Here is a 69,087-nt window from a genome sequence, read left to right as displayed (position 1 = left end):
TTAAAACACTAAGCAACCTAAAGAGATAACATGACCCTAAATTCTTAATCATCTGCTGTTTGATTTTCATCTCTTTTTATTTTTCATGAACCAAATTTTCCATCCAACCAACAATTGAAAAGCCACATACAAAGATTTGTCAAATCAGACATCTAGATGCCAGAGCCATAATTTATTTAATGCAGAAACACAACTTATCATACCAAGTAATTTGTCACCCTGTCCTTGACCACGACAGTCAGGAGAAACAGCAATTGCAGCAACTTCCCCACACTTCTCTTTAAAAAAGGGAAACAAAGCAGCGCTAGCAATTATTTGACCTTCTCTTTCCACAACAATAAGGGAATCCAATGCTTCCAGTAGCTGGAATGCAAAAAATACATGATTTAATTTCAAGAAAAAAAGATGTAGTATATATTAGTACAACAAAAGCATAAATGTAAACCTCTTCCTCCGTCCTCCTGATCAATATGCCAGATTCTTCTAAAGGCTGTATTAACTGTTTTATACCAGGGATATCTGTCTTCCTCGCCATTCGTGTTCCTTCATAAAGATCACTGAGGTAAAAAACAAATGTCAACTTGGGGGGAAAATCTCCTTAAGTAGCTAATGCTTTGATTGTTTAAAGGGGTACTGATTCAAAACCTAGGAAATGATTTTGTGTACAACAGTACTGCAAAACATGTCCTACCTTGCCACCATAGTCCCTACACCATCTCTTTGAAACAACTCCTTGAGCAAAACACCACCAATCTTGCCATCCAGTAGATGAACTCTCTGAACTCCTCCCTGATGGAAAGAAAGTCAAAAGAGTATTACCTGAAGGGAAATGATGAAAAATGTTTTTGAGGGAAGAAAAATAGTTCTTTTCATGTAATTTCTCTCTGTCATTTTCTGTTAAGAGGTAGAGGGATATAAATTAAGAGGAGTATTTAAATGCTTAGAAAAGGTCTTTTTATTTTTGAAAGCAATCAAGCAAAACACTGCTGATGACTACTATGGTAAACAGAATGACGTTCTTGGTTAGAGTTAACTAAAGAAATCTGCTATTGTGAGTCAGTATAATTCTGAGGCGTACTCTGCAAACAAAAGCTGCAGCAGCTAATTCTGAAAGGTAACCATTTAGCCTGCTTAGCCTCTCTTGACCTCCAATAGCAAAACCTTGTTCACTAGACCATAATCCATTGCCGTTGTCAAAGCCAACACCATTTTGAAATGTTGCACTATATTTATGGCTAAAACCATTCTCGTTTAAAGAAGGTGATGTTCCATGCGAAACATTACATCCCAAACCAGTCAGGTCGTCTTGCCCAACGGCTTTTACATAATTTGCAGCTGTCTCACTTTGTTTAGCGCGTTCACGAATCAGCATGTCTGCATCCTGAAGGGTCAAGAAGCGAATAAGATGTCTGTTGTCATCCAGAATTGGCCCATTTATGATGCAGATAAGTTTTTCTGCACCAAGAGCTAAGGCACAGGCAGTTGCAACTTCATATGTGCTGCATTTAGCAACCAAGATGGCATTAGTGTCGACACTCTGGACATTTACACAGTTTATATGTTTCATGAATGCAATATCGCAGAACGGTTTAGAAAACGATCCAGCAATTCAAGCCTAATTAGAATTTTGCAGTATGAGTATCCGCAAGTGTCAAATGCAGCATAATGATATAAAAATGATCAGATCTTTAGATCCTTGGATTAATGTGTAGCCCAATTAGAACCAGAGAGAGAGAGAGAGAGAGAGAGAGAGAGAGAGAGAGAGAGAGTGGTCAATAAGAGATACGTCCGATCCATGTACAAGTACATCTAAAAATGGCAACTCTCAACTCCTGAATCTTTTGAACAAGATAAGCATTGCTAAGCTTCACCATACTAGTTCTAAGATGACCACTGCAAATGCCTAACTAATCCTTAAAGAACTTCAGGTAGATAAATGTAATTTAATCAGAATTATTTCACAAAGGACAAATGACATATTCAAAATATTACAAGTCAGAAGAAGCAACTTAGACATCATTAATTAAGAATCAGTACTGAGGATCTAGGTGAAACTTAAAGTAGAAATTTTTTTGGGAATCAGATCTTGTTAGTGGCAACAAAAATACCTACTAAAAGCCAAATAGCATACTTGCAATTTAGCACTTCTCCAGAGCTGGAATAACCGAGATTGCTTAAGATCACTATACAATCCTGATCAAGCCTCTCACGAATGCGAGAAACATCTATCTTCTTTACTTCACCGGTTGACGCATAGTCAGTGCCCTCAACAACTCCTCTTCTCTGCCAAAAGAGAATTCAGAAACACAAACTGCTTTGAGTCTTTGATAAAAAGTTAAAAAGTGTTATCTAGGAGAGATACATTAGATAAAACTTGTCAACTAATTTAGAAAGGTCACCCACAGCATGCAGGGGAAGTTGAAACTGAATGCAGATGTTACTGAGCTTTGGAATCGCACCTTTGCGGCGAGAAAGTTACCACTTGCAACACTAACACCATCATGAAAACGACTATTATCTCCATGTCGGCGAATAGCACTCAAGGAAGGTCCGGGAGACAGCATTGCCTCAATCATGATACGAATTCTGCCAGCAGCATCTATTGCTGCTTGGAGGGAATCGGAATCAGTGATCCTGTAGCGCCCAACATACTTGGCCTCTCTTCCTACAACCAAAAAGACAAGTAAGCACATGCTATTTCAGAATACCATTTAATAATGTAAAAATCCAATGCTTCAAAAGTGCTGCTTAAAAGCTATTAACCACAAGAATATCTTTTTATGGTCTGTTGAGAACTAAGTTAAACACAAAGTAACGTCCAGAAAAGGCAGGACTAATACGTTATGATGCAGAGAAGACAACCCAAACAAGTGAGCAGAAGTGGCGTAATGACAGAGAAACAAAAACAAGGCAAATAATAAGATTGAGAAAGAAATCAACTGGAAACCTCTTTCAATCAAAAGCTTGTCAATTTGCACGTGGGTCCCTGGAACCAGAACAAATTTGATTCCCAGCCCATGAAGAAGCGAAATATCCTGCAAGAAGAAGGTTTACAGCTATTTATACAAGCAAAACTAAAGGAAGAGGAAAGATAAAGGCGGAGAGAGAGAGAGAGAGAGAGCAATGAAAGACGTGCCATGAGAATATGATCCAAATCAGAGCGATCAATAATTTCAGCTGAAACTAAAACGACGAATGTGCTGCCTCTGTGAGCTAAAAAATAAGGCCAGGCTTCCCGAAAAAACCCGACGAACGACTCGTCCTTTTTAGCATTAATACTACTGCCGCTGCTTTCCTCCTCTAAAACATTGCATTTGATCAAGTTCCGTTTTCTCCCGGAATTAATAAGACCACCCTTTGAAGACGAGATAACAAAGGATGGGAATCGACTGAGCTTCCCCGAGAAAACATTCCAAATTCGAGGGTTTCTAATACTTGGGCGGTGACAATAGAATTGTGGCTGCTGATGATGGTTTCTGAGAGAAGGAACGCAAGAGCTGGGAGACGAGGCAGCCATGCAAACTCAGAGCTTGGAATATTGAAGCAAAAATGAAACCCCAAATTTATCACTACTTTCCTTTTTATTCCCAGCTTAAGTTGCTGAATTGGATTCGGTTCCGGCTGGAGGCGGCGGCGGCGGCGGCGGTGATTTTACTAAATTTACGTCTAATCTACAGCGCCGCGGAGCGTTGAGAAATACAAATACTACTACTATTAATACAGTTTAATTAACTAACTTCAAAAGTCTGATAAAAAAAAAAAGAAACTATTAAAAAAAAAAAACCGTGGCTAGGGGTGGACCCCACCTTGATTTCTACGTATGCGATATGTGTTTTGGCCGTTACGTTCGGGAGAGGTGTTCCCATACCGGCGTTTTCCTTGCCAATCAATAGATAGCTACGCCAGAATTATCTAACACCTACCTATCATGTACTCTCCAATCACTGACTAAGCTCAGCCGCTACTAGGGATGGCAATGCGGGCACCCGCCCCGCGGGGGGCTCTCGGGGTGGGGGTGGGGCGGGGGCGGGGGGAATTTTTTCCTCCAGTTTAGAAACGGGGCGGGGGCCCATCCTCCGCCCTGCCACCCGCAAAAAAAAAATTATATATATAATTATATATAATATGTAATTTAATTAGTTATAAACTTATGATAATGATATTATTAGTTAGATGTATTATATAATGTATATTAGTGTATGTAATATAATTGATATTATCAATTATACGAATAATTAGACATGTCTACTAATAGAATTTATTAATTAGTTATACTAAATTTACTAATACATTTATACTAAATTTCTAATTACACTTAATAGAATAACACTTTTTTCTCAAAAAAAAAAAGCACAAACACAATAATGAATTAGTGATTGTATTTGTACCAAAAGTGAAAACTTAATTATTTTAGTTGTATTTATTTCATCATGTTGGATTGTATTCAAATAACTTTTGTTTGATTGTTTTTATGAGTTTCAATTGTAAAATTAAAATGAATAATAACTTGATGATGTGTTGATATTTTAGTACTTGATTATTTATTAAAATTTAACTATAATAAAATTTTATTAATTCAACTGGAAAAATTTTATTAACCCCGTGGGAGAAGCGGGACGGGATCGAGGGAGTGGGAGGCGGGGGGAGTTTGTAGGCAGCGGAGCGAGGGATTGGGGAGGGGTCCCCCGCCCCAACCCCGTCCCGTTGCCATCCCTAGCCGCTACGGACAAACTGAGGCGTAAACTTTTACATCCGGAATAAGCTCCGGGTTAGATTTACTATAATTACTAGTGCCAGTTGCAAATTACCCTCCCTCCATCACTACCAATTCCCCTATAATCATCGCATTTTTTTTTATTTAAGGGTACTTTAACCTTTGGACCAAATTAATTATCGCAATTATTTAATATCAATTTTTATTTTTTTATAATACACAGTTACACTCGGATTTTAAACCATTATTTTGTTACACTTGATAAATTCATCTAAGATTAAAAAATTAATACTACAGAATTACAGCACGGGTGACGGAAAACGAGTTCAAGTTACTCCAGAATTAAAGTTCTAAAAGGTACCAGGATACCTTTTCTTCCCTTTGATTTAAACTTTAAAGTGGACAGATTTCTCCGGCTGTGGCCGGATATGCTAAATTCCTTCTAAAGATTCATTCGATCGATTGGTCTGAGGTCATTGACAAAAAAAAAAGAGAAATCCGTAAAAGAGGGGGGAGGGAAAGGTTCAGGTACCAACATCGAGTATGGAAGGCAGAAAAGGGCTGTCAACAATGTCTGCTGAGAAAACTAGGACGAAGGTGCTCCCCCTGTGGGCCTCAAAGTAGGGCTGAGCTTCCCTCATGATTTTCACAAACAATTTCTCATCCTTCTCTGACGAATTATTATTAGTATCACTATCGTAGTGCTCCTCTGCCACATTAGTAGTAGCAGCAGCAGCACTACTTGCTCCCCAGTCGCCATTGCAGCTGCCGCACCTCAACTTGGACCAGAAACTTTCCCTCTCCTTTGCTCTCAACGTTGATCCCAATCTTAGGTCGGTTCTGTCCATCAAATGGGCCGATACTATAGGAGTAGAGTTCAAGACGGCCATGGAAAAAATTACAAGCAGCAAACAAAGTAGGAGTAGGAGTATGTGCGAACTTGAAGATGAAAGAAGGCAGTAACAACGTACTTTTTTGTTACTGCTATTATGGAATTGCCGCTTTAATTAAGAGATATAAGAATGCTTAATCTTACAGAGAGTGTCACTGTCTTGTCGTGGCAAAAATATGCAGCGACCCGTTGGTGTGCTAAGATCTTTATCATACGCTGGCTATATATTAGTATTATCAGTTGACGACAAAAAAAGGAAAAAAAAAATACGCTGGCTATATTTGTTTGTTTAGCTGATTTGAGTTGCGGAGAAGGAAAGGAAATCTCGAGAACAGGCGCCTTCCTTCCCTTCTACCAGTTTCTATGATTGCGAATGCGATGCCCATGATGGGGTTTCAATTCAAATTTTCAATCGACTTGCGAATTGAACCTGATTTTCGGGAAAGTTCACACACTATTCGATTCGATGATAGTAGGTTACGTTGTCGTTTCCAGGGCATTTGCATGACGATGCTGCCATAATATTTCAACTTCGCCCTCCGATATATCAATTTGGCATTAGACGAGAATTTTGAAGGCCATTGCGATCTAACCGTCTAATACACAAAGGACATCTTCCATCCTGCTCTTCATCTTTAGTGGAAGGGTGAATTATTTGATAGGAATATTCTAAGGCATCATCATGGCAGATCTGACGAACTGGCCCTTTTTCGTACGATAGAAAATTACAGTTTTTTCCTTTTTTTGTAGCTTTTAATTTTGATTGCTATATCCGTCTGATTTCTTCTAGGGGACTAAAAAAAAGATGCGTTATTTGACTCAGCAACACATCAAATCCTCCAGCGAAACGAGAAGCACAAGGCCAGCACAAAATTGGAACTCTAGGAAATGTCAATAGTGAGAGAAGAATATTCCTCAATGGCTAACGAATCAAGTTTGATTTTTGGGGCAGAATAAAAAGAAAAAGAAAAGCAATTGTAGCTTCACATTAGTAGTTTTACCCCCTCATCTTTTTTCTCCATAGGAGATCTTGCTCATGGATAAGCCAAAAATCTAAAGACACCTGAATTAGGCAGATAAAATCGTCAGGCCGGGGGAAGGAGGTTTTCATTTACAGGTAACAGTTGACTTCATGAATCAGTGAGTCACTGCTGCTGATTTGATCTTTTACATGCCAATAGAAGCCACTCGATCCATGATGTTCCAAGTAGATAATGAACGTACACGCTATCAGATGGTTAATCTGTCTAATAATATAAAAAGAACGAGAAACTAAATCCATAATCACCTACAAAATCAATTCTAGCAACTAATGTACAATACACGATCAGTATTGGTTGAGCCGCACCATCCCCTCAGCCACCTTGCTCAACAACATACCCTCTATATCGCGTCTTTGCCACCACCTTGCAGTCACTAAAAGCTCAAAGCCAGTGGAACAACCTCTGCAGATAATTGGGTCTGGTAACTTCTTTGTTAGGGGCTAAAGTAAGTCTATCTGCATGAGCAGCAGCCCATATATTGAAATCTGGGGAAGAGACCAGGTTCTCCAGTGCCTTCTTCGTGGAATCTCTGGTAAATTTGTCCCACTCATCCTTTGAAATTTTTCTTCGGTAAGGAGTGGTATGAAAGGTAGAGTAGAACGCTTCTGAGTCTGTCAACTGCCTTGGAGACATGCTGGTAGAACCTGAAGGAAAAGCGGAAATAATTAATAATAAGCAAGAAAGAGAGCTAGCATATGTCTCGGGTGTAAATTAATAATGTTGTGTCAAAAGGTGAATCCACCTTGCAAGGCGCTGGATGGGGCTTCAGTGAAGGGCATAGAATCATGAGATTCTTTGACTGGTGATGCATACTTATCCTGAAATATCTTGCGCTTGGACTTTCTCAATCTGCGAAACCTTCTGCAAGGATTTGGCAAGCACTTTTCCATTAAAGAGCATATTAGACACTAAAAAAAATTTCAATACCATAAATTATGCTTACTTGGCTGAAAATGAGGATGATGCCAAGCATTTTGGCATATGCAACATGGGTAGCTAATACATGAAATGGAAGCTACCCAGAAAGGGCTATTGCAATCTGAACTCATAAGGTGACTCACCTGTATACGCCTTGCAGAAACTCAAGAGGGGTAAATCTCCTTAAGATTGTTGCAACAAAAATTCCACAAAGCAATGCCTCTGCTGCTAGCAGAGGGTCAATAGAACTCTGAAGAATATGAAATCAGTACTCAGGTAGAGAACAAACAGAAGTCTAAGAAAGGTCAAACAAACTCTAAAACACAGATGAGAAGCTAAACCTGCAGAATCATAACAGAAGCCAAAATCCGAATGGACCAAGCTACAAAATGAGATACCCCAACATCAATATTTCCATCTTCTGTCAGTACAAGTTTGCGGACAACCCAAAAGCCCAACCAAGCTCCAGCAATGACAAGAAAAACCAGCAGCAATATTCCCAGCTGCAGAAAGTGACAAAATGCATCAATAACTTTAATCCTAAACTGGAAGTGGAGGTAAAAAAAATCAGCAATACGAGGGATTTGAAAAATAAAAATGCTAAAATAGAGATTGAAGGCCTCAAAGGAAACAAAGAAAACCCGTCAACTTGGAGATGAGACTGAGCAAAATAGACTTAAAATTTCCGTCTCAAAGACTAAATCAGTTTCTCAATGCCAAAAGACAAGTAAAGTAAACTATCAGAAAAAATATAGGGAACTTACATACAGGATTGTACATGTCTTCACTAATACCAATCTCAGTGAGAATTGAACGCAACAATCTCGGCAAGTAACGAAGTAGAAAAGTGCCCAAACCAACCTGAAGATAAATTGAGAAGGTTGAACATAATCTTCATTTGCACACACTAAAGAATAGATAAAGTTTGATACTGACCATGGATGAATACAGGACTATCGCAAGTGAATTCTTCCTGCCCGTTGGAAGAAGCTTCATCCCCTGTCGACAGCATATTAGCAAAACAATAGTTAGCTTTAAAACAACAAGTGTGTGTGTGTGTGTGTCTACATATCCAGAGAGATAGATACATAGATATATATATATATATAGAGAGAGAGAGAGAGAGATCAAATGTTAATTCAAACTGCCCATTGCGATCCTTCATTTTAAGTGCAACATTACAACTGATACCTATATGCCTGTCTACAAGCTCGTCTATAATATCAAGTTGGAATGTGCAAAGTTCTTGAGGAACATTTACAGTCAAATAGAAATTCATCTTGTATGAACATCACTGCAGTGTGACATTCATTTTCCATGAATATAAAGGTAAATTTACCAGAAACCTAATGAACCTTACCTGGTACAGGACCATTAATATCACAAGAAGAATTCCCACAGCCATTGCACCACTGTAGTAAAAAACTAAGGAATTGCTAAGGAAGGAAGCCAACATCATAATGATAACTCCTAAAACCAAGAATATAACACGATAGAAGAAAATTTCTGCAAAAAAGATTGCAAATGGTTTGTTAAATAAAAGTATTACTAAAAGGAGCGTCACTTAGTCATTTGATCCTAAGAAAACAACCTTCATCAAGGGAAACCTCAATAGATTCTGTAGGGGAGCCTGTTAGCCGTATATCTAAGAACTTGTGATCAAATGGCGACATTGATCTCATCCATGACCCCTTGGTAAGTTTCTGCCACTGGCTTTGATTGCACATCCCTATACCAACAGTCAAATTCCTGCAATATCAAAGTAGAATTCAAAGCTAGTATATAGCATGAGCACACTAAAAAAGAAATTCATTTATAATATGGACAACTCAAAACCTAGCATATAGGATGTGCACATTAAAAACAGAAATTCATTTATACCATGTACAACTCAAACCTAGCAAGGTATTCAAAGTATAACATGTTAAAATTTAATAACAAGTACCACAGCCACTGTCTTCATCCACTACTTATCTAATTCTAAGCTGCAATCAGTAAGCAGCCAGGCTTCTTACTGCTAGGAGAACTATTTTACTTCTAGTGTAAGATCAAGCCAAAAATTGCTAATTTCAATATTATTTACTAAAGAAAGATGTCTTCCAATAGGAAGGCAAGTTAATTGAACCCATTACATACTTTTCAGTTCAAGAACACTTCTAAATAATTATTAAGGCAACTGATGAGCAGTATTGCTATATCTGGAAAACGACAAGGAGCTTCTTTGCCAACAGATTAGTAGAGATGCTAAAAGACTTTTAGGTCTTCTTGAGCTAAAATAAGCTTTGACGTAAAGCAATCGATAGGCAAATGCCCTAAAACAATTAGTTATTAAAAACATGTGCAGTAAATCCAAATTTCGACCTAGATAAGAAGGATGCAGTAACTGAAACCAAAATGCAAAATCACGCACCTGTGGAAACAAACCTCAATAATGGGTGGACGACCACTGCTTCCTACATATGTAACTTTCACTCTGATAGTATTGGGAAACTTCTTCAAATGCTTCAGCCTCGACAAACCTTGAACCTTAACTCTTTCACAAAGCACTTTGGTTCCAGGTTTTACACCAGGTGATTTGTCAACTATTAAGCTTGGTATTAGCTGCAACGTTGTATTCTCAGTAACAACTGCAAGCATGAAAACAAGCAGTTATACATGCACAAAAAATGTCACAGAACACAGGCAAGTAGCTGCCCAGGAGATTTGACATTTAAATTTGGCATATATCCACTGTAAGACCAATTCAAAACTTGGGTTTGGGGATCCCTTCTAAGACTTCAACTTCAGGATGCATATTTTACACAACCTGGAGGTGAATTTTAACAAGATAATTACCATGAAGAAAGAAAACAGTTTCAACAGTTAAATAGAGTTGCGCCACTCCCACCCCTCGCGGAAAAATTCATTTCCGGTCTGTGTAGGCATTGCAGCACTAAGTGCTTGTGTATCAAAATTTGAAACTTCTAGATGGATACAAGCACTTAAAGCTTAGTCTACAGTAAATGAGATATAACCCCAAAAAAAAAAAAAAAAAATTCCCCTTCTGCAGTACAATTCGTGATACCCAAAAGGCTAGCATATATACCATATTATATACGAGCTGCAGAAATCCATAATAGCGTAAGAATTAAGAAATGATTCATGAAAATGCACGCACTTTCACGAAATTACAGACAAGCGACAAACGCCTTATAAATCAAGATACTAACTAAAACTTTTAACACATCATCCCTTCCTTCTTCCAAGTTTTTTTGCAACAAAGTATATTACCACGACTAAGTTATTCGGCTCCGAGTTCTTCCGCCCTAACATCCAAGCACCAAAAACTTTTCTCTGGTCAGTTATACTTTAATTGCACGAAAAAGTAAAACCAGCCCTCAAGTTTCTAGTCTTTATTTAACTTTCCTCACTGTCACTTTTTCTTGCTCAGAAACAAGCGGTTAATAAACATCAAAGGAAAAAATTTATGCAAAGCCCTAGAATCTTGGGAAACATACCCAGTGTATGGTCGTTAGCAGAGACAATGGAGGGAAGAATTGAAATTGAAGTGAATAGGATCCATACAACGGGAAAAATGACCCGAAGCGTCGAGGTTGCAGCAGCGGTAGCCATGTATTCTGTGATTAGAGTAGAAAAGGGTAGCAGTTGAAAATACGAAGGCAGGAGGAGGGTATTATTGTTCTTTTCGGTTCTAAAGTAAGGGGCCTCAATTAGTTGGGCCTCTACCAATTTACTCTTGGGAACCAAACCAGATCCAAACTTTGCCCGCCTCACCGGTAAGCCCATATACAAGTCATCAGAGAAGGGACTACTTGGGTATATCCGAAATTTATCGGCCCAAAATTTATGGCTGGATGGTCGAAACAAAGCATTCCACAACAAAAGACAGAGAAATCTGTGAACATGTCATGCACTTTATCCTTATGGTGATTCTATTCTATTTCTTTCTCAATTTTTGGATCATAGATTCAAGTATTTCTTTGCTAGACGATGTTAAGTTCTTTGTCGTCTTAGCCGTATAATTTATGGAGTAGTACCCAAAGCCGAAATACATGCAAGTCTAATCTTCATGAACAAATTATAAATCATCAAAATAAAATTTTGTACTGTCAACAAAACTGCAAATTTTTTTATTTTTTTTTTTGGCTTTGGAGGAAGAATCTTGGCCTTAACCATATGGAACGGTTGCGAAGTTATTTTCCAATGGTCCTGGCTCTCTCCCTATATACTGTCCTACTTAATTAAAATGTGTGGTACCGCGTATACTGCTACCATGCAGTTCCAAAAGCTTCTACCCAAATGAAAAAAATGAGAGAGAGAGAGATGAAGAGGAATGATAAGAAGGGCTTGCAGTAAAATTTGATCGTATTCTGTATTTCTTGAAAATTTCCATATTAAGAAAACCACAAAGAAATGCAGATGCAGACTGATATATGTGTAAAATATGAAATGCAGATGCAGACTGCTAACAGTTAACGACAGATACTACAACTGATCCTAGCAACAGACAGAGAAAGGTTTGTAAAAAGGCTGGGGGATGCCGCCCAATGCAGTTCCAATATCCGTCATGAAAGTGACATACTACTATTACTTTGGGATGACTTCAGCGTACCGTTCCTTCCTTGATATCCTTATCGCCTTTCGCATCAAAAAGGTTGGACTCTATTTTTCTTATTTGCACTTTCGATATTTGAATAAGAAACTCTTTATGTTGTAATACAGCCGGTCACCTACGTTACCATATATATGTATTGTATGTATAAATGCACGTTGTCTTTCCTTCATTGAGCAAGAAGATAAGTTGAATATATCAAGCCCACGAATAGAACATAGAATCTCTGATACACAAGGTGGTGCAGCATTGAAGGCAATTAGTTTTCGTGTTTTTAGGTACAGGCGGGGAAGCGTACCGAGATCACTCATTTACACTGGAAAAAAAAAAAAAGAGAGAAAAAAATATACGTGATCAAGAGCTGCAAGGTGCATCTGCAGAAAGCTTTTAAAGTATGACTTAAAAGGCAGGACACCTGGGAGTAAACCCTCCACATAAATCCAGCGAAGACGTCACAAGCTAATAGAAATGAAATGGTCCCTCCCGGCCGCTTCTTTCATTCATTTATACAAAAGAACATCAATGCAAGAGGGAATTGTTCACGCAAATACAGAAAACTGGTAACTGATGACGAGTGCTTTTGTACATGCATGAATCATGCATCTTCTGAAAAAGCAGCATGCAAGAGAATCTATAATTTGTGCGGAAAGGGGATAAAGACCATCAGGAGTAGCACTAGGACGTCACTACGTTGTAGTACCAGTCCTGGCAAATCTCTTTAGGCTGAGTTCAAGTTCCAATCTCTGCAATACTCTGTAAGGCTGGCTTCCACTGCCCAACATGACCAATATGATGCCTTCCCACGCCTCTGTTGCTGCTGCTACCACTGTTGCTGCCCATTCCGCTACTACTGCTGCTACCTGCTCCATAGCCCTCGTGTGCACCCTGCAAAATTAAGGACATCATCAGATTAATTAACACACACGCCTTACTGGCTAGTTTATTAAAGGACATTAGTACGTTAAAACAACTGAATAGGAGTGAGTGTATATAAATAGCTTAAAGATGAAAGCAAGCTAATTTAATCATGCATTACGCCAAATCAAAATTGATTAGTGCTCTTTTTTGGACCAAAAATAAATATAAGGTAGACTTCAGAAATAAATTCTGAGGTTGGCATTGGGGACCTAGCTATTACTATCAAATCTCAGTAGGGCATATATTTAAAAGAAGTCAAACCAATTTCATAATGCAATGGTATAACGGTCGCACAAATTAACGATGCAATGGTAAACGCTCTAATATTAGTCCACGCATGAATATTCCTTCTTCCATTTATTATTATTTGCAGTTTAACTCCAAATATGAAATTGAAAACCCATGTGACTCTTTATGATTAACCTTACCAGAACCAGCCTATCTGTTAACTGAACTTTACAAATACTCCAATAAATAATTATTCTCCACCAAACTGGTATATTCTCGAAGAAGTTCCCATGCTCTTGTGCGAAGCAAGGATTAGGTTAGATACCTTGTACCTAAGCTAACCTACCAGGTAAACAAGATATTTTTGCTTATATTCTTTTTATTTTCCAGTATTTTATAGTATGCTATTTGATGATTAAATCTTAGTATTTTTTTTTTTTAAATAAAGAAGATGGACAGTGAGTCTCGCTAAATCTTATAATCTATCCCCCTAGTATATATACTTGGGGGATAGTGGTAACAATATGTATTTAGCAATTAAAACAATAATTGGATTTGGGGCCAGCCTATTTTTCAAGGTCTCATTAATTAGTTGGTTTTTTTTTCAACTCCAGTAAATGATTTTTGTTGAAATAATTAACCCTAATCCCAGATTAACCTCCAAAAGTCGGCAACTCTTGAATTAGTTGTTGGCTTTTTTATATTTTTAGAACCACCACCATCTTTCCAGCGATTGCAATATCCGAACATCAGCATTCAGCAATAACTAGTAGAGGCTTGGTAGTTGCTATGATAATCATTTTTCTTTAAACTCCACCAATAGTTGGCTGCGTGCCACCTAACTTTTCTTGTACTTGTATATGAAGCAGTAGCACTTAATTAATCCACCATGCTTTCTTTTTTTAAAAAAATTTATTTATTTATTATTAAAATCGACTATACATGTATGCTTTCTTTAAAGCGCTTCAACATGTGCCTACGTTTAGTGCTCTTAAATTTTAGTACTTTCTACTTGGAATTCATACGATTCCTTCATGTGTAGACATGACAAAAGAAAAAGGAAGGAAGTTACGCACTATCTCGATTCGCTGTGAGAAAAAAGAAAGAATAAACTTGAGTACTAGTAGTACAAGTTAAAGCAAATTTAATATTTGACACAGAATTTTGCGAAAGTAAACAATTGAACTGGGAACGAAATGACGTACTTAGAAGGGAACCTTTGAAATATGAAGGACATGTTGAATATGTAGTAGAGTTAATTATTATTACCTTAATAAGCGACGAATTTCCATTCACCAATCTGGGCCTGGAATTGGAGTTGGGAGTGGGAGCAGACAAGTTAGTCTTGGTATCCAGAACGAGCCCACCACTCTCCTTTAGCAGTTTTCCAAGTTTCACCGATTTCTTGGCGGCAAACTCTTTCAGTACATCTGTGTTAGTAGCAAGCGAACAACAACAAGACTCCTAATTAATTATCCTGTTTTGTTGTTGCAAGAAAATAAAAAAGGAGTTGCAACAAGAAAGAAATGATGTCATGCCTTCGAAGCTGACGAGTCTGTAAACTTGTCCCATAAGCAAAGAGTCATCAGGACGGAGAAGCTTCAGCTGCTTCACCGGTGTACCATTCTCCGACCTCGTCGCTGTCGATGAGCTGATGACAAGTGCGACGTAGTGGCCGGGGTTGGAAGACATGACCTCGTGAGCGCTGACGGACCAGTAAATCCTCTCGACTTTGTTCCCCGGATGCTGAATCACCACCGTGGCCGCTTCTGCCGCCTGGCAATTCCCCATCGATCAAACCCAAATACTCTCTACAACAACTCGTAGTTGGTACGTAATATTTGCTTCTGTTGTGTTGGTGAGTGAACTTTATTAAGTAGTAGTAGTAGTAAGAGTATTGGTTGAGCTGAATGGTCCTCCCTTTTTGTTTCGTGAGGCCAAAAAATACAAAAAGGAAGGTACGTTGTAGTGAGAATTGAGAAAGAGAGAATTCCCCGGCAGAGAAGGAAAGGCAAAGAGAAGAAAATTTTACTTGAATTCTAGCATGAGCTTTGACCACAAAGCCAAGTCCCTATAATGGTGTAGGAGTAAATGTGAGAAAGTAGCGTAGCGTGGCGTAGTGTGACGAGGTGTCTGACGCCCGTCAAGTTCACCGACGCACGTTTAAGAATCCCAGAGAGACGTGACAAAGGGCACTCTAAACAGAAGTGGTTACGGAGGCAAGGAAGGAGGAGGCAGGAGGGAGGGAGGGAAGGAGGGGGACCGAAGGCAAGCCTTAATTAGAGAGAATTTCTTGAGTAGTATCTAGGTATATATATAGAGAGAGTAGACTGTAGAGTAAGCACTAAGCAGCGTGAGATTCCCCCATAAATAAATGGGATAACAGCCGGTGGTTCTCCAGAAAAATTAGGTTGACTTGAGTTGATGAAGCCAACGTTATCGATGGAGAATGGTCGAAGAAGACATTAAGGGGGTGGAAAGTGCATTAGGACTTGTGATAACGATGGATGGATGGATGTTGAGAGGAGAGATTAAATGGAAGAGAGAGAGAGATAGGGGAAAGAGACGTGGAGTGTTAGATGTGCCAAACTGCCCGACTGAGGTATTAAAAGGCCAAAAAAAGATGATGATAAATGCAGATTGGGGTTTATGACTTTGCGTTTGCAGGTGAAGGAAGGTAACAGTAATGCTTCTACCGCTGCTAGACTACTAGTAGACGTAGTGGTGGGTCTAGAACGAATACACACAGTAGAAAGAAGAGATTGTTGGTCAGGACTTGGTCCCAGGCCAAGTTACACGAGTCGTTTTTTTTTTTTTTATCGAATACGATAGATCTGTACTATTCTATACAAGAATAATTCGAAGAAAATTAAACCCGAGTCGTATATATTATATAAGGTTTCAACTTTCAAACTTACCAGCAACAACCTTTTTTTTTTTTTTTTTTTTTTTTTTGTTTGAGGTACAACCCTCATTTTGCATCATGTTTCTATAATTTGTGTTGTTAGATGATGGAGGTTACTTAACGCAAATGGATGATCATAAGTATTGATAATGTCCTTCTAACCCGCCTTCCCATTCATCCATCATCCATCCCAGAATATAGTACCACAGGGTATTCCTAAAACAATTGGAGTACTTAGAATAAGAGTAACCGACGGTTACTAACCGCTTTACCTCCAATTTCATAGAGAATTAGTAATCATTTTTTTGTTTTTGCCTTACGTTACATATGTCAGTTTAATTTATGGTCCGACTCCATATGCAGTGATGTGATTGCAAGCAAGCAAGCGTACTTTAGATTCCCTCTCTTTATCTCCTCCCCCTCGGCTTGGATGCAGCTGCAAATTGCAATTAATTTCATGGCCTGATCAAGCTCTGTGAACTGTGATGCTGTCATGGTTGCGTAGTCTCGCAATCTTTGCCTTGCCAAAGTTCATTAAGAGCAAACCTACTTTCCCTCGACATCAAAACAACATACTGCTCCTCTCATCCACCACCTCTTCCGAGTAGTACTACTGTCTACTGCTACTACTTGGTGAAATTATATGTTGATGCAGATGTATTTACAGCACCAATCAGTTGTTGATGCAGATGTATTTCTTCCATAGATAAAGATAAAGACGGAGTTTTTGAGCTCAGCAACCCCATTGCCCCTCCCCCCCCCCCCCCCCCAATACTCTCAGTAGCATACATTTCGAGAAACAAAATTTGGTGGGCAATTTCAAAGTGGTGATACACTTAAATTTTGACTCCTCTACTGCTGGTAGTTATTTTTGCAAATACTAAAAAAGATCGGAAGGATTAACGCCACTAGTAGAGCTGTTAATCGAGCCGAGTCGAGCTGAGTATTTGGCTGCCGAGCTCGACTCGAGTTTAATTCGAGCCGAGCTCTACTCGAGCTCGTTAGGAAAGCGAGCTTTAAAATGTGTTCGAACTCGGCTCGTTAAATGTACATGTGGCTCGAGCTCGAGCTCGAGCTTGACTCGTTTATCACAAACGAGCTCGAGCTCGAGCTCCTGCAAATTAATCTTAATAAAAACCTATAATTTTTAATTTTTATAATTTTGATTTCTAAAATGACAAATATGCCCTTCATTAACGAGCTCTAACGAGCTACTCGAGTATCAAACGAGCCGAGCTTACTCGACTCGTTAACTAAACGAGCATGTTTCGAGCTCGAGCTCGACTCGTTAACCAAAATTAACGAGCCGAGCTCGAGCCTTAACGAGTCGAGCTCTAACGAGCTTTCGAGCTACTCCATTGACTTAACAGCTCTAGCCACTAGTGATTATGAATTTTAACTCAGTTTTGTTGGATTGGGGGAATTCGGCGGAAAGAGATGGATTCAACGGCGATCGTGGTCCATGGGTGTAGAGCAGAACAAGATGGTCAACGTCTATCCAGCTTGGTGGTGTTTTGCTTGCATTTTGCTTTCATTTAAAGTGGCCCAGTGGGCCTGTGCTCTTTGATGGGCCATTGACAACTCACCTGACAAGGGAGCAAAACGCCTGTTGTTGTCATGTGGTTATATTTGCTCATCGCGGCCCAACTGAAAGTGGAAGCAGAACCTGTTCAATTTTATTATTGGGTGGACTGTTCAAAGGTAATGTCTAGCAAACGAGCAAGCAAAGAACATGATGTGAAAATTGATAAAGAATAACTGAAAGATAAAAATGAGATTGGGAAGCTGGCTAACAATTGTCTTCTCCATGTTTCGGATCCTTCCGTCTTCGATTGAGATAATAGAGTAGCGATTCACTCAAGGCCAAGAGTACAAATTTCTCAATCTTGAGATGCAAGAGCAGACAGCATTAAATAGTGGAGGTTGGTCTTCGTTTTCAGGAGCCCTTCGAATTTATGTTGAGAACCACCGGACTTGAACCATCACATGAATTAAGCTGTGAATGATGTTTGATATGGATTCTGGATTGTACATGTACTGGGCCTAGGCTTCCTCAATATATATATATATATATATATATATATCGATACGATAGCTTCCTACACTATAGGGAGGGGAGGGCCTAAAAAGGTCTTGGGGTAACGCGGAAGGGACTGAACCACCACCGGACCAGACGGATGTACTACGCACTCGCCTGAATTTTTTAAATAAAACCACATTTAATTGTAACAAATTGGCGGAAAGCCACCAAACCTTAATGCATTGATGGATTGGTGATTAGGTTTCCTCAATATTAGACTCAGAATGTTTCGGCAGATTCTGATATTATATATATATATATTTTTTTTTTTTTTGAAAAACAAAGGAAAACTATTTATTAGATTGCAAGAATTCGTCCATCACTAACTGTTTAATAATGGTTAGACGACAATTTTGAAGAATTCGGGCAGGTTCGGTGATTTAGCAAAAGGTATCAAATTATGCGCAACCTTAATGGCATCTTTAAATATCCATATTACACGAATAATGCTTTGATCGGACAGGGAAGTGCGAATGTCCTCAATTATCGAGCCAATACCCGAGTAAGAGCTCTTTTGTGCTATTAATCAACTTTTATGATCGAGATGCGTCGCCCTCTAATATGAAAGTAGGAATCATCAGCATCTTCGGATAGGAGATGATTTGGGATAATTTTTTGAAAAAATATCGTAACACTTTTTTGATGTGATATATATAAGATTAAAAAAGTGGTTCTTCAAAAATAAGGTTGATAATACAAATAAATCAGTGTTTATAAATAAGATTAGATAAAAAGATGATTTAGAAATACGTTGACAATGCAAATAAATCAGTGTTTGTAAATAATATGTAAATAAAGTAGAAACCAAACAAATTCAGAGTGCTTTTCTTACAGCATGAGCTTCAGCAAGTTCAACATTGGCTAGACCTTCCATTCTCTTTGATAAGCCAGCAATCAACTATGGATGACCACACCATTACCAAAAACTAAGCGTCAAAATTGACCTTGTAGTGGGGAGCAGGAGGCATTGACCAGGACAGGGACGTTAGCCCCTTGTCAAAGTCCCATCATAACCACGGCATTTTATGTTGATGAATAAGAAACTTGAAAAAAAATCTGTTTAACAATTTTAATTTTTAACTGGGAGAAATAATATTGAGTGTCATTTAATTCCTTATCCAAATTCCCTATTTCCTTTTCTTTTTATGCTCATTATGTCTAGTTCTCTTTCATAGTTAAGCTTTATATTTAGTTACTGAACTCATGATGGCTTGAGGTATTTAAAGAGTACGTAGCATTTTTCCCAGATCAATTTTAGTCGCACAACAACAACAACAACAAGCTCAAATATGTTGCCTATAACTTTTTAAGTGACGCAAGCTCAAATATAGAATTAATGAAAAGGAATCAGATGATCATTGACATTATATGGAACGTAATTATACATCAAACGAGTGATTAATATAGCCAGCCTTTAAGCAAGCAGAGCTATTGATTGATAATGAGATAGATAAAAATATTGGCCATCAAGCTTTGACCGTGCCCATCTCCAAACGGGTCTCTTTGAATAGCGAAAGCTTTAGGGGCTGCTTGGTTTGAGAGGTTTGGCATGTGTAATAACAATAATTTCAATATTTAGTGTTTGGTACACTGTAATGGCAGTTGAAATATTGGAATCATGTCCAATTCATGATTCTTGACTAAATTGGGAGGAATTACTCAAAATTCTCAGCTTCTTTCCAACGGTGAATAAATAAAAGATAAAATATTTTGTTAAAATTCTTTCTTTCTCCCTCTCCCAGGCTCTCACCATCGAGCCTCCCCTTCATCCCGTCTCCAACACTCCTCTCTCCCCCATGGCATCTGACAACTCCTCTCTCTTTCCTTATCTCTGACCATTTTTCCCTCTTTATCGGCATCTAACAACACCCCCTCCTCCTTTGTTTCCAATTTTCTTCCTTTTCCATGGCATCTAACAAATCACTCTTCTTCTCCTATTGTCGGTCACTCCCCTCTCACCCTAGTTGACCCTTTCCTCTCCTCCTTCGCCATCAAATCGTCCTTCTCATCACAATCGATCTCTTATCTTCTCTTTGTGAAGGGCTCTAACTGGATTGTATTGTATGGTGTTTCTTATAGGTTTCAGCAGAGGATGCAATTTGCCGTTTTCTTTTGCAATTTTTTTGTGAATATTTGAAAGTTCCAATTGCAACTTATTGAGAAAAGGAAAAAAATGACAAAAAACATGTGAGTTTTTTATTGATTAGTCATGAGTTTTTTGTTGGTAATTGTTAAACAAAAAACAAAAAAGATTTGGATTGGTAGTGATTCGATGGTGGTCTGATGGTGGGCGTGATTATCAATCCAGGAAAGAGAACAATAATTAAAAAATAAAGAATTAATTTTGATACCATTCCAACTATATTTATACCAAGCATCAGTCTGTAGAATGATACTAGAGATTCAAACCCATACTGATTTTTTGTATATGATTCCATCTCCAATATCAATTCCAAAGCATGAACCAAGCATCCCCTTAATTTATCGCAAATATAGAGCGGACAGGAAGCGGCGGATAGCTGTCCCAAAGTACTCAAAATCCGCGATTAACAACCGCGTAAAGCAAGCAAATTTGCGAGCTCAAACATTCACAAAATATTGCTTCAATTCCACACAAAAAAAAAAAAATCACAAATATGAGCCATCAAATCATGGTTGACCATGTCCATTGCCAACCTGGTAGTTACAACATAGGGATAATTTCAGAAACCTCCCCTGAGGTTTCTGACATTTACACTCACCTCCCCTGTGGTTTGAACAATTACACTAACCTCCCCTGAGGTTACTAATCCTTTACAAATTCAGTCCAAATGATTAAAATATTGTTTTAGAGAGTGAAATTAGAATTTTGTACCTGATTTGCCCTTTGTGCTACGTGTCCAATGAATGACAAAGTATTACAAATTAATTAATAATTAATAAACTTTAAGGAGCGTAGTTTATAGGCAAATACGTATTACTTATTTAAAGTACCAGCTCTTTACAGGTATTTTACTTTCAAACATTTACTTTATTACAAATATTTATTCTCAAATACAGATTTGTATTTACTCTCAAATATTTAATTTTTGTTAAATAAAAAACCTACCAGTTTTTCTTTCGTAGAAATATTAATATAACACTTTTTCAATTTTAGTTATAAATATTTATGTATTTAGCATAAATTAAATGATTCAGGATAAAATACTCATAAAGAGCTAATACTTTACTCATGTAATGGATGAAAATCATAAAAAATTAATACTTTATGGGCCATTTCTTTTTTTTAAAAAAATATTTAATTTATATTAAATAGATAACCTACTGATTTTCTTTTTGCGAGAATATTACTGTAACACTTTTTAATTTTTAATCACAAACGTTAATATATTTATCATAAATTAAATATTTGAAAATAAAATATCTGTAAAGGGCGGGTACTTTAAATAGGTTATGTGTATTTGCCTATAAACTACACTCCTTACTTAAATCAATAAACTACACTCCTTAACTTAAATCAGTACAGATATTTTATTTTCAAATATTTAATTTATGATAAATATATTAACGTTTGTGATTAAAAATTAAAAAGTGTTACAGTAATATTCTCGCAAAAAGAAAATCAGTAGGTTATCTATTTACTATAAATTAAATATTTTTTTAAAAAAAGAAATGGCCCATAAAGTATTAATTTTTTTATGATTTTCATCCATTACATGAGTAAAGTATTAGTTCTTTATGAGTATTTTATCCTGAATCATTTAATTTATGCTAAATACATAAATATTTATAACTAAAATTGAAAAAGTGTTATATTAATATTTCTACGGAAGAAAAACCGGTAGGTTTTTTATTTAACAAAAATTAAATATTTGAGAGTAAATACAAATCTGTATTTGAGAATAAATATTTGTAATAAAGTAAATGTTTGAAAGTAAAATACCCGTAAAGAGCTGGTACTTTAAATAAGTAATACGTATTTGCTTATAAACTACGCTCCTTAAAATTTATTAATTATTAATTAATTTGTAATACTTTGTCATTCATTGGACATGTAGCACAAAGGGCAAATCAGGTACAAAATTCTAATTTCACTCTCTAAAACAATATTTTAATCATTTGGACTGAATTTGTAAAGGATTAGTAACCTCAGGGGAGGTTAGTGTAATTGTTCAAACCACAGGGGAGGTGAGTGTAAATGTCAGAAACCTCAGGGGAGGTTTCTGAAATTATCCCTACAACATATGTACATTTAAGTGGCCCTTTTTTTGGCTATTGATTGATATATTCCCACCCTCCAATTGAAAGCGTCATAATTTTCATTTTACGATATCTAAAAATATTTGTTATATTATGAAAATCAAAATACTTTTTAGTGTTTTCTTTTAATATTATCCCTTCTTGTAATCATATGTACATTATCATTCAAATTTAAATTTTGAATTTACGGTAAATAAGATTGAAAAGAAAAATATAAACATCACAATCAAATAAATTGGGGCGGAGGGAGTACTAGTATAACAAACTTACTAGTATATGCTACCACAACAAACACAACCTGAATGCCAAAAGATGATTTCAAAACCCATACTAGATAGTGCTTACAATGCATGATATATTGCACCTTAAATCTTCTATATTTTGTGGACATTCAAGACTTTCTTTGTCTTCGTCTAATAAATATTTCATTGCATCTCTTCATTAGTGAGTGAGCAGGCGTTAATTATTTAGCTAAACAAAAAGAAAAGAGAAAAGTGGTTAATTATATACGTTAGATGTTCATTCAAGTGTGCTTCTTAAATCTCAAGCACCACCAAACTAATACTAATAACAGCATGGGTTACTCCAAATACAACTTTACAAGGAACTACATATATATAGAACCAAGTAATAGTAGGTACTATAAATCATAATCTCAAGCGCTTGTATTATTAATAATTTTACAAATTGCGATGCGGTAGATCTTTAAAGATACCATCATCATATCAAAAATTGAGGTCTCGCAATAGTACTCCCAATGTTTTTAAATATCATACAACCCTTTTTTATTTCTTTCCTTTTATTACTTTTATCCTGAGCTAAAATATGAATTTCATGTCACTTTTTTGTTATATGTATATATAAACAGAAATGCGTTGTATTTTATTTTATGGTTTTTTTTAACAAAATACGAAGTTCACTAAAGAAAGCTTTAGTATCAATTTTTTTGGGGGTGTTTTTAAAAAATTTTGCTGTAGCAGAGTTTTTAGATTATATTTTAGAATATTTTCAAAAAATATTTTGAAATATTTAAGAGTATAAGAGTTTCTAAAATATATTTTGAGATTTTTTTTAAATTTTAAAAAAATTTAAACTAATTTTTAAATTATCTTTTAAAGTATTTATTATATTTTTTTATTATATTTAAAAAACTAATTTTTAAAAAACACTACCGTCCAAATGGAGCCATTCCTCAATTCACAAGTGGGTAGGCAGGAAGTAGCTTACTGTTGAGATGCTACAATAGTTAGCTGTCCAAATTAGGGATCAATGATTCGACAAAGATAATTCGTTGACGAAAGGACCCACCAAAAATAAAAATAAAAAATGGAGCCGTCAACTTTTGCGAGCTTCCCGATATCCGAAGCAAGATTTCGGTAATTTTGGCGTGCCAAATCCGCAACCTTAAGAATACAACGAAATCATCTCAGCATCTCCGAATCTCCATGAAGAATCTCTCCACTTGCCCCTCTATTCCATTTTTCTTGCTTTCTTGATGGCTTGATATTTATTCCATTGTCACCATCGAATTTCGTCGCCCGTCTTCGCCCTCTAACTTCCGTATTGCTCCTGATTTATATCAGCTCAGCGGTTTAATCTTTTCTCCTACCTCCCAACCATTCATTTAGGCTTTTAAACATTGGATTTGACCCCTTTGTAATTGTAATTCTCGCCCCCAAAGTATTCTTTCTCTGGGCAATTTATCCAGTATAAGTACACACTTGTATGCATATCTCAACCTGAATTAGGATCCTAATCGGCCTTCTTTCTGAATTGATTCTTCAATTTGAGGTGCGTCTTTCATTTATTTATTAAATCCAGGTAAGAAAACAAAAACAAAAAAGACAGTTTTTTTCCCATCAGATCAACTTTATTTCCATCAGATCAAGCGGAATTTTTAGTTTCTTGATCAATCCTAAATGGTTGGTTGAGCAGAAAATGGGCAAGGATCAAAGGGATTTTGCAGAGACAAAAGTTGGGGGAGGATCATGTGACAACGATCAAAGGGTTTACAATTGTTCAAAGGAAGGGAAAGGGAAGAGATTGTGGAAGAAGGTGAAGTACCAGCTGGTAGAGTACCACTCGTTGCCTGGCTATTTAAAGGACAATGAGTACATTCTTGGTCATTACCGGTCTGGATGGCCTCTCAAGCATATACTGCTAAGCATTTTTACCATTCATAATGAGACCCTCAATGTCTGGACGTGAGTATTCTATGCCATTCCACCCTCAATATAGACAAAAAACATTTTTGTTTTGCTAGGTTAGGTTAATTATTGTTCCCTAAATTTTCTGATTTTGCGTGTCTTTGCACAAACAAACAGCTATGTTGACTGGTAGCTAATTGACAAGAAATAGCCAAAACTTTAGTAGCATGCATTAGAATCTTGATGAGTGTGGAGTTCCTCCCGAATTCCCAATTACTAGTACTTTGCATGTTCAAATGAACCTCCAAAACAACTATTTTGCTATTTGGAGTAGGCGTCAAGTCCCTTCTGATGTCCTCAATAGATTACATTTTCTGTCTTGCCATCAAGAATTCGCGGTATTGTAACTGCATACTATGTGGATTACCAATGTGACGGAGGCAAAGGAAGCCTTAGATTAACATTGGCTAGGGTGGCTAAAACTGAATCAATTTAAGTTTTTTTTACAACAGCGTTAATGGAACAAATATTGAAGGTTGAATATAACTTTTGCTCCTGTTACCACCACTGCTTTTACATTAGGGCCCTTTCCTTTTTCGCTATCATCACTTGGCGCAAATAATAGATAGGAGCTCCAGTTTTAAGTAAAGCTTCTCACAGAGGCATGAACTGGTGTTTGTTGCAGGCACTTGATAGGTTTCTTTCTCTTCCTTTCCCTCACCATTTATACAGCAATGAAGGTCCCAAGCGTTGTGGAACTTCCTACTTTACAACATCTCCCTGATGTTTTGAAGAAAGCTGATCTTCAGAAATTGCAAGAAGAATTTTTGACTTGCCTTCCTTCCTTGCCACACATGCCTGATTTGCAAAAATTTCGAGACGAGTTGAAGACCTCATTGCTTTCCATGGATTTGTTGCCATCCCCATCTACTTGGCATGTTGTAGAGCTCCTCACCAATTGTTTGCCTGAGCGATTCTTGCATAGCAACCATACTGATGCCTGCGTTCTGGTACTGATTATTCCTTGGCTCTTAATTACAGCAAGGAATCCACTTTGTAAATCAGAGCATGATTTTGTGTTTTTGAATTCTCTCCTGTCTCCTCATTATAGTCTTCCTTAAAAGCAGGAAACTTTCGCAGTCAAATTTTCACCCTGAAGAAATGTGCATTCTAAGAATCTGGCGTAGGTAGTAACTGTTACACTGAGTAAAATAAGATGTGGCTATCCATGTCATCTTTCTGATAGAGTCCTTAAGGTTTTTTGTTTAATAACTTTGTCTGTGAGGCCTCAAAATTTCAAATTATTTTTCACCTTGTAAGTTTCTTAGTTCTCTTTGATCAGTCCACAATGGCACTTATTTTAGTCTTCCATCCTGTTTGGTTTACTATTTGATCTGTTCATGTAAATCCACTAAATTCTTTTGTGCTCTTATTGAAAAATCAACCCATGTGGAATATACATGAATCTGAACGTAAGCTACCTGGATCTCTGAAATTGACCCATTTATTCGCTTATCTGTCCTTGCTTTCTCTGTAAATTAGTTTGCAGATTCTGATTCTGTAATATCCTCTATATGATATGTTACCTTTTTCACTTGCCTCAGTAGGCATGTGATGTGCTCTGTATGACATATGATCTTAGTCAAATGTATCTGTATCCAAGATAGTTGAAAATTCTTCACACATCAGGTAATTAGGGTCTGCTTAAAGCTCGCTGCAGATTGGCTTACTAGGTATCTGTACAGCATTTTATTCGGGATATTAATTTTTTATTCATCCGAATTTTCAAAACATACATTCACTTCAGAGTTGTCACCAGCAAATTGTGTTTTATCAACTGTTTTGGTAATTCAGCCTAAATTTCTCCTCCATCTTATTTTCCTTGGCTTTAGAAATCATCAGAGATGAGATTACACCAACTTCATTACCTCTGTTGAATTGTTTAGTAGGTTGAATTTTGAACTTCTGATGTGGTTTTACAATTTGATAGTCTTTAAGTGCACGTGATATCTCAATCATAAGTTCAGGATCTTTTTGTCATGGTGTCATGTTTAGAGTCCTCTCCTATGTGATTAATTTCATCCTGAAGGCTTAAAGTTCACAATTTCGGTGCTTTGCAATGCCTTACTTTTGAATTATCTACTGATATAGGAGATGATTTTTTTAACACTTGTTATGTTGTAACTGCTCATTATGGGGTTGTGGAGTGGTATCCACCCTGCTTTTAGAAAATTTCACCAGAAACGATGATGTTACCTCTTCTTTGATTTCTGCTTGTCAGTCATATGACTGTATATATTATTTTGCTTCAGTTTAGATAATAACCTGAAAATTTGCTGGATTAATTTTCTTTTTGGAATTTTGAATTTTAGGTTTGTAGACCTAACAAGCAGAGGTCTTGTATATAGAGAATATTTGGAACACAAATTCTTCTTTCTTAGCCATAATTATTTATTGCAAGTAATTTTGATTCTTTGTCCAAATTTTGGTGTTTTGATGCAAAAATGATTTCATTATCATTGTGCATCTGTAAATGCTCTTGATTCCCTACTTCTGCGAGAAAGATTTCATTTAAAGCAAGTGTATTGAGTCCCTAATTCTGTATTTTCTGTTACTTCTTTCTGATTCTGTGGAACAGAATTTTTTATTGATGATTTACATGCTTCTGATGATCTAGGATTCCCCTCTTCTGAATCAGTGATCTCTTTCTAGTTAAATTGTTTTCTCGTTGAACTTTGTTGGCAAGAATTTCATGTGCAGCATTAAGATGAGCATTCTTTGGCATTTCTCGTGCTGTGTTTGCAACTTGAACTTGTACAGGAGATGCAACGGACCAAACTAATCTCATGTGAAACTTTCTGCATCTATGAGAAACTAAACGCATGAATTTGGAAATGTTCTTTTGTATCTTGTTCTGTTTCGTACCTTGGATAATTGCTGCTAACATCTTCTCCAACATGACTCTGTGCAGCGTGGCATGAAGGAAGATGTGGCTAACATGATAGCACCGTTACTGGTGAGACCGATTACACGCTGGCCATTCTTTGCTTTCATGGGTGGTGCTATGTTTTGCTTGCTGGCAAGCAGCACCTGCCATTTGCTCTCATGCCACTCAGAGCGTTTATCATACATCATGCTCAGGCTTGATTATGCGGGGATTGCTGCTCTAATCTCGACCTCCTTCTATCCTCCTGTTTACTATTCCTTCATGTGCTATCCATTCTTTTGCAACTTGTACCTGGGATTCATTACTATTCTGGGAATTGGTACCATATTGGTTTCCCTTCTACCAGTATTCCAAACTCCAGAATATCGTACTATGCGGGCATCCCTCTTCTTTGTGATGGGGTTGTCAGGTGCGGCGCCAATTCTGCATAAGCTAATTCTATTTTGGAACCAGCCTGAGGCACTTCATACAACTGGGTATGAACTTCTAATGGGAGCTTTTTATGGTATTGGAGCACTGGTCTACGCCATGAGAGTTCCTGAAAGATGGATGCCTGGAAAGTTTGATATTGCTGGGCACAGTCACCAACTCTTCCATGTGCTTGTAGTTGCAGGGGCTTATACCCATTACCGTGCAGGGCTAGTTTATCTAAGGTGGCGGGACCTGCAGGGTTGCTGAACTTCTTGTGATTAAATGGCTATCTGTTGATGTTGTACTAGGATTTTAAAAATTACTGTGGACTAGTTTTGGTGTGTCTTAGAGTCAAAGTTGGAAGTAAAAGTCTGCTGCCCAGTATGTCTGTAGATCTGTACCTTTCGTTTTTGTTATTGCAGTGAATAACTAAAAAGTATCAATTGGGAGTAATATTCAACTTTAGATTTTGTTCCCGTGTGGATCTGGGTTTTATCTGGGGAGGACAAAAGGGTACGCGATACAGAAGCAGTTTGTACGCATTTTCTGTTATGCTATTAGATTAAACTTAAAAATGCTTTTCAATCGAATGATATGAGGATAATGCAACGGAAATTGACGTACAAAATTATCTGCTGAAGTTTTTTAGTTGTAACTCGTTGACCTGTCATTTATGAGCAACGAACCCAAAAGAAACAGGAATTTGGTTTTTCTCACCGTGATGCGTTCAACGTTCCGGTATCAGAACCTAAATTGAAGACGATGCAAAACTGAAAGCTTTGAAAAAAGTAAATATTCTCTCTTCCGTTCAAGAACAAGGGAAACGAAAGTCATCATCAAATGCCGAAGATGGCAAGAGACATTTACGGGCGATCTCCACAAACTGTGGAATGGACAAAATGAACATTATTATTTGTTTGCTCTCGTTGAGAGTCGAACTCAAGACCTCCCGCTTACTAAACGGGTGCTCTAACCAACTGAGCTACGAGAGCGCGTTTGGACAGTGATGCTCTCATTCCTATTACTTTTTTAAATAGTTGGACGCCCAACCCCACAGAATCTCATCACATGACTGCAGTGCCAAATGTAATCCCGGGAAAAGGACCCACTATGATTGGGGTTGGGTGCGGTTCCATCTGATTGTTGTTGTATTTTGTACAGTACGTAGATTACAATTGCATTACATTTGAAATAGAGTATTATTCCCGGGAAATGGTGTGTTTGGATAGACTATTATTTGAAATAATTATTGTAACACTTTTTGTGATGTGATGTATGTGAGATAAAAAGTAATTGAGAATATAAAAAAGTGAATTGAGAAATATGTTTATGATGCAAGCGAAATATTTATTTGGGATAATTTGACAATCCCAGGATATTTTACTCAAAGTAAAAGCAGTGTATATGAATGAAATACTTGATATATATTAAGTAGAATATAATAATATATTTGTATACAAAAAGTTTGAACATGTACAAAACAACCGGATGGAATGCACAAAACATAATTGCATTGAGTTCTTATCCGAACTCCTAAAGCGAACCGTAATGAACCAATCTTTATAATGTTTATGACCTTCGTTAGGATTATGATCTTTATTGCCTACCGCATAAGGAAGTATAGCCCACTAAGGGTGCATTTGATAAGGTTAAAGTTTGAAATTTGAAATTTGAATCTATTAGATTATTAAATTGTTAAGTATTAAACTTAATATATTTGAATGCTTATCACATTCAATGGTAAGTGAATAATTTATCATTTATTTTGGTGACAAATTATGCCTATAACTGTAATCGAATCGAGCTGCTTGCGAGCAGTTCGGTAAAAAACTTGACTCGGACTCGAGTTGACCGAATTTGAGTATTCAGATGCAATGTTCGAAGGCTTGTCAAGTCTTATCTAGTTTTTAATTTTAATTCTTTAACATATTATTATTATGAAATTACCTTTATACCAAAAAAAAGTGGTTGAATTTATGAAATGTTTTAAGTTGTACGAAATTTTTTAAAAATGAAATGTCTTTTCACTTAAAATATTATCAAAAAAAATGAAATTTTCTGACTTAAGTTCAATAAAACTTGTATTGACTCGCACCAATGCGAGTCGAGCTCGAGTTCTGTGAGCAATCATCAAGCTCGAGTTCAAGTTTCAATAATACTATTCGCTCGAGCTCGAGCTCGAGTTCGAGTACGGCGATATTCGACCTCGATTCAACTCGATTACATCTCTAGTTTTGTTTAGAAAATTAAATGTCACTTAATTAATTTAGATGTTCAATTTTTTATTATCAAAAAATTTGAATATGTTAAGATTTGAATCCATAAAATTTAAGTGCTGAATTGGGTTATTAATCAGACCTAAATCTCAGCAAGATTACTTCCAAAAATATGAGCGAGAAGTGGGTTAGTTCGGAAAATACTGAGCGTGGCCTGTTCAAGTGTAGGGTATCCAATATACCCTTCATTGCTTTACTTATTCCTTTCTAATTCTTGGGTAGAATTCACTCCATATGTATATATATATATATATATATATATATATATATCTTCCGAAAGTCGTCATGGTTTAGGAAAATAAACTTGTAGATTTTGCATAATAGATTTAAGTTGTTCGAAGCTGAATGCATAAATTTAAGTGTATTTGAATGCATATATATGCTCTGCCCTTAAAGACCGACTAACGTTTGTTAATGGAGATTTCTTTCCTTTTCAGTTCACAGGACAGTAGCCTCCTCAAATTCCCGACGCAGGGCACTGAGATACGCAGTAAATCCCGAGAATTGACGTTAATAAAAAGGCAATAAATAAGGAAGCCTCAGCTGATCCTCGATCAAAATGTCGGTGCAATTTCCACGTGTCAGAATCAAGAGATGCACCCTCATGATCCACATTCCATACCAGTCCACAGACGTAAGTGGAACCGACGGACCCCAATTAAAATTTAGGGATAATTTTAGAAACCTTCCCTAAGGTTTCTAACAATATCGCTAGCTTCCCTTAAATTTTATAAAATTATGCAAACCTCCCATGAGATTAAGATTTTGATAATAAATTACTCCAATTAGAAAAGGGAATAGTAAAAAAATATTTTAAGAAGAGAAATAAAATTTTGATTTCATAAATATCCCTTATGCATGCATATAACTTGTATTAGTAAAAGAATAAAAATAATTAAAATTTAGAAATAATTAATACACACATTTCACCACTCAAAAAGTTTATATTTATAAACTTAGACAACACAAAAAAACAACAAAACTACACTAATGATCACAAGATTCAACAAAATAGACTAGTTATCATTTTTTATATGATGTTTATTATGATTCTTGTGATTTTGAACATAAAAAATTTTCAAAATTTGTCTTTCTTTTTCCTCCATTCTCCTTTATTAATATCTAACGATTAAGTAATTAGAACATTAATTAATTACTAGTAACTAATTAACAAAAATAGCTGTTGAAAATTTCTTTAATGATGAATGATGACTTGTATTTAGAAAATAACATTAATTGATATACCTAATGAAGGAAGGAGGAAAAAGAAAGACAAAATTTGAAAGTTTTTTATTCAAAATCATAAGAATCATAGCATACATTATTTTAAAAAAAATGACTAGTCCATTTTATTGATTCTTATGATCATTAGTGCAATTTTGTTGTTTATTTGTATTATTTAATTTATTAAATGTAAATTTTTTGAGTAGTGAAATATATGTATTAATTGTTTCTAACTTTTAATTATTTTTATTTTTTTACTAATACAACTTATATATATACATAAGGGATATTTGCGAAACCAAAATTTCATCTCTCTTTTTAAAAGTACTTTTTTCAATATTACCTTTTCTAATTGGACTAATTTGTTATCAAAACCTTAACCTTAGGGGAGGTATATATAATTTTGTAAATTTCAAGGGAGGCTAGTGATTTGTCAGCAACCTCCCCTGAGGTTTCTGAAATTATCCCTAAAATTTAAAAGCCCCACCCACTCTCAACAATAATCACCACTGTCCATTAAAACAAACGAAACACCGGCAGCAGCGGAGCAAACTCAGCTCTAAACTGCTAAAGCAATGCAGTTGTAGTTGCAGTAGCAAGGAAGGATTACGATCATCACCATCCAATACGCAAAAGCCACGCCCACGCAATCCAATGCTGAGCAGCTTTGCTTTTACTTTCCCAGACTCGGCCAAATTACTCTTCGGCGTCCATTCAGTCAAGCGGCGAACCACCTCTAGCTGACGCACTCAATTTTCCAGATGGCCATAAACTCTCACTAACGGACGAACCTCACCTCCTCCACCTAGGTGGCAAAACCAGGCGCAGGCGCTTTCGTAGCGCCCTTAAAATGCTATCTCCAGACCAGTCACACCTTCAGACAGCAGCCACCATGCCTAAGCACAACAGCCTCCTCCGCACCAAAACCTCGTCGTTTTTCTCCAGCTGCTTTCTTTACGCTGCCGGAACTTCCGCTTCCTTTTTATTAGCCTGGGCCTTCTGGTCCTTCTTCAGTAGCCCCGCCCCTTCTGCGAATCCCTCTTTCTCGAGGGGCCTAGCTTCCGAGGCTGCCCTCAGCTGCCCCGCCGGGAAAGCGGGTCACAACCGGAGCTACGATCCGCCCGACCCGACTTTCTATGACGACCCGGAATTGAGCTACACCATTGAGAAGACCATCAAGAACTGGGATGAGAAGAGGCGGGAGTGGCTCGAGAAGCATCCCTCGTTCGCCGCCGGAGCAGCTGACAGGATTTTAATGGTCACGGGTTCTCAGGCGACGCCCTGCAAGAACCCTATCGGGGATCACTTGCTGTTGAGGTTCTTCAAGAATAAGGTGGACTACTGCAGGATCCACGGCTACGATATCTTCTACAACACCGTGCTGCTGCAGCCGAAGATGTTCTCGTTTTGGGCAAAAATGCCTGCCGTGAAAGCGGTCATGTTGGCCCATCCGGAGGTGGAGTGGATCTGGTGGGTAGACTCAGACGCAGCCTTCACCGACATGGACTTCACGCTGCCGCTGGATCGCTACAAGGCCCATAATTTAGTGGTCCACGGCTGGCCTCACTTGATTCACAAGGAGAAGAGCTGGACGGGGCTGAACGCTGGAGTGTTTCTGATGCGCAACTGTCAGTGGTCAATGGATTTCATGGAAGAATGGGCGAGCATGGGGCCTCAAGCCCCGGAGTACGACAAATGGGGCGTGATTCAGCGGACGACGTTCAAGGACAAGACGTTTCCGGAGTCAGACGATCAGACGGGGTTGGCTTATCTGATCCTGAAAGAGAGAGAGAAGTGGGGGAACAAAATTTACATGGAGGATGAATATTATTTTGAGGGGTACTGGATGGAAATCGTGGGGACGCTGGAGAGCATCACCGACGCGTACACGGGGATTGAGAAACGGGAGAGGAGATTGAGGAGGAGGCATGCAGAGAGAGTGGGGGAGAGTTATGGTAAGGTGTGGGAGGAGCACCTTAAGGACGCTGGGTATGGGAGGGGGAGTTGGAGGAGACCGTTCATGACTCACTTCACAGGGTGTCAGCCTTGTAGCGGGGACCACAACCAGATGTACTCTGGACAGTCTTGCTGGGAAGCGATGCAAATTGCTCTGAATTTTGCTGATAATCAGGTGCTTAGGAGATATGGGTTCGTGCACCGGGATTTATTGGATACGTCCACCGTCTTGCCTCTGCCGTTCGATTACCCAGCATCGGACCTTGTTGGAGGCGCTTCCTAGAAATATTTTATTCTAACCAACTGTTAACTAGTTTTGTACCATCATCGGAGGCTTTACTAGTAGTATCATTATTGATTTGTGAAACGATTAGTATCATATAGAAAGAAGGTATATCATATTTATGAAACTATACTACTGTTACTTTACGAGTATCATTTTGAAGGTTATGGGCTCTTAATGGTGAGTGATTGCATATGTATTTCGTTTTTCATTTTTTGGGCACCCTGGAGATGTATTTTCTCTGTTGTAAGTTAAAGTTGGGGGTCTTATAAAGAGTGTTAATGCATGTACTATACATGCTGTACTAGTTTTTTTTTTTTTTTTGGGGGGGTTTATCGGGCACGTTCTAGTAGTATAAAAGTTAACATTTGCTTTAGTGATGATGTTTTATGTCCCCTGAACCAAATGAATCTGATTCTCCTCTCACTTATTGCTGGTAGGTGTTTGCGCTTTTCTATTATTCCGATCAAGTGGCTGTAGTTAAGTGGAGCAGAGATAGCAGTATTTGGTTAGTGAGTTTTGACTAAGCTAGCTCAACGTCAAATGAATGAATGGGATGGGTCGCAGCAGCTCTTTTTATGCCCGAATTCGATCTCATTCTCGCTGTTGTTGTGTTGTTGTCACCCACGCTTGTAACATACTGGAAAAAGCCTTCACAAAACCATCATTCTGCTGCTATGCGCTGCTTTGAGCGATGAAATTCTCCTATTTAATAGTTGCAGGACGCGTGCGACTCAGGATGAAAGGTGTGGATTTACTTTCCCATTTTCCAATTTCTTTGCCGTTGTGCTTTCTCGACCCCCGACCTAACGCGGTAGATATTGTAACAAGCACTAGGGGTGGGCAAAAAAATCCGTCGACCTGAAAATCCGAGCAATTCGATTCGCCTCGCACTGAAAATTAGGATATCCGATCCGATTTCTATCGACGGAGTAGATGAGGGTCGGGTGCCATAAAATTCGGATACGGATACGGATACGGATGCCCGACCCGGGGGTATATTATATAAATATTAAAAAATATAGGGGTAATTTTATAATTTTCTTAAATTATTAACCCTATGGACCTAAATTTTATCGGCGTTCAGTTTTCACTTTCCAATTTTCTCTCTATCTTCAATCTTCAGCCAAATATCTCCTCTTCTTCTCTTCAATTTTCACCACAACAATTCCAAATTTCTCTACAATTTTCACCACTTCGTGCTACAAAAATATACGATTGTCATAGAATCATGAGAGAATCACACCCCATTTCTGATTTGCTGGTGCTCCTCAAAGCAAGCCTCAAGCAGAAGCTGCAGAACGCCGGAACGTCAATGCAAACTCTCAACCTTGTAAGTGCATCCTAGTATTTTCGGTGAATCTGTGATGCCCACTGCCCAGATTCTTGACAGGAGATATGGATTTTTTAATGGATTAAATCAGAAAAATAAGGAGGGGGAGGGAATAGCATCTTTGCTAGGTGACAGAAAGGTGGAATTGGAAAGTGCAGAACTCGCACTTATTGACTTTGCTGATGCTTCTTAAATAATTAAAGTTTACTTGTGTGTACTTCTATAGTTATTCGCATCAGCATGTAGCATCTCTTTTAGCCTATGATTTCTTGAATTTTAGTAGGCTTGTGAAAGTTGTTGGGTTAGGGGAATTTGTTTCTGGAACCAAGAGTTGCTGAAGTTGATTTTGTTGGCACTTCCTTTTCTGTTTTCTATTTATGTCGAAGCTGAATTTGGCACTTATTCTCTATGTTTTCTTATTCTGGTTTAGTAATTAATTGGAAGGTGATATTTGTTGTGCTTGAAAAATGGATATTAGTAAACATGAATTATAAGAGCGGGTACTCGATGACCCGCCCCTTTTTCGGGTACTCAGTCCTCGGGTATCCGGAGATGAGTGGAGCGGATTAGAGTCAAAAAAATATTGATCCGATAGGTTAGGTTCGGATCAATCAAATCACGTTTTGGGCGGGTACCCGACCTGTGCCCACCCCTAACAAGTACTGCTACTTTGATAAGAAAAAGGAACCCAATGAGTTTGTTTGGATAAGAGTTTATTTGGATGATTTATTTGAAATAATTATTGTAGCATTTTTTGTGACGTAATGTATGTGAAATAAAAAGGTAATTAGGAAGATAAAAAGGTGATTGGGATTTGTGAAGTAAATTTTTTTATTTCAAATGATGTCAATCCAAAGGTGATTGGGATTGTAATCTAAAGGTTCGGAGCGTTAGAATTTGTTTGGATATTAAATTTTTTCACATACATCATACCATAAAAAGTGTTATAATAATTATTTTAAATAATACTATTCTAATTATTCGTTAGAATCTGAGCCATCTACTTATCTTTTTCAGTTTTTCCTTCCTCCTTGATCAGTTGTAGTGAGTGTCAAAAATTAATTATTAGAAATTTAAAATTTATAGTAATACGAGTCCAAGTCAAATTCACATGAAACAGTTGAAACTTTCGATTTTCTTTGTTAAAATAGTAAATAGTAAATTGAGATAAGTAAAACTATCGCTATAACTAAAACAATAATAATAAAAATATAAGATAAAAATAATAAATAATGAGCCTAACCAAGGACATGAAGATCTTTATTTTGATTGATCATCAAATCCTAAAGACCCAATATTTAATCAACTATTTGGCCTAGGTTGCCCTGGACGTCAGTAATAACTTGCGAATTCTCTGAATTCAACAATCAGAATGACGCATTCAAATTGTATTCTTGTTATTAGATAATCTAGGTATTGATGCAATCTCAATTACTCTAATAACAACATTAAGAACCAAGAATCAGCCAAATATGACAATAACTCGTGACGCACGTAGTTATTTAATTAACACCATGATTTTCCCTAAGGGTTCACAAAAGAGGACAACCAATTGCTAGCTTTATTTGTCACGTAGAAATACCAATACAAGACAATTACTGATTAAAATTAGAATTTTGGCACGAAGAATACATATAGAGAGAATAATTGACCACTTACTCTACCATACATGTATCGATATAGAATAAAATCAAGAAATCATAGATAGTAAATTAATTATTAAAAAGATCAAACCCGATTTTATAATCGTTGAAATTGGAATTGCAAATGAATCGAACCGATAGCAAGTGGCTTGAGTTCGAATTGACCAAATCGAATTCGAACCTGAACTCGAATTGACCAAGTCGAATTCGATTTCGAACTCGAATTAAAAAATACTAAATTCATTAATTCGGGAACTAACTAGAACTCGATTATATATATGTTTTTTATTTTTATTTTATTAGTAAAATTACACATATATCCCAAATATTTTATTATTTATTAAAAAATTATTATTTTATTTATTCTTAAATAATAAAAATAGTTATTTTTTTATTTTTTTGACCTCAAGTTCGACTCGAATTTGAGTAGAACTTGAGTTCAAACTTGATATTTTGATCTCATCGAACTCGAGTTCGAGATTCGTAAAATTATGTCGAGACTCGACTCAATTAGACCGAAATTCAACTCGATTTGACTCGTTTACACCCGTAATTGGAATAAATACTTCAATCCTTGGTTGGAATAGAGAACTAGTTAAATATTGCCTTTAAAAGAGAAACAGAGTTGTTTATAGTCAAACGTTAGTTCTACTTATTCTAATCTATTCCTAAAAATGTAGTATATGAAAAAATAACGGCTATAAGCCGTTCTTCTTGTCCGGCCCCCCTAGAATCGATCGAAGCCTCCTATTTATAGTGTTAGGAAGTAGGATTTTTGAATTGTAATTGGATAAGTGTGTTAAAACTAAGAAAACACACGTCCAGATAATGTCGGGTCTTAAGTTGGGTTGCAGGACAGACGACACCCATTATCATTTAACTTATAAATTTGAACGAAATCAAGTTCAACTTTGAACGGGCCTTATGTTTGGCCCCTATTATAGTGCCCATTAACGGCTGTTTTCGTGAATTTAGCATTTTCTTTTCAAATTGAATTCCTTGTATATCATTTTCACTCCAAACGCTTTTTAATCTATCCAATCATAAAGCATACCTTAAATGGTACTTTAAAAGATAAAATATGCACAAAATCATAGCAATAGAGGAATATAAAAACATAACAGTTAGTATTCATCACTCCTCTCGTCCGTGGGGAGGCGTCTGCATGGTTCCTTTCTATTAACTTTTTGATGCCCTAAAACTATCTGTTTATTAAAGCATCATTTCGAACATGTTCTTTTTTTTCCCTTAGGGGGGATTTTTTCAAATGTTTTTTTCAAGAAGACAGGACTTCCCCCCGACCAATTCACAACAAACAAAAAGATTACACAGATTAAAAACATTTGATTCAAGAACTTTTCGAGCATATTTGATTATTGTGCATTTCCACCATTTTGTCAATCAACTTTTCGAGCGTATTAATTTTTGTGTCCCAACCAATCAACCCTGCTCAAAGCCAAAGGACTTGGGATAGAAGTGCACCAATACGTCTCTGGTTAAGAGCAAACCTCCATCAGAAGTCTTAATAATACCAAGAGAAAAACTGCGATTTGCCCTGCTTAACATTGGCATACTCTACTCTAGATCCTCCGCCCAAACCCCAAAAAAAAAAAAGTGTTATCTTTTTTCTTCCCTGCGAGATGGTTATTAACAGTTGAAAGGAGGAAAGTTCTGGTATACAGATTCTACATCGTAATTGGGGAACTGTGCAAAAAGAACAGCACAAAACAAAAGGTATTAGTCTAATACCCTGCTAATAGTGCAAACAACCAAATTAATTCTCTTTTTATATTGACAAAAAAGGCATTCGTAAAAGCTCTTGAACTTGAAATTCACTCGATTGAGGACCTTGGCGAAGCCTCCGTGAGAATCGTTTGCTTTTGTTCTCTCACTTCACCATTTTGATGGATGGATACAAAGAGAGCAAGACAAAACTATACAAAATACAGACACAACCGCCCTTTACTTACCTCCTCCACTCAACTCTACACCAATTCTTCCTTCTCGTCGGCCGGAAAATCAAAGGGAACTGGAAACACCGACGACCCATTCCCTAATTCCGGGTGCATAAAACCATACCTCCGGAGAACCTGATTATCGGCAAAATTCAGAGCCTTCTCCATCGCAACCCAGCAGGCGTTCCCCTTGTACGCCGGGTCATGTTTTCCGGTACACGGCTGACATCCGGTAAAATGAGTAATAAACGGCCGTCTCCACCCACTATTTCCAAAACCACCGGCATCTCTCAGGTACCTCTCCCACACCCCATCCAAGCTCTCACTCACCACTTCCGCAACTCTCCTCCTCAGCACCGGCACCTTTGCCTCTGTATCCAAATACTTCTTAATTATGTTATTTAACCTCCCCACAATTTCGACCCAATAGCCATGCAAGTAATACTGATTTTCCAGATAAATCATGTCTCCCCATTTCTTCTTTTCCCTCAATAGTAAATAAACTAGAGACGATTGCTCATCAGCTCCTGGAATCACCTTATCCGAAAGGGTGGACATTAACGTTTCGCTCCAATACTTGTAATCGGGGCTCCGCGGGCTCATGCTCGCCCAAACATCCAAGAACTCCAAGGACCATTCACAATTTCTCATCAGGAAACTCCCGGTGTTTACAGCTACCCAGCTCTTCTTCTCGTAAACCAAGTTGGGCCAGCCGGGTACCACGAGATTGTGCTCCTTGTACCTCTGTAACGGAATTTTGAAGTCCATGTCGGTGATGATGGCATCCGAGTCCATCCACCAGATCCACTCGGCTTCCGGGTGGGCCACCATGGAAGCTCGAATTACAGCTACTTTAGCCCAGACGTTGCACAATTTCGGGTCAAAACAAGCATTACTGTAGAAGATATCGTAGCCGTGGATTCTGCAGTAGTCGGCTTTGTTCTTGAAACCTCTGAGGAGTAGATGATCGCCGATGGGGCTCTTGCAGGGTGAGGGCTGTGATCCTGTGAGGAGGAGTATGCGGTCTTGGACGTTGTCGGCAAACGAGGGGTGAAGTTTCAGCCATGATTTTCTCTTGTCGTCCCAGTTATCGATGGGCTTGTCTAGGGTGTAACAGAGTTCCGGGTCGTCGTAAAACGTGGGTTCTGGCGGGTCGTGGGTTCGGTTGAGGGATTGGGGTTGGGAAGTGCAGTGGTCGGTGATGGCGTTTGAAAAAATGGCGGAGACGGATAAGTTTGTCCAAGCAGTTTCAGTGAAGGACCAGAGAGCATAAAGGAGTAGAATGGCGACAAATACAGCGAGGATGAAGGACCTGCAATCTCTGAAAAATGTTGGCGCTTTGGTGTGAACCTTGATTCTGGTCATAGCTGCTGCGTATGGATACGGAGTAGAAATGTGGAATTAGTCTGGAGATTCGGAGAAGTGAGTGGAGACGGGAGAGTGGAGACTGGGGAGGGCTTTAGGATTTCATTTTAGCAGTAACTTTTTCCAGTTAGTCGGACTGCGCAGGGCTTTTGGCCATCTGCCATCTGCCAAAGAGAGCATGGGACAAAGGGCCCTCTCCACAAATCAAAATCTTTAAATGCATAGAACTGTGGTTGGCCATGGGGGAGGAGTATCTCGTACAGAATTTATAGTTCGTATATACTCGTACACAAGGCAAATGCTCTCCTTCCCCACGACTCCTGTGAAAGCTTTTTAATTCGCAATATCTATTCTTGGTTAGGCAATAAAAACAAATTAATGACCGTAGAACTATTGGGTAATCCATTTTTTTATTGCATTCAGATTTTTTTCTTTGGGTTTATTTTTTCAATGTATAGCCCGGTAGGTATAAAAGGCTTTTACATTTTGACGGACACAAACCTACCCATAATAAACAAGCCACTATTGTTTAACGTAATTAAAGTTCTAAATCCTTCCACACTTCTTATATGGATCCCCACCACTCTTGTCGTTTTCGTCCAAATCTTGTTGTTTTGGGTAAATCAAAATAACTCCTCCTCATCACCCTTTTACAATTTAAACTTAAACTTCTTTTTGAAAGCAATTTTAACTTCCAAGTTATGACACTCAAATAGGACCGTATCATGTCCCACAACTTTGCTCTCATATTTTTTTTCAGTTTGGTTATAACTATATAAAAGGAGTAAAGGAGGACTCTGTCCCAAGTGTAAGATAAGTTCTGCTGAAAAAACGAGTGGCAATTGCAAGACTTGAGTCTTTAATCAGTAGCAAGTGATTAAGATAGGAAAAATACGTCTTTAATTGGTCATACACCAGCCAATAGCCTCTTAGACCGTTGGTACTACCAAGACTTAGGGGCCGCTTGGTTCATGTTTAGGAATCGGAATTGTAATTGGAATCATTTACAAAAAATTAGTATGGGTTTTGAACAAAGGTATGATTACAAATGGGGGTGCTTGGTAAATATTGGTAAGGAATGGGTATCAAATTTAATAATCAATTTTTTACATTTAATTTCTTTTTTCTTTTCATATCTTTCTTCTTCCTCGTTCAAATGTTTATCCCACATACCCATCCACCATATATATATTCATATATAAATATTAATTTTCTGATTAAAATATATTTATAAATATTTATAAATATAAATATATTTATATTTATATAAATATATAAATATATTTATTTATATATATTTATATAAATATATAAATATATTTATTTATATATATTTATATAAATTTATAAATATATTTATTTCAATTTTGTTTTATAATATGTATATTAATATATATTAATATGTATATTTCAATTATGTATATTATATATATTATATCAATTGAAATAAATAATATATATTTATATATAAATATTTTTGTTTAAAATATATTTATATATCTTTATAAATATATTTATTTCAATTTTGTTTTATAATATGTATATTTCAATTAATAGTTATATTTTATTATATATATAAATTATATTAATATTAATATGTATATTAGATATATTATATCAATTGAAATAAATATATATATTTATGTATAAGTATAAATATTTATAAATATATATTTCAATTTTTTATAATATGTATATTTATATATATATTTATATGTATATTAAATATATATTAATATACATATTATAAAATAAAATTGAAATAAAAAATATTATATATACAAATAAATAAATATTAATATATAGAAACAGAACCAGTATATATTTAAAAAAAATCCTAAAAATAATTTTTTTTATTAAGATTTTGGAATCAAATGTGGGATTCATCAAAACCCTCCAATCTACTTGGGTATGGAGAGTGGCTGATTTTTCATGAATCATTCCAAGATTTCAAAACCTATACCCATTAGCCAAGCAACAATTTTGGGATTCAATCCAATTCTTGATTCCTATACCCTCCAACCAAGCACCCCCTTAGTTTTGATGGGGTACCATATACTAGTCACTTAACTGTGATTGTCACTTTGCTTCCTCTGATGGTACTCCGTCGGCTAGACTCCCTTTTTTTCTTCTAGATTAAATTAAAGTAAGTTGTACAAATGTTATCGTTACGATAAAAAAAAATTTGGTAGTATTTTGATCCTGGAGTAAGTATAGATTAATTTGCCCGAACGAATTTAAAGGTCATGAAATGCTGATTTTTCACCCCGAAAACCAAAATCTCATGGAAGAAACGAAAAGCATATCAAGTGGCTATAATTGCAGCAACGTATATGATGCCGATTGTCCATCTCTATGGACCAGCACCAGCTGTTGCAGCAGCGATTGCTGCAAGTCTTCCGAGGTCCAATAACCTCATCTGCATTGGGCTCATCTTCAGTTTCACATGATCTTATTGTACGAACGTTAGTACAGTTTTATCACATCATTGTGGATATTAGACCCCGCCAATCAAATGCTGATGTCTCTAGCCACGGAGAGAAATTTAACGACGACGGAAGTTTGATACTACTAAGCAATTGCCGGAGGTTAAATATTTTTGGCTGCCAAAAAGAAATTGTTTTATCTTATCTTACCAGAAATAGATGAAGAAAAATAATTGTACAGCTGTTCCTCCTGTAAAAAAAAAAAAAAAAGTCCAATAATAATCCGCCTTTGATTGAGGGGACAACATTCAAAATTGAAATCATTGTCCGCTGGATGACTGGCTGAGTCAAAAGTAATCTTCCGCATACAATGGCGTAACCTTTCTTGCTTGTCCACTTTTTCTTAAGCGAGAAAATAATTGAAAGCCATACACTTTAGTAGTATTATAAAGCACACTCAATCAATTAGATTTTGTTGACCAACAGGAAAAAGCATCAACAATATATTCTCTTTCGTGGATTAGTATCTTGAAATTCACTCAATTACGGAGGAATTTACCACGACTAGCTTGTGAAAACATTTTTGCTCTCTCAATTTCACTGTCACTTTTTTTTTTTTTTTTTTGAGATACTGAATTTTCAGAGCCCAAGTCCTGCTGGCTGCTTTAATCTATAAACAACACTAAAACGGACGGATTTATTCACCTGTTATATTCTTCACCGGATTTCTTTCTTTGCAGCACTTCCGATGGAAAATCAAAGGCTAGGGGTGAAACGTAAGAGCCATGGCTTATATCCCTGTGCACAAAACCCAAGTTACGAAGGACCTGATTATCAGCATAATTCAGAGTCCTCTCCATTGCATCCCAGCAGGTATTTCCAACGTAGGAGGGATCATGGTTTCCGCTGCAGGGCTGGCATCCCGTGAAATGCGTAATAAACGGCCGTTTACCCTCGCCAGCGGTATTATTTTCCAAGTACTTCTCCCACACCTCACCAACGCTCTCGCTCACCACCTCCGCCCTTCTCCTCCTTAGCAAGGGCAAATTCTTCCCTGCGTCAGCCTCCGTCCTCGTAAATTTATCAAGCTTTCCAACTACGCCTACCCAATAAGCGCTCAAGTCGTACTGATTCTCTAAATAAATCTTATCCCCCCATTTCTTCTTTTCTGTCAACAGCAAATAAACCAAAGACGACTGCTCATCTGCTCCCGGGAACATCTTATCCGAAAGCGTAGACATTAAAGTTTCACTCCAGAACTTGTAATCAGGGCTTCGCGGGCTCATGCGAGCCCAGACATCCAAAAAATCCAAAGACCACTGACAATTTCTCGTGAAGAAACTCCCGGTATTTAGAGAAACCCAACTCTTCTTCTCGTAAACCATGTCGGGCCAGCCGGGAACAACCAGATTATGCTGCTTGTACCTCTGTAACGGAACTTTAAAGTACATGTCAGTAAAGACAGCATCGGAGTCCATCCACCAGATCCACTCTGCTTCCGGGTGGGCCACCATGGCAGCCCGAATTAAAGCTACCTTAGCCCAAACGTTGCACAGCTTGGGGTCTAAACATGCCGTGTTGTAAAAGATATCGTAGCCGTGGATTCTGGAATAATCAGCCTTGTTCTTGAAACACCTTAGGAGTAGATGATCCCCGGTGGGATTCTTGCATGGCGAAGGCTGAGACCCCGTCACGATGAGAATACGGGTGTCGGCACCCGCGGCGAACGAGGGATGAAGGTGCAGCCAGGACTTTCTCTTCTTGTCCCAGTCTTCGATGGTTTTGCCTAGCGTGTAAGTTAGCTCGGGTTCGTCGTAAAAAGTGGCTTCTTTAGGGTCGTGGGTTCGATTTACGGCTGGTGGTTCGCCGTTACAGGTATCAGCACCGGTAGTTGAAATCATATTTTGGAAACTGGGCAAAGTTTCTGTCAAGGAACATATGACAAAGACGAGTAACATGGAGACAAATACAGCGAGGAAGTACGACCTGCTGCTATCTCTAGAAATATATGATGATTGTTTGGTCTGAGCTTTAGCTCTAGACATGGCTGGCCGGCTTTAGTCTTGCTTCTTGTTTTTTTGCCAAAGAGAGAGTAGCGACGGTATAACTTTTTTTTTCTTGAAAGCAGAGAGTAGCGTGTAAATAGTAGGAAGACTTGAATGTAGAGAGTGAGTAGTGTCTTGAGTGAGCGGTGGGAGTGGGAGGCTTCTAAATGCCCAGTCCCTGGGCAGTATAATATATGGCAGCTGACTTCAAAGAAAGTTTTCACAACTTATTAGATGGAGCTTTGCGATTGGTTTACATTTGTTGCTAAAATAAATGTGTTGTTAATAGTTCAATTTTAACTTTTAAACGAGCAATAGTAAACTTTTTTTTAAAGAAAGTTCATCTTTTTTCTTTGTCGGGGCTGTAGGTTTATGAGATCTGCACCTGCCAATAGGCGGATAGAGAATCAATTTTTACCATTAAAATTCGCGAGATTCATCAGCAACGAAGTTCAACAGGGCCGAGGACGTACTGATGCGTTATGCGAACCTTATTACATCATGATCATGTGCTGCCAATAATGATGGTAGTAAATCTGATGCCAAAATATTTATTCAATTTGGTGGAAGTTCCAATCCATCGATCCAACATGTAAACCCTACCTGAGGCTTTCTTCTCCCAGACCTCAGTTGTCCCCTCGAAAATGAGACCTTATTTACTGGTAGAGGCAGCAGCAACAAAAAGGGATGGTAGAGGCAGCAACAAAGGTCATTTAGATGACCTGATTCATACAACTTCTGATGAAACCGTACACTTTGAAAAAAAAAAATGAAAATCACGGAAGAACGTAAAATTAATCATTATTAAATGTGGTGAGGGGATTTGAAATTTGAAGATTCGAGTAATTAAAACACCAATCTCTTATCATTGAAGACAGACAAGACTTCAAAAGTAAAAATTGGAAACATACACACACATTAACCAATTATTAATTATTAATTGGAGGGACAAATGGTAATTTGAAGAAGAACCCTTCTTGTCTTTCCACGTACCAAGGAATTTTGGTGAGGATATATCATATATGGCCACCCATCCCTCCGGTCCCCTTTTCTGCTCTGCCTGTTAAGGTATTTTGTCGTGTCGCTCGTCTGTGTGATAGTTGAATGTTGATAGATTCACAACTCACAAGGGATGTTATTGTCAGTGTTCCTTACGGCTCGGCAAGGCCCAGTTGGTTGAGTTGCCATCTGTGATCTGTCTTTCGTTCAATCACATGCTATTTCGTGCAAGAAAAAAACAACAAAGGCAAAATCAAAGAGTTAATAACCAACTGTAGAGACCAACTGTGTTAAAAGAATGAAGCAAGCGGTAACCCACAACTGTAGAGACATTTGCATCTGCATATGTTCATTTCACATGCATTTTTAACAACAATGAACCTAACAACGTCAAAATCCAGGTATTATTTGCTCAATCATAATTCGGACTCCAGTTTTGTCTTAGCTAATAGTACTAACATGATGACAACTTGAACTGTGCTGTGGCAACAACACAAAATCCCTAGTACTAGCATAGCGTAGCGTTTAGATGGAATGACCGGTGAATTTTTACAGCGTTGACCTCACTGGGTTACAATTTCACGCTAGTGAATCCTCAGATGCCTCTGCTCCCGGAAAATCAAAAGCCAACGGTGACACTGAGCCGTTCCGCAAATCCGGGTGCACGAACCCAAAATTACGAAGCACCTGATTATCCGCAAAATTCAGAGCCCTCTCCATCCCCACCCAGCAGTCCTTCCCCACGTACGATGGATTGTGGTCCCCGCTGCACGGCTGACACCCCGTGAAGTGCGTTATGAACGGCCGCCTCCACCCGCCTTTTCTGTCGCCCGCATCTTCCAGATGCTCCTCCCACAGCTTCCCGTACCACTCCCCCACCGCCTCCGCGTGTCTCCTCCTCAGCTTCACCTCCTGCTTCTCAATCTTCTCGTACCTTCCGGTAATATTGTCAATTCTCCCCACCACCGCAACCCAGTAACCATGCAACGAGTATTCATTCTCCACGTACATCATATCACCCCATTTCCTTTTTTCCTTCAACAGCAAGTAAACCAGGGCCGACTGATCATCCGACTCTGGGAACATCTTGTCCTTGAACGCCGACCTCAGCGTTTGACCCCACCGTGCATACTCTGGGCTTTGCGGGCCCATCCTGGCCCAAGCGTCGAGGAATTCCATGGACCATTGACAGTTTCTGATGAGAAAAATCCCTGCATTCACGGCAACCCAGCTCTTCTTCTCGTAAATCAGGTTGGGCCATCCATGAACGACGAAATTATGGTGTTTGTACCTCCTCAGTGGCACCTTGAAATCCATGTCAGTGAAGATCGCATCGGAGTCCATCCACCAGATCCATTCAGCCTCGGGATGGGCCAGCATTGAGGCCCGGATCAACGGTATCTTGGCCCAATAAGACTTCATCTTGGGATTCAGGTATGCATTGTTGTAGAAGACGTCGCAGCCATGGATTCTGCAGTAGTCGACTTTATTCTTGAAGCACCTGAGGAGTAAATGGTCCCCGGAGGGGTTCTTACACGGCGAAGGCTGGGATCCAGTGAGGAGTAGCATACGGTTCTGGACGCCGGCGGCGAAAGTGGGATGGAGTTTCAGCCATTCTTTTCTCTTCTCGTCCCAGTTCTTAATGGGATTGCCGTCTACGGTGTAACTGATTTCAGGGTCGTCATAAAACGTTGTTTCTTGAGGGTCGTCTGCTCGGTTAAAGAACTGGGCAGGACTACCTGAGCAGTCTGAAGAGAATAAGGTCGGAAAGTTGGAGAAAGTTCCTGTGAAAGACCAAATAACACAAACAAGTAATACAGTGATTGCTGCTGCAATAAACACGGATTTATCTCTAGACAAGGATGGTGGTCTGCTATGAAGTTTGGTTTTGGACATGGCTACCACTTTCTCCTTTCTCAAGGGGAGAGTCTGAGTATCTTCCTTCCTGCTGCCGCTGCCTAACTGGTTATGGTATAGAGTGTGGTGCATAGACCATACGCGTACTCCAGGGCGCGGGCGTGGGCGTGCTTAAGCGCAAGAGGGAGGAGTGTATTTATCAGTTTTGACTAATATTTATCTTTAAGCTGGAAGCATTTCATTGGCCTTGGTAGTTAGTACTCCCAAAAAAATAAAAATAAAAATAAAAAATTCATGGTCTGGCTATACCGCAGCGGCAGCACCTACGCACCTATAAATATATAAACGATCAAATTGGAAAATTAGCATAACTTTAATATGTCATTGGTCCCTAATTTTCTTTTTTAATTTTTCCTTTATGTCCTCTCATTCTCTCTCTCTCTCTCTCTCTTTTTTTTTAAAAAAAAAAAATTCTTTTTTGGTGGAGGAAGATACCAAAAATTTTGTGATTGGGAGGAAACGGGAAAGTCTACTATGTAGCACAGCAGTACAGAGTCCAATTTGATAAGATTAGATTTGCTTTGTGACTATTCCATTAATTGATTAAGAGCAGCTTTTGAGAAAAGCTTGGGACACAGCACCTCCGGTTCGAACGGGGTCGGACGTCACTAGCGCGGACATCTAATCAATAGGGGAGGTGTTTAATTGATTTCCGAACCTTTCACGTGCGAAGAATTCTTTGGCCAGATATTTAATATTTGGAGAAGTTTCGATTTGTATTTGTTCCAGATTCCGACTTCCGATCGTCTTAGGCGGCTACTTCATTTGTTTAACTAGTCAACTTCCAGTAGGTAAAGTACAGAGTGCTTTTCTATTTTATTGATAAGAGTAGTATTTGTATTGTTCAACCCTCAGCGATTGCCGGATCTGATCCGAAGAAATTCAGCGGTGAGTTTTTAGTCAATGACAAATGGACGTGCTACCACTCAATCCGGGGGGAGGTCGTTGTTTAAAACAATCGGCAAATAGGAGAATAAAATTGACCTTTTACCAAAAATCTAGCGCCATTTAGAAGTTCGCTCCCCAGAAAAGAAAGAACGGAAGAAGAGTTCTGTGGATTAGGGGTGGCAATTCGGGTCCAAATCAGGTTGGCGGGTCGGGTTCGGGTCAACCCGCCAGAAAATTGGTTGACCCGAACCCGACCCGCCAACCCGTGACGGGTCAGGTGTGCTGACCCGAACCCGAAAATTTCAGTTGACGGGTTGGCGGGTCGACCCGAAATTTAATTTTAATTTATTAATTTATCACTGTAATTTCTAATAAAATCAATTTCTCACAAAACTAATTACATAATCAAGTAATAAAAATTTAAATAAATAATTCCAAACCAAATCTAAAATAAATTAAACACCGTAAAAGTGTTTTATCCCAAACAAAATATAAAATAAATTAAAACAATATAAAAGTAAAAAATAATATAATATATTATTTGTCCAAATATAATAATTTCAACTTCACACAAATTAAATAAATTCATTTAGGATTAAGTAATTAATGCCTTTGAAAAAAAGAATAACTTAGTTTAGTTAGATAAAATTATTTTTATGTTTATTAAATTATTTTTAATTCGTAAACGGGTCATATCAGGTCACCACGGGTTGACCCGAAATCGACCTGTTTTCTTTTCGGGTTCATCGGGTTCAACCCGATTCTGACCCGAATTCCCGAAACCTCAACCCAAACCCATTAATTTCGTGTTAGGTTCGTGTCGTGTTTTCAGGTCGTGTCGAAAATTGCCACCCCTACTGTGGATATGCATTTTTTTTTCAAAAAAAAAAAAGGCCAGAATACCTATTCTAATTACTAGCAATACCCAATAATAATAATAAGAATAGCAGTAGTAAGTAGCGGTAGTTATTAAAGACAGTAACAAACTAGCGCATTAGTCATTAGACAATTGTAGTTTGTGTTGGCTCTTCAATCAACTAATTAATTGCAAGTGATGGATTTTACCTCGACCAAATGGGTCTGGACCTAGACGTCCTGAATTAATCTATAGGGCAGATTTAAAGAACCAGTCAATTCTTACGAGGCCGACTAATTTCCTGCGGCCCGGGCTCGGCGTCCCAACCCGACCCAAACACGATAAGTGCGCGGAGGAGTCCAACAGAGCGAAGACTCGAATTTGAAACCTCAAGGATCACCGGTGAGAAGCGCTACCGTTGGATCATTCACGCGGGGCAACCATAAGTTGATGATAGTGGTGAATTTACCGGTCATTTCAACAACACGCGTGTCGTCCCAACGAGGACAATAAGCTACGCCTTTTTTTTTTTATATTTTAAAAGTTCTAAGCTTAATACAGACAGTCGATCTTTAATCTTATCCAACCAAATCAAGGGGTTCGGTTCCCTAGCTGGCCCGATAAACGCTACCAGTCAAAAGAAATCCCCATGATAGGTTAGTTTGTCTCCGCTCAATCCTCATTATTGGAGCATCGAGTGTTCTTTTTTTTTTTTTTTGGAGCATCGAGTGTTCTATATTCTACTTCTGCTTACCCTCCCAATTTGTTAAAGCTTTCTATCCCCTTCAATTGCTTTTCTTGGTTTGCTTTAAATTATAACGAGCCATACTTTTCCTCATAAAGCTGTAATTTCCAAAACCATACTCTTTTTCTTCCTCTGGGATTTTCTCACTCAAATTTTACTCAAATTCAAACTTACGCTTCCACATGTCGCTCCCTGGATAAGCACATCGCCTCCTCCTCCTGTCGGTGCCCTGGGCAGAATTTGGATTCCTACTTTCTCTATATTATACTCCATATATTACAGTCCACGTATTGCCATACCAAACTTCACATTGGGGACAGCATATTTTCATTATTATATTTCCATGTAATCCTTGAGGGGAAACGGCAGACTTTCATGTATCGAGAAAAGTAGTAGTGCATTTCCATTATGCTGCAAATAAGTGATCCTACCAATTGGGTAAATCTTTCACAGTCGAGCGTGAATTATATATACGCCTATCTTCCGTTCACTGTAAAGCATCCTCATCCCTGCCGCAAGTAACTAAAACGCAAGTTTCCAGCTCAGTTCTTTAATGATTAGTTGATGCTTCTGGCATGTCAAGTAATTGTACATCTCCATTCACAAAATACAAATCAATCAAGCGGCAACTAAGTCTTTACAAAGTTATGCGCTTAGATACAATTCAAGAACTTGAAGTTATCTTAAAGTTGCACGAGCACAAGGAACGCCTCAAGAAACCATTGCATTGGCCTCATCTTCATCCCCTTCTCCTGCTGGAACCTCATTAAACATATACTGGCTCTGGAATTCCATCAAGTATTGAGTTGATCTCTTGACATCATAAAACAGCTCATACACTCGACTGATATCTTCCATCTCTACAATCTTACCGTTCCTCTTTTGGCAAGCCAAAGCAGCAGCCGTAATTAGGTGTATGCCATACCTCAATGATGTATCAACCCCTATCTTTGTAAGTAAAACCTTTGCATCTTCGGACATTTCTACGTCTTCCTCTTGGCACCTGATGTCCAGAATTTTTCTTATATCTTCTTCAGTGTACGGTTGCGTGGAGATTATAAGCAGTCGATCAAGAAAATCAATTGGAATCCCATGTGGAGATTTGTAATTAGTGCCACGGATAGTAGTAATGCCTCTGTTTGTAGCAACAACCAAGATAGGTGCCATATCATTCTCCAGAGCACGGTTTAGGAAAGAAAAGCACTCTATGTCAAGCATGTGCACTTCATCAATGAAAAGAACACCAGGGACAATCTCTGCCTTGCCTTCTTCCCTCCACTCTGCAACTTTTGTGTCAATTTGTTCCCTAACTTCAGCGCGAATTTCACCGGTATCACCAGTGAAGAGAGCTAAAAACCCCTGTGTTCTGAAATCAAAAGATAAGGCCGTACAAGCTGTAAAACTTGGTGCTATTTAGGAGTTAAAGATGAAACATTTAACTGGTATAGCACAGTAACCTTTCAGCAGGAAAGCCAAAATCCATATCCGAAACTCACACAAGCGGTAATACTTTGATTTAGTTATAAATGATACAGAGAAGGCCCCTACTTAAACCAACATATTTTGTCTCTATTGCAGCTGTCTGCCGTGACACAGACACGAGCATTCTGAAATTAGGACCTTCAGATCTTTTAAATAAGTTAAAGTGAAGGAAAGAGGGAAAAGAAACACGACAATAGAAAGATTAAATCAAATAGTAACCATGACTTACAAGCTCAGCACTCAAACAGACGAGTTGAACTCATTAACGGAATGTAGAGTGCAGGCTCCAAGTTAGCAACTTGCAGGACTTGCATGTCAAAGACATACTCAAATGATTGCCAAAGAGAAACAGAAGTATAAGTATAAATATAGGAGAGGCATAATATCCTCGTCCTCAAAAATGTCACGTTCAATTCTCTTTGAAACTATTAATGTAAAGGTTCTTTTACATATGAAAGGTAACAAAATGCAAGACAGTATCACGGTAATATTGAAACTGCAAACAGCTCATTGTGCTCTGGTCATAGTCATAGGTCTAAGAAACAAATCATCATATTGAAAATGAGGGCTCTACATTATTCTTACGGACATGCAAACTAAATCAATTGCAATCATTTGGGCATGCCAGAAGCAGGACTTGAGGGACATAACATCCCAAATAGACTAATAGCATCTCATAAGCACCAGAACATCCCTAGATTCAGAATATCACTATGAACCATATTTGACTGTTGAAACACATGCACTAATAATGAGGTTTATCCCCAAGGAAGGCCTGGAAACCCTACTTTCCATTACCCACGCTTATCCTTGTCCCTTCCCCTCTCTTCTAGCGTATAATTCGGTTCAAAGCAGTTTGCTAAATGGAAGAAAGAAGAGCCTATCATTTTCTACTTGGGCAGAAGGATCAAGTTCATAGCAGTCTGCCCACCAAAAAGTACTTGCTAAATACTTAGATACAACTAAGACCAGGCTATGTTTTACCAACTAAGCTACAAGATAGCTGCTGTTTGGTACCAAGCAGGATTAATGGGAAGATTTTAACTCAGAGTTATTCGTTCAACAATTTACAAGAATATTACTGGTTATGAGTATCAGAAGTTCAATAATAGAATATACAGCCGAAGAGTTTACATTTCACATCAACTCTCAGAGGTTAAACAATGCAATGGCTCCAAGCTGCTAATTTCGACAGCCCGCTAAACGGTGATTGTTTGTTCCCAAAGAATACAAGCAGTTTGAAATGTATATAACAGTAAGTAAAATCTTTCCCATTTACTATACCAAGACAGCAAAATTAAAACATCCTCTGAAGCAACAACTACTCAATTAGATAAGCATACACCCAAACAAACATTACAAACTATTGCTCGTTCGATTCACTTTCAAGGAGTAACGTTTCTCCCAAGTAAAAGCATATAATATACCTGCTGTTGATTACATCAATCTCATGGAGCGTCACGCAATGCACAATCTCTTTCCGCTTCTGCAACTCCCCTGGGCACTGCACGAACTTCGTCTGTGGGCCCATAGCATCATAGTCTCTCGACGCGCGAAAAAACCTCCCTAGCTTCGTAATCTTCCAGAAGTCTTATCAATAGCAATAACATCCACTCTGCCCTTCTTTTCCAAAAGCCTCAATCATCTTCGCCCCAAAATCATAGACCGTCTCCATCTCTGTCGTCTTCAGCGTCAACTTGCCAGTCTTCGACGCAGCTCCAGCAACTGCCGGCGGTCAATTTGAATCTCCACAACTTCACCTTCAATAACCTCGTCTCTTCTTTAATTCGAACTCCAATAGCTTTTCTAAAAGCTTGCATGAGAGCTTCAGTTTTCGACATCTCGAGAGAGAAGAGCTCGCTTCCAGCTAGCATAGCAAAAGGGGTTTCTTGGCCCAGTGATTTAGCCATGCCCATGGCAATTGCAGTTTTTCCGGAGCCAGGTTGACCCGCAAGAAGAACAGCCCTGCCGGCGATTTTACCTTGCTGGACCATCTTAACAATAACCCCGGCGGCTTTTCGGGCTGAGGTTTGGCCCACCATACCCTCAGAGACTGCCCGAGCCTCTAGCGCAGAGTCCAAGCCGAGACCACGGATGTGGGAGTGGGCACCTATGCGTTCTATTCGAGTTAGGTCTCGCATCTCTGAGATTTTCAGCTCCGCCATGGCTGGAGGTGCTCAGTTGTTCAGTCGAGAGAGGAAGAGGGGGTTTAGGGTTTTGGAGACCTGCGAGGATCTTTATCTCTGTAAAAATAAAGAGGCAATTTCTTTTTTTTTTTTTGGGGGGGGTGTAAGAGTAAAGAGGCAATAGATGAGGGGTTGAGGCGGTTCAAGTTTTTGGATTTTCGATTGAGCCTTCCTTTGTCCCCTTTGCTTTGTGTGATGTACACGTCTTTCGCAGCCCCTTCACATTCTACCCTTCTACACTTTTCGAGTTGGATGGCTAATGGCTACAGGCTATTGTGGGCCGGATTCAAATAAAATTGGAAATTTCTAGGGGCTTTGACAATTTAAGTAAATTTTCAATTCCTTTTCTAAAAATATATAGAGTTTTGTTTGATATAATATGCGAGGAAAATCACAAAGCTTATTACTCTATATGGTGGAAATAATTCTTTAAAACTATATACTATCGTCTTAATACATTTTTCTGAAAATAGTGTATGCTCTCTCAAAATTAAGGTAACATGTGCTAATATTGCACTGAGAAGAATTATGCTGAGAATCGATTACTTTCTCTACCACATCTAGCTTAGTTGGCGTGTGACTACATTGTTTGGAAATATTTTAATTATGCCTTCTCAAATCCTTATTATATAGAATAGAAATATTTAGATTATAGTGATTTCTAAGTTAAATTACTCATTTTTAAAAAAATAAATTTCTCAATTCCTACAATTCAAAAGTAGAGGGCTTTTTGTTTTTTGTGGGATAATTATGCCCACTACTCTAGAAGGAAAAAGATTATGCTATTGATAAGCCTTCTTTGTTTGGTAAATAAGGAAGTGAAAGTCAATATATATAACAGCTGGAGAGCATACTAGAAGAAATATAATATTTTTATAATGAAAAATTTTAAATATATTTGGTTGAGTTTAATTATGAAGATGTAGGAAATATTTATAGACAAATTTTTTAAAACATACACAAATTTAGTATAATTAGGACTTTATTTTACTTATTTCATTTTCGATTCGTAAATGTGAACTAAATAGTTTTTTCATATTGTTTGCGATTCGGGGGTTGGGTGACTTGGGAAGCAGGGTATTTGAACGCAAGATCTCTAATTTCTATCACCTATGTACCGAGTAGAATAAGTTATCTATCATAAATTTAATCAAATTTTATTCTAACAATGGAACCAAGCAATTAAAAATTTAAAAAGACCTTATAAAAATACTTATCAATAAAAACTAAAAATAATATATAGCTACAAAATTTGAACGTAAATTCTAGGCACCCTCTAGTCGTGAAGGTAAATTCTAGGCACCCTCAACTAGTGGTTGAAAATTCAATTTATTCCCCAAAAAAAATTACCATGCGAGGGTTCAAAATAATCAAAACTCATATTCACACCTCAAAGTCTGTCTTTGACAAACTGGAGGAAATCGTTTTAAAACTCACAGGCGAAGATTAGCTTCCGCCATTGAAACAGAAGAGGCAGTATCTGCTAGTTCATAACTTAACAAGAAGGCATAATGCATTCATGAAAAACACGGTGGCTGTAGGATTCAAAGAAACTAGTTTGCTGCATCAATGAGGCGTCTACTATCTGAGGAGTGAGGAGTAATTAATCAAGCACTTCCGTTGTCACATATTCTAGCGTCTTCATTGCTGTTTCCCGCGCTTGATGGGTTCATCATGCCTTCACTGGCCAGTTTCTTGACCATTCTTCTCTGCTTTAGCTTGTTTTGTTTCGAGCCTAGTGGTCTCTCTTCGGATTCTAGACAAATATTCAGTTCACGGGGCATTCAATCAGACGGCTAAAAAACAGGGCTGTCAATTGCTGCAAACGGAAAGAACTCTACTACTAGCTAAATAGGTTTTGCCAATTCCGTTTCAAAGTTCCACGCGCTCTTAAAAGAAGAATCTCACCTGGCTTGTCCGCCCGAGCATGATCATCTTTCTCAGCAGCATTTCCTCGAACACCTTGAGGTTCCTCCTCCACGACACCACCTCCGCCAACTTCAGCAGTACCATTCTCGCTCGTATTAGGCAAAAGTGGCCCAATAATTTTCCTGCGGCGTGAAGCAGCTTCTTTAAGCTTCTTCTTGCGAAGCCTCTTTCTTTGAGCTCTTGTCAACTTCTTAGGCCCATTCTCTTCTCCTTCATCAGCATCAGTTGATGCCGTAGACCCTCTATCCTCATCCAAATCGTCTATCAATCAATCAGACGCATTAGAACAGGGCAAAATCGTTAACTCCCTACATTGTCTGATTAACACCAAATCCAGATGGGGTTCAGTCAACGATTTGATACCTGGAACACAATCCAAATTGGGGTTTCGGGTAAATGTGTCTACTGAGTCCTGGTTGTCTTCTCTTGGAGCCGGAGGAGGGGGATAGAGCATTTGAAGAAGGGCCTCATGGAACTTTTGTCTTTTGTCTCCCCTCTTCATCTCATCATACAACTTGATCCTCGACGGCCGTCCGATTCAGTTTTGTGATTGCCCGGCGGAGGGGAAGGAGAACGACGCCGGATGCCACAAAAGCAAATGATTTCGGGACCGACTTTGGGAGATACGTAACACAAGAATACAAAAAACTGCAAAGATAAATTTTTTAAAAAAAAGAGAATAAAGTAAGGTACGTAACAAAAGAATCCAAAACATAATAATAATAATGATAATAGAAAAAAATGGTAAGTTTTCTTTTATTATCAGGTTCGGAGTTGGCGAAGTGGTTTTGGAATCTTTTTCTTCATACATGGATATGGATAATGGGAGTTTGTGAACTTATTTAAGATTTTACTAGAAATAAATTCGGTGGTGCGCATCCAAAATCACCCTTCTCTAGTTTTTTTTTTTTTTTTGATACTTAGATGATTATTCTTACCAAGAGAATCCAAATTGTTGAGAAAATATTTTTATTTAACTTCGACAGGGCAAACTTGACATTGTAAAAGAATTTCTAAGCCTTGTATTATCAATAGTCTTTTCATCTCTCTCTAAATTGGAGACGAAGTTTTGTTCAACCCGAATAACACTCTAGAATTTCCCTTTCCCTTCCTTGATCTCTTCTTTTTCTTTGGGAATCATAACTATTTAAGTTTAAACAAAAATGACATGATACATAGTAGTATTTGTTTAAACTTTAGAGGATGGGGGTAAATGGACGTGACAATTAGGAGTTTGTGTAAAGTGCAAACAAGGCCGAGAAACACCAAACAAAGAATCCTTCAAATGCTATGTCACCAATGTGGTACTTTCAATCTCCCATAACTAGTAGTATATTGGACAGGATTATTCTATTTTGTAGACGCGGCCAGGGAGGGATTATGTTAAAGTTGGGTTCGTGATGGAATGTGAACTGTGTTAAGATCAAAATTCCAAACAAAATGTTTGCCATTCCATTCAGCAGACTCTTTCCTGTTGATGGCTGAACAAAGACGCTGCTCGCTCGCTTGTACCAACCAGAAAAGCAAGGGCCATTTAACTTCTGTGCCTTCATTCGATCGAATTTTCTACCCTCTTATGTCTTGACGGCAATCTAAAAAAGGGATGGCTAAAAATGACAAGCTTGCTTCACAAATAGATTTATTAATTTTTCCACAACTAGGTATTATTGTTGTATTATATACAACAATCGAAAGAATGCGGGTCTTATTCCATTTTCATTATAGGATTCTTTTTTTTTTTTTTTGCCTTTTTTTTTTAAGTGTAAGTAGAAAGATTCGAACCCGAGACCTCTTGCTTACACTCCCTCCCCCTTCATTATAGGATTCGCTATTTTGGTGGGTATCATTTATCTACAGCATGAGAAAAGCGAATCCGGTAGGCTAGTAGTAATGTTCAACTCCCCGGCTATCTTTTGTTTTTTTGTTTTTCACAATATCTAACCAGAAGTTTGCTGACTCTTTGTATTTGCTTCAACAGATTGAATTGATATAACCAGTACCGGCAGACCAAGATAAGAAAATTTGCAAGACATAACACTAACATTTTTATCCATATATAGGACTGGGAAGGATCAAATTTAGTTGTAAACAAATGTTTTTTTTTTTTTTGGGTGGAGGAGAGAGAGGGTTGGGGGGAGGGGGGAGGGTGGAGGAAGAAGTTCTAGGCAAAGTTGGTGAGATTCTTTTTATGCACTTATTTGTTTGAAAGGATCCAACATTTCAATTTGATTCATAAAGCAAGTTGAGTTTTAAAATCTCAGGAGGCGGTGGCACCTGGATTTTCAATTGGGCGTGGGATAAAGACATTCAAAAAATATACAAAAATTTACCTCTAAATTAGTGTTGATAATCTGTTTTATCATTAGTATTATTTTTTATGGATGAATATGAACATATAATTAGTCTAAACAACTCACAATCTCACATACGATGAGATTTGGACCCATCACGGAGTGCAATTACACATTCATTGATTGTCAATTTGTGAATAGATATTGAGTGATGGTGATTTTTATTTTATTGTTTTTTAATTTAGACGCGTAAGCAGTGAGATTAAAAAAATAAAAATAAAAACTAGTCTTTACCTTCCAAATGTTTCCTTACGAATTGAAATGGGTTAATTCTATTTTATTCCCTTAAACTATACACGAAATCTCATTTCAATCCCTTATGAGTTGAAAAGGGATAATTTCATGATTTTTAAATTCTGACACCTCAATCTTAAGCATTAAATCAACATATGATTAGTTTAAATTTTGATCATCTATCTACTAGAAAACCAACTTCCTTTGGAGAAGTTGGCCATCACATGTATTGTGAGTGGGAGGTCAAAAGTTTAAATCTTACCTCCCACTAATGTGCCACTATATGTGACTTTTTCTAAATCCATACAGGTGGATAATGCATCCGTATGGTTCGAAGATGTGTCGTTATGAAAAAAAAAAAAATCTACTAGAAAAGTGTAAAACGATTTGGCATATTAACGGGGACCCATGGGTTCTATTTATCAAATCAAGGGTAGAAGTCAAGCCATTAGGGGGTTGTACTTACCGTGCAATATCAAATTGATCTGTTGATATCAACCAGGCTGGATCGAGTAGAAACATTCAGTCTTTGTTCATTGCTTTAAGCTTCTAATGTAAAGCGACGTTCAGAGCCCCGTCAAATGTCGATAAATATTTTTCACGGAGTACAATTAAACATTCGTTGATTGTCACTTTGTTAATAGTTATTGAGTGCTGGTGGTTTTTTTTAAAAAAATAAACTAAAAATTGGACGTGTAAGCAGCAAGAGCGAAAAACAAAAATGACTCTTTACCTTCCAAATATTCTCTTACGAATTGAAAACTATTACTAAAAGAAACTAGACAGCTTCAAAACATCCACTTTTTTTTTTTGGCTCCATGGGTTGAATGGGAGGTGATGATATCAGAGACGGAAAAGAAAAAGAGAAAAAAAAGGAGCAGGTAAGTTGCATATATACTTGGTATCTCCAGCAAGTTGTTGGAGATTGGATCAGTAGCTTTTTATATTTATTGAAATACTAAAGTCCTAGTTATATTAAAAATATACACACAATAATAACATGAACGTAGAGTATCATAATTTCGATATGTATAATGTGTGTGATATATTGAATTTTTACCTGCGAAATACAGTGAGCCGTATGCTCTTATATTGTAGCAAATGGAAATGTAGATTGTGATACTCGGTGGCAGGTGCATCCAATACCACCATATCAATCAGCATTGGATGTTTCCCTTGTCAGCATTTCGAAATGGCTGCCAAATGTTCGCATGCAAATTAAAAACAAAAGAAACTAGACGGCCAAAATCCTTTTTTTTTTTCCTGCCAAATACGTGAACCAGTCGTGTGGTTCATTGCACCAAATGAAAATGTAGCTTATGGTGTAAGCAATACTATTCGATCAGTATTTGATGTTTTTATTGTGAGCACTTCGAACTGTTCTATTGCCAGACTCACGTTCGATACAGATTAAACAGATCAAGCAAGCCTTGTTTTTTTAAATCTCAATTTTCTACAAACTGGAGATTAAACAGATCAAGCAAGCCTTGTTTTTTTAAATCTCAATTTTCTACAAACTGGAGAATGGAGATCAATAGTACCATATCACATCAAAATAGGACACTATAATATGTGGATTTGGAGACTTGTCAATGCTATGATTTGATTGAACCAGTAAAAAAATACACAAGATCAAAGCAACCCTAGAGCAAAGTGCTCCCACTTGAACTAACAACTTCAAGCCCACCAAAAAAGGAAAATGTGGAAAAGAGAGATTCAGAGAAGGTCTAAACAAGAAGAAGAAAGAAAACAATTGCAAAGCCGGCCTTCCATTAATTCTTCTATTTTCTGCTCAACTGTTCTTCAGAAAATCCTTCCTGTTTGTGACTGCATGGCTTCTACTTCTGGGAAAAGCATCTGTTCTCAAAGTTACATCTTCTCCAAAATCACAGGGCTTTTCTTCATCAATCCTTCCAATGGCAATTGTTTGACTGCGCTGCACAACACTTACTCCTCCCATGGGGGGCCGCTGTTGCCTAAGAAACTCTAACTCAATCTTGTTCCTGAGGCCCCCGGTGGAAGCAGCCCTCAGAAGCTCAGCCAAATCATCATCGCTGATTAATGCTGAAGATCTGACACTAAAGCTCTTGGGCAAAGATGGAGCGAGATGAGAAGCAGGATACACCATGCCACCAATACTGTTATACGTACCGACATTTGAAGCGCAATTATTCATGCAGTTGATATAGAAATCCCGGGCTCTAGTCAGGATTCTGGTGACTGCTGTAACGCATGTTCTGAATTTGCCTTGTTTACCGGCCTTTTTGATTATGGTGCTCATACCTGACTAGCTGCACTTATTGCACTACTTGAAAGTTCAACGCTTGCCGTGTATATATCGTAGCTTGTAACCCACGCTCAGAGACAGTGTAATTAAATATATCGGTGCTGCCGAATGATGAAGACCTGTGGGGTCTAACGGAGTAATAAAACAAGCCAACAAAAAAAAAAAAAAAAAAAAAAAAAGCAAGGAGGGAAAGTGCCGGGGAAAATGGAATTAAATTAAATATGGCAAAGCGAAAACTCTTGCTTTTTGTCCATGATGGAACCCAATAGAGATATGTGGAACACTACTTCGACCACGTTGAATGAGCAACACTACTGTGTTGATCTGTAAGTTCGACCATTAGGGTAGGCTATTTGATGAAGAATTAATGATTCGAAACCACAATGCTATGGATAGCATGCCTGTGTATAATCTTTTGAGAATGTTACTAAGTTATTCATTTGTGCTAATTTGGGTCACTAAACTATTTTCTTAGCTGAAAATTTCACCGAATTAACCAAATTATATGCTCTGTGTCGTTCCATGTAATTTGACCGTCATGACAAATGGAATGAATGTCACGTGACTTGCAAATGGATTTTTGTAGGGGACAATTTTTATTTGAAGCTTTTCCTCTCTTTACTCACAGATCTCTGTCTTTTTCTCTCTCAACTGTTAGCAGTAGAGAAAAGTTCAAAACTCCCCCCTCCCCCTCTCAAGTCTCAACAACCCAAAAAATAAGCTAAAGAAGTTTTGAACGGGCACGGTTTCGCATCTGAGCTAAGAATCTATTGTTTTAGATAGGTTTGTGATTGGGAAAAAAGGGAGCTCGATCAAGTTACCAATAAAATTTTTTAGATTGTGAAAATACGATCTTCCTTTTCTTAAAATATTATAGATGTTCAATGGCTGGTGAAATTTTCCAAAGGCTTTACCCAGAATAAAGATACTGAGTAGAAGGGATTGTGGTGGATCCCTAACAGTTAATCCTCCTCCCCTCCTCGTGAATAAAAAGCCAGACCCAATTGTCGACAACAAAGATCTAGCTACAAATACTTACGAGAGATTCTACGCGCAAGTTGCTACATCGCCATAGCTTTGATTTGGATTGTCAAAACTTGAATGCCTAATTCAGAGTTTAGGGTAAAAGAGAAAATTTGAGAAGGTTTAAGTTAGGCACCGTTTGTGTTAAGTGAACAGAAGATAACCAGAAAGGAAAAGAATTGGAAAGTTTTGATTTTTTTTTTCTTTTATTTGACTGCTTTTTATTGGTTGCAATTTCGGGAAAACAAGAAACAAGTTTGAATGAAAAGTTTCATTTTATGTCATGCCCAAAACCTGATTATAAAAATGGCAAAGAGAGAACTTGAAAAAAATCCTCTTCCTTTTCCTTTTTTGGAATGGGAAGAGACCATGCCCGTTCAAAACACAAAGATTACGAATCCCAGCCATTTGCTAGCTGGTGATGTGGGAGACGCCAAGGAGAAACCCACTTCATATTTGGGCACAAATTCACAAAGGTCTTAGGGTTGAAAAGTAGAACGAAACCTCATTGTTGTCTATAATGTTCAAGGGCGAAGAGAAACATTAACCAAAAAATTGAATTGATGATTTTGCTTCTCAAAAACCAAGCGTGCAAGTCAATTGACGTCCGTTCCATTTGTCTTGACAGGCAAATTTCACTAAATAAGAAAAAACATGCAATTTGGTTAGTCCAGTGACATTTTCAACTAAGAAAATAATTTTGTGATCTAAATTAGCACAAGTGTACAATATAATGACATTTGACACGATTTGCTCTAATCTTTTACCATATAAATATTTTTATTATGAAAAACAGAAGGACCCCATCTCTATGGCTTTTTTTGAATCGCCGTAAGCCACGTGGCGAAGGACATAAATTAGAAACAATTGATGGGATCTCCAACTGGACTTTGTCAGTCTTAAGCCACGTGGGATCATATCATACAAGAACTCGATTGGTTTTCGATTTTACTTTTGTATTTTTTCCCAAACTTTCGCTTTCGATTTTTCGATAGACGCTGGGGTTTTGTTATGTGGGGTAATGAAGAAACCCAAAAGAAAAACAATAAAAAAAAAAATGATTTTTGCTAGTGACAGGTAACGGAGGGAGAAATGAAAAAAGGAAAATATATCGGCATACGTTGTTATGTTTGGTGGTCTAAGACTCTTCTTACAGATGTTAGACGGAGGTTAATTGTCTTTAGTCAAACTAAAAAGTCACTCACTTTCTATCCAATTAAAAAAATCTAGAAACTAGAAACAAGAAATCTAGAAATCAAAAGTTATATAGTTTCTATGATAAATCTTTTCATATGGAGATTTGCCTTTCACGCAGCTGAGTGGAACAATTCGATACACTCGTTAGATAACTAAAGCTGCGTTAAGAAATTACCATAGTTCACACAATGTACACCTATTTTCAGTTTTTTTTTTTTTTCTAATGTTTGATAGCAAAGTGTATGTTCTATTTGTTTAATTAATATGCATCAGCAGTTACACCTTGGATCTCGGTATGTGCGTACTTATTGTATATATATTTTTAGAATTTTTTAAATAAGTGCCCACTAGCACTCTAATACTTTAGCTCCTACAATTTACCGTGTAAATATAAATTGCAATATTTACTGTACTCCTATATTTAGGCATTCCCTGAATTGGGAAAAAAAAAAATAACACTTGGGATGCTTTTGACCAATGCCCACTAAGCATTCTTCAGATAAAATTATAGCTGTCAAGTAAATCCATTTAGCTAAATTTACCCATACCCGCCTATGAATAGATGGGTATGGATATGTTAAATTTTTGCATATGAGTATAATGGGTTAAATGGGTATTATTGGGTAACCCATCAAACCCAATTAACCCATTTAGAATTGTCTTCCCCCAAACCTCCTCTCTTCCCCCATCCATTAACTTGCTCATTTTTCACCATTACCAATTTATGACAAGTTTTATCCTCTTTTCTTATTTTTTCAAAATGAAATTTTAAATTTACACACGAAAAAATGCTAGAGGTTCAAAATTTTTGGATTAAGTTTTTATGTTAACTTTTATAGTACTTAGTTCAAATTTTTATATTCTTATTGTTTGATTACTAAATAGTATGTAATTTTGCGCCATAGAGTACATATGGGAAAAAAATTGATAATTAGGTTTATTAAGCATTATAAATAAATATTTAAAACTAATGATGGGTGCAAAGGATGTTATAAATTGATAACTTAGTTTATGAAAATGAATTTAAATGAATTTACAAAAAGTAAAAATAAATGGGTTATAAATGGGTAATTGGGTTACCCAATTCATTTTTTGACTTACCCATTTATACCCATCTAATTATGGATGCGACTTCACACTTTGGTAATTAATCCTTCAGTTTTAAAAAAAAATATGTTGCCTAGAAAATTGGGCAATTATGTGCCACAAGAAATTGTATGGAAAGTTTACGTGTAAAATTTTAAGGCAAAAAGGTTTGCCATTTAATTATAAGTTCGGGGGGCCCAAATTTACGTTGTAATCTTACAGATTGAATTCAGCAGATTCTCTCTTCGTGTTCCGAAAGGATTATTCAATGGTGGCACTTGCAGAAGTGCCGTGGATTCCGCAATTTAATAGAAAGAATGAACCTATGAGCCCCCATTTTTTTTTTTAAAAGAAAAAAATTTTGTTCTTTAGAGGATAAATAGAATAGACGGTACGTAACAGCCAGAAGGACAAAAGATAAAAGTATGCATTAGAACATTCCAGAAAAACACAATTAAAGAAAAGATAAGATTGAATCTCAAAACTCCACCTGTGTAGCCCATATTAAGAGGAGAAAAAAAGAAAAGAAAAAGAATTCTCGCCTCTTGAAAGAACCGGGCAGTGTTTCTAGTTGGAGTTCTCTCCTCTTGAAAGAAGATTCTTGATTGTAGGAATTATAGCGCAATACTCAATTGACTCGTTTAATTACTTGGCTTAATTTGTAAGAATTAATTCACAAGTATTAACATTACAAACATTGATGGAATCGGATCTGCCCCGAAGTAAAAAGTTGGAAATTACCGAACCATTCATTCTCTTGTTTCCAACATTTTCCGTACTGTAAAATTCACAAGAGATTCTCTTGTTGTGAAAAAATGTGGCACAGTATAACATAACATATATAAATGGAATTTGTTTCAATAGTGTTGTGATTAAAACTCCTGAACCCCAATTCTATCCGAAAACCTGGTTCTTGCTCATTCATGATGCCAGCAAACGGAAGTCCGCATTCAATAGCCGACAGCTATTTGAACTCGGACTTGGACTAACCGTAATTATTATTATTATAACCTTACACCTTGGACTAAGTATGTGATTATGGTCACTCAAGTTCATTTGATTCAAACAAAAAAAAAAAGAAGAAGAAGAAGGTTCATTAGATTCCAAGTGCAAACAAGTGGCTTCAAGAAAACTATTGAAAAAACCAAAGCAGCAATAACTGTGTAATTGCTGACCAGAAAATAATAATACTTACAGAAGTGATATCCTGCTGCTTCATGTGTGGCTCTTATATTGAAAACACCTCTCATGGATTACCCTTGCCATAACTTAAATATGATGATACCTTTAACTTCTTGACAGAATGATCCTTACCAATCAACCCTTTTTTGTTCAAGACGAAAATTTGAGTGAGTATGAGATCAGTGACGGCAATCCTTAAAATAATTTAGGTGGACAAAAACAAAACTTTCAAACCATGTAGACCCAGAGAAGCTTCTAACCAGTTGAGTCGATCTAGCGGCACCCTCTTGGGAGTGTGTGTCAATATTAATAATTCGATTCCCCATCTATTTCTAGGGTATTGTTATTATTACATCCATCCATCCATCCGTGATCATTCCTCCAATCTACCTATATTGATGTGTTATGCATCTCGCAAAAAATGCTATAATGAATGTCAGTAACTCGAAGAAGAAGAAGAGGACGGAAAGTTTGATTTGGACGTTGCAATTTAATTTTTCTTCCTCGGATAATTGAGGTCGAAAGACATCAATATCTCCTTTTAAGTGGAGTGAGTGTTAATGGCAGGGCCGGCGGAGCCGCCACCATGGCCAGCGAAAAGCCATTAATTTCTCCTACATTAATTTCTCCTACATGGGGCTGTCAAATTCATCACCGTGATCGGATGCATTATGAATATTACGACCCAAAAGCCAAACCATGCCCAAGTCTAAAGAGTAAATGAGGACTATCCCTGTCAAGAAGGAACAAGTATTTGATTATTGAGAAAGAGCGACATAACTGGGCTCCATGACAACAAAAACCTGAACCTAGCTAGGGTGACATCAGGCGGCTCTTTTCATTTTTCTCCAATTATTGTTACACTGCCTATACTATAGATTCACAACTTGCAGTGGATATTCCACTAATTTATTTAAACTAATAGATTGGATAACATATTCAATGCACCCACCCCGTGTGGTCGTCCTCATGCCCATATCGCACAGCATATTATGAATAAATTATTCGGTCAAAGTATTAGCACAAAAAATTATTCAACTTATACGCAGAGAATATGGCAAAACGCATCAGCCATCATTTCCTGCCTAAACTCTTTTAACACTGAACCGACGTACTAAAGCAGCAAAAGAGACCATGAATGAGTAGATGGATTTTGGTGGAGTAATCATTCCTAAATTAAACACGGATACAAATATATACTCTAAACACATACTATAACAAACAAATAAAACCCTTCCTTTTGTCCACCGGTTCAGATGCTGCAGCTAGGTCATAGATGTAGATTTGAGGAACGAGGATGTAGGTAGGACTTCTGACTCGGTATATCCTCGTTATCTCCAAATATTTCGGGACAAGAGAGTAGCAGGCATGGGTGACTATATCTTAATCGAAATGTAATGTTATGGTCAAAATTGAGCACTAGGACTGTTCATGTCCTGTCACTTGCAAATTGCAATACAGCACCGCCGACGCCCAGGACAAATAAACATTTGAATTTTTCTTGTGACTTTCAAACCTTCAAAGTTTTTGTTTCTTTATAACTGCTGCTTTTTCTGTTATAGATTGTCATCTTGCAGACTCGCATCCCTTGCCTCCTCCTCCTCCATACAGCACCTCTAGCTAGCTGAAACTACGAGTCTACAATTTTGGAATAAAAGATCTAAAATCTGCATTTGTAAACCTTGGCATGGAGAATTCCTCCGACTCGTACAATTCTTCCTCTTCCACCTCGAGCCAGTTCGCTGCGTACCAACAATATTTAGAAGAAAACAGACCCAAAACAACAACACCCTCATTCTATTCGTCCCTTCATGCAGTCCGCAAACTGCCATTAAAACCAATGAAGAAGCCAATCGCACCTTTGCCACCAATGAAGCCAAAAGTGTACAAGGTGGATTCCGTGAACTTCAAGCAAGTCGTCCAAAGGCTTACTTCTGCACCTGAATTCCAACCCAATGTTTCACCAGCACCAGAAGCGCAAGAAGTGGTCGAAAAGGTCCCCACAGCACTGGCGTTACGTCCCAGACGTCTGGAAGAGGTGGCTCCTCCAGCACTCGACCTCTCATCCACAGCATCACCTCTTCGTTTCTCATCAACTACTCAGTTGTCAGTGCCACCTGGGACTGCGGCTGGGAATGATGACAATGCTGCAGGCCAAGGTCGCTGGGGGGGCCAACAGTTTCTTCCTTCTCCCAACAACACTTCACAAATTCCTGCCAACTTCAGTGAGTTGATTGCCTCGGAAAGAAAGCATCACAAGTTTTCTGAAACTTGCGGAGCTCCGAGTCCACTCGGATTTAGCTTCTCACCATCTTCAATGGCCTGGTGTTTGTCCCCGCTTCTGAGTCCGGGAACCCTTTCCTTTTTGGATTAAATTCAACACACTTCTTTAGTTCTTTCGACCACATTACCAACAATTGCCAGCCCATGCGCCCTTAATTTCTGCGTAACCTTTAGTCCTCTATTTTTAGCATTTCAAATGTTTATTGGTAAATCACTTCATTTATTATCATTATCAATTTTTCTGATTAATGTGGGATATTTTGGTTGGGAACCTTTTCCTCTTTTCTTTTTTTTTTTCGGTGGTGTAGGGGATTGTAGTAGGGGGTTCTCTCTTTTTGTAACTCTCCGTAAGCTCCTATGTATGGTCCTATGTATTCCTGTGATGAATAAATAAGATTCACAAGGCGCATCTTTTGCTCTGATCAGAGATATTTGAGACTTCGAACTCAATGAGAAAACTCATTTTGCCTCCCCATACCTCCAAGTTTAGAGGCTACCAAAATCTATTCCTGAAAACTGATTAATTGAAGAACACTTCAGCGCTTAAAGGATATACAATAACAATTGGACTCATTCAAGAGAACAACGCGAATAATTTTAGTAACAAACCGGAAACACGATTATCTGGAATTAGACTGGAAACGTCAGTGTTGTTATACAGTAGATGTAGAACTAAATAAGAAAAGTGGTTTTAACTCGTCAAAATGTGTATGTTTAGATACTCTCTTGTTTTTTTTAACAAATATTATTTGACTTGTATCATAAACATTTTTTTCAATCGCTTTTTTAATCCACATATGCCATATTACAAAATGTGCTACGGTATTATTACAATTAATTATCCCAAAAACAATCTCCTATCATTGGTATTATTACAATTAATTAACTAAGCTTCATGCTGTTAGGTTCTGTAAAATCTTACATGAAATCACGCTATAAAATCACGATGTAAAATTTAATGGGTTCAGATTTGAATATCTTTAGATGCGTTTGATAATAAAAAATAGAACATCTGAATTAATTAAGTGACACTGAATTTTTTAAACAAAACTTGTTCCGAAATATAAGAGATAAGTTATTCACTTATCATTTAATATGAAATACACTCAAATACATTAAAATTAGTACTTAACAATTCAACAATTTAATGGATTCACAATTCAAATTCCAGACTTCAGTCTATAAGCGCAAGGAATGGGCGATCAAAACTTACAAAACTTCATTTTCCGAAGCAACGAGAGCCCATGATTGATTAAGTGGCCGAAAGGCCAACCTTGTTGCATTTTGCGAATTGTTGTAATCAATCAATTTTTTTCTCCAAGTAGTACTGTGTTATTTTGAATTGACTTGGTTTGACATACTTAATTTAATGGGGATTTTTTCAATCCATTTTAACTTTCAATATCCTTTAACACTATCTAACAAGAGCATCGAAACCCTCTGGATTAACATAAGCTAATTGGTTTGCTCCAGAAACAAAAGAAAAAATGGTATATGTTTTGCTACCAAGTTTGCCATTAAAAAATGAAAAGGAATGGGAAAAAATAAATACAACAGCTTAAAAAAAGCAATATATAATAGAAAATTAAAAAATACAGCAGAAAATTCATAAAAAATCTCATTTTTATGCATTTTGATTTTTTGAGTTTGTTAAATTTTGTGTATTACTCAATTAATAGTTATTAGATCTTAAGGAAACAAAAAAGAATTAAAACATAATGCTTATGAAGGAGAAATAACAATATAATAAAAAGTGGGACAAAGAATGGCACTGGGACAAAAGATCCGTTGCGTGGGACTAATCACTCAGCGATAAATTAATCAGCCACATGGTAAAATTAATCATACGCGGCACATAAGTTACCAATCAACCACTTTACAA

General features: G+C 37.6%; 11 protein-coding genes and 1 non-coding gene across 13 annotated transcripts in view; 2 read left to right on the top strand and 10 right to left on the bottom strand.

Annotated features, from left to right (window-relative positions):
- LOC113777747 (probable amino-acid acetyltransferase NAGS1, chloroplastic) overlaps positions 1-3,631 on the bottom strand; it is a 4,773-nt gene extending 1,142 nt beyond the window's left edge. Inside the window, exons 1-8 of the mRNA XM_027322935.1 lie at positions 3,137-3,631; positions 2,948-3,035; positions 2,460-2,665; positions 2,132-2,283; positions 1,079-1,499; positions 692-789; positions 446-557; positions 204-363 (exon numbers count right to left, since the gene is read on the bottom strand). Coding sequence (XP_027178736.1) covers positions 204-363; positions 446-557; positions 692-789; positions 1,079-1,499; positions 2,132-2,283; positions 2,460-2,665; positions 2,948-3,035; positions 3,137-3,517 — 1,618 coding nt within the window. The 5' untranslated portion in view covers positions 3,518-3,631. The remainder of the gene's footprint in view (positions 1-203; positions 364-445; positions 558-691; positions 790-1,078; positions 1,500-2,131; positions 2,284-2,459; positions 2,666-2,947; positions 3,036-3,136) is intronic.
- A 3,043-nt stretch (positions 3,632-6,674) lies between these two features.
- LOC113778064 lies at positions 6,675-11,198 on the bottom strand. Its single transcript, XM_027323325.1, has 10 exons — positions 11,065-11,198; positions 9,978-10,194; positions 9,159-9,316; positions 8,928-9,073; positions 8,504-8,566; positions 8,336-8,428; positions 7,909-8,070; positions 7,711-7,817; positions 7,392-7,510; positions 6,675-7,293 (listed from the first exon to the last, which is right to left on the bottom strand). Exons 1-10 carry the CDS (start codon positions 11,177-11,179, stop codon positions 7,031-7,033), a joined length of 1,443 nt encoding a protein of 480 aa, XP_027179126.1. The 5' UTR covers positions 11,180-11,198; the 3' UTR covers positions 6,675-7,030.
- A 1,420-nt stretch (positions 11,199-12,618) lies between these two features.
- On the bottom strand, positions 12,619-15,600 carry LOC113778313. Its single transcript, XM_027323676.1, has 3 exons — positions 14,864-15,600; positions 14,595-14,755; positions 12,619-13,064 (listed from the first exon to the last, which is right to left on the bottom strand). Exons 1-3 carry the CDS (start codon positions 15,114-15,116, stop codon positions 12,909-12,911), a joined length of 570 nt encoding a protein of 189 aa, XP_027179477.1. The 5' UTR covers positions 15,117-15,600; the 3' UTR covers positions 12,619-12,908.
- Positions 15,601-23,934: 8,334 nt separating this feature from the next.
- Positions 23,935-28,524, top strand: LOC113777566 (heptahelical transmembrane protein 4-like). 2 transcript variants are annotated; one of them, XM_027322688.1, is made up of 4 exons: positions 23,935-24,340; positions 24,485-24,753; positions 25,382-25,706; positions 27,668-28,524. In XM_027322688.1, exons 2-4 carry the CDS (start codon positions 24,488-24,490, stop codon positions 28,319-28,321), a joined length of 1,245 nt encoding a protein of 414 aa, XP_027178489.1. In that variant the 5' UTR covers positions 23,935-24,340; positions 24,485-24,487; the 3' UTR covers positions 28,322-28,524. The 2 variants fall into 2 exon arrangements, with proteins under 2 accessions (XP_027178489.1, XP_027178490.1); XM_027322689.1 differs by having other exon boundaries at positions 23,935-24,370.
- Positions 28,525-28,972: 448 nt separating this feature from the next.
- Positions 28,973-29,046, bottom strand: TRNAT-AGU. Its single transcript has one exon. It is a non-coding gene; the product is annotated as a tRNA-Thr (tRNA).
- Positions 29,047-31,938: 2,892 nt separating this feature from the next.
- LOC113778757 (putative glycosyltransferase 7) lies at positions 31,939-34,112 on the top strand. Its single transcript, XM_027324249.1, has one exon. It carries the CDS (start codon positions 32,405-32,407, stop codon positions 33,791-33,793), a length of 1,389 nt encoding a protein of 462 aa, XP_027180050.1. The 5' UTR covers positions 31,939-32,404; the 3' UTR covers positions 33,794-34,112.
- A 4,383-nt stretch (positions 34,113-38,495) lies between these two features.
- Positions 38,496-40,467, bottom strand: LOC113777741 (galactomannan galactosyltransferase 1-like). The gene has a single exon (XM_027322929.1). The coding sequence runs from the start codon at positions 40,087-40,089 to the stop codon at positions 38,755-38,757; it is 1,335 nt and encodes a 444-aa protein (XP_027178730.1). The 5' UTR covers positions 40,090-40,467; the 3' UTR covers positions 38,496-38,754.
- A 2,464-nt stretch (positions 40,468-42,931) lies between these two features.
- LOC113777724 (glycosyltransferase 6-like) lies at positions 42,932-44,784 on the bottom strand. The gene has a single exon (XM_027322907.1). It carries the CDS (start codon positions 44,558-44,560, stop codon positions 43,217-43,219), a length of 1,344 nt encoding a protein of 447 aa, XP_027178708.1. The 5' UTR covers positions 44,561-44,784; the 3' UTR covers positions 42,932-43,216.
- Positions 44,785-45,851: 1,067 nt separating this feature from the next.
- Positions 45,852-47,641, bottom strand: LOC113777722 (glycosyltransferase 6-like). The gene has a single exon (XM_027322905.1). It carries the CDS (start codon positions 47,546-47,548, stop codon positions 46,139-46,141), a length of 1,410 nt encoding a protein of 469 aa, XP_027178706.1. The 5' UTR covers positions 47,549-47,641; the 3' UTR covers positions 45,852-46,138.
- Positions 47,642-50,488: 2,847 nt separating this feature from the next.
- Positions 50,489-53,740, bottom strand: LOC113778108 (ruvB-like 2). Its single transcript, XM_027323385.1, is given in 4 exon segments — positions 50,489-51,331; positions 52,875-53,181; positions 53,184-53,222; positions 53,225-53,740. Coding segments are annotated over 4 exon segments (1,389 nt in total). The 5' UTR covers positions 53,613-53,740; the 3' UTR covers positions 50,489-50,676.
- Positions 53,741-54,993: 1,253 nt separating this feature from the next.
- Positions 54,994-56,155, bottom strand: LOC113778538. The gene is made up of 3 exons (XM_027323977.1): positions 55,926-56,155; positions 55,542-55,823; positions 54,994-55,389 (listed from the first exon to the last, which is right to left on the bottom strand). Exons 1-3 carry the CDS (start codon positions 56,062-56,064, stop codon positions 55,241-55,243), a joined length of 570 nt encoding a protein of 189 aa, XP_027179778.1. The 5' UTR covers positions 56,065-56,155; the 3' UTR covers positions 54,994-55,240.
- Positions 56,156-59,939: 3,784 nt separating this feature from the next.
- Positions 59,940-60,428, bottom strand: LOC113777927. Its single transcript, XM_027323160.1, has one exon. The coding sequence runs from the start codon at positions 60,426-60,428 to the stop codon at positions 59,940-59,942; it is 489 nt and encodes a 162-aa protein (XP_027178961.1).
- Between the last annotated feature and the right edge of the window lie 8,659 nt (positions 60,429-69,087).

This window comes from Coffea eugenioides, chromosome 7 (assembly GCF_003713205.1).
Source record: "Coffea eugenioides isolate CCC68of chromosome 7, Ceug_1.0, whole genome shotgun sequence".
Lineage (NCBI taxonomy): Eukaryota > Viridiplantae > Streptophyta > Magnoliopsida > Gentianales > Rubiaceae > Coffea > Coffea eugenioides.
This window is presented reverse-complemented; position numbering and strand designations above follow the sequence as displayed.

Bases quoted from the DNA above. Each gene is read 5' to 3' on its own strand.
- LOC113778064 (XM_027323325.1), bottom strand. From the start codon at position 11,179: ATGGCTACCGCTGCTGCAACCTCGACGCTTCGGGTCATTTTTCCCGTT. The intron at 8,071-8,335 runs GTATGTAAGTTC...CACTTTCTGCAG, and splicing joins GTGAAGACATGTACAATCCT to CTGGGAATATTGCTGCTGGT. The intron at 7,294-7,391 runs GTGGATTCACCT...CTTTTCCTTCAG, and splicing joins CCCATCCAGCGCCTTGCAAG to GTTCTACCAGCATGTCTCCA.
- LOC113778313 (XM_027323676.1), bottom strand. From the start codon at position 15,116: ATGGGGAATTGCCAGGCGGCAGAAGCGGCCACGGTGGTGATTCAGCAT. The intron at 14,756-14,863 runs GCATGACATCAT...CTACTAACACAG, and splicing joins CAGACTCGTCAGCTTCGAAG to ATGTACTGAAAGAGTTTGCC. The intron at 13,065-14,594 runs GTAATAATAATT...TTAATTTTGCAG, and splicing joins GAAATTCGTCGCTTATTAAG to GGTGCACACGAGGGCTATGG.
- LOC113777566 (XM_027322688.1), top strand. From the start codon at position 24,488: ATGGGCAAGGATCAAAGGGATTTTGCAGAGACAAAAGTTGGGGGAGGA. The intron at 24,754-25,381 runs GTGAGTATTCTA...TGTTTGTTGCAG, and splicing joins GAGACCCTCAATGTCTGGAC to GCACTTGATAGGTTTCTTTC. The intron at 25,707-27,667 runs GTACTGATTATT...GACTCTGTGCAG, and splicing joins ATACTGATGCCTGCGTTCTG to CGTGGCATGAAGGAAGATGT.
- LOC113778757 (XM_027324249.1), top strand. From the start codon at position 32,405: ATGCTATCTCCAGACCAGTCACACCTTCAGACAGCAGCCACCATGCCT.
- LOC113777741 (XM_027322929.1), bottom strand. From the start codon at position 40,089: ATGACCAGAATCAAGGTTCACACCAAAGCGCCAACATTTTTCAGAGAT.
- LOC113777724 (XM_027322907.1), bottom strand. From the start codon at position 44,560: ATGTCTAGAGCTAAAGCTCAGACCAAACAATCATCATATATTTCTAGA.
- LOC113777722 (XM_027322905.1), bottom strand. From the start codon at position 47,548: ATGCACCACACTCTATACCATAACCAGTTAGGCAGCGGCAGCAGGAAG.
- LOC113778538 (XM_027323977.1), bottom strand. From the start codon at position 56,064: ATGAAGAGGGGAGACAAAAGACAAAAGTTCCATGAGGCCCTTCTTCAA. The intron at 55,824-55,925 runs GTATCAAATCGT...ATTGATTGATAG, and splicing joins CAATTTGGATTGTGTTCCAG to ACGATTTGGATGAGGATAGA. The intron at 55,390-55,541 runs GTGAGATTCTTC...ATATTTGTCTAG, and splicing joins TGCTCGGGCGGACAAGCCAG to AATCCGAAGAGAGACCACTA.
- LOC113777927 (XM_027323160.1), bottom strand. From the start codon at position 60,428: ATGAGCACCATAATCAAAAAGGCCGGTAAACAAGGCAAATTCAGAACA.